General features: G+C 32.7%; 1 protein-coding gene and 1 long non-coding RNA gene across 2 annotated transcripts in view; one reads left to right on the top strand and one right to left on the bottom strand.

Annotated features, from left to right (window-relative positions):
* LOC146997106 (neuropeptide F receptor-like) overlaps window positions 1–5,505 on the top strand; it is an 8,606-nt gene extending 3,101 nt beyond the window's left edge. Inside the window, exon 3 of the mRNA XM_085816345.1 lies at window positions 1,605–5,505. Coding sequence (XP_085672471.1) covers window positions 1,605–2,565 — 961 coding nt within the window. The 3' untranslated portion in view covers window positions 2,566–5,505. The remainder of the gene's footprint in view (window positions 1–1,604) is intronic.
* Window positions 5,506–26,657: 21,152 nt separating this feature from the next.
* Window positions 26,658–61,761, bottom strand: LOC146997105 (uncharacterized). The gene is made up of 3 exons (XR_015041122.1): window positions 61,481–61,761; window positions 52,256–52,317; window positions 26,658–29,145 (listed from the first exon to the last, which is right to left on the bottom strand). It is a non-coding gene; the product is annotated as an uncharacterized LOC146997105 (long non-coding RNA).
* Window positions 61,762–72,089: the final 10,328 nt, after the last annotated feature.

Genomic DNA, 72,089 nt, shown 5'->3' with positions numbered 1-72,089 from the left:
TAATTTTATTCAAAAAAAAGGTGTCTGAAAGATGAATAATTTTCTTTTCCTGTCATTTCAAGCTATGTTTACATTTAAAACACTCCTAGGGCTGCAGAAAAATATTCTGAAATTGGAATTATTTTCCGAGGTAGAACTTTGAAAATGAAATATTGATTTTTGAAAATGGCTTTGAGTTAGAATTTGAGTGAGAAACAAAACAAAAAAACGTATGTTGCATTTTACTCCTAGCAATATGATTACTTTATTCAAAAATTGAAATAATGTTCATTTGCACGTTTTTTTTACTTTTAAGGACAAATAATCAATATTTACTTGTCACAAAATATTTATTAGATATGATTTTATGCCTCTCTTTATTTAAGTATCGTTTTGTTATCCCTTGCTTGGCATTAACCGATTAGTTGTTTAGTTATAAAATAGTGACTTATGCTGAAATAGTTCTATTAAAGTTAGAATTCATTAAATATATATATCTTCTGAGATGTTCGAAATGAAGGATACGCTCTGATAGGGCTGCAGTTTAAAGGAATAAAGGTTTTATTCTTAAACAAGCAGACAAGGTAATGAAATTACACAATTCCGAAGAATTGGTGAGGAAATAAAATATATAAAGCAAAATTTCAAATTACTAATATAGCTTTAAGCAGCACTTTCATTTAAATTCAATCAAACATGACGAAATGAAATACAATATAATTATATAACAATGAATATAAGACTATTATTTTAAAAAGTATTAATTCAATTTTTGATTTAATACAAACGTGCACCGCTTAGACGATATAGTGGTTAGAGGAGATAAACCACTGAGTTGGCTTCCGACACTGGTATAGATATATCCATGCAGAATTGGTTACCAACTCGTCGGGAGTCAACCACTAGCTACCAGGCCGCCGCCCTGGGCAGTGGCTAGGGGACGTAAGCTGCTGAGTTGGCTTCCGACCCGGGTATAGATATATCCATCCAGAATTGGTTACCAACTAGACGGGAGTCAACCACTAGCTACCAGGCCGCAGCCCTGGGCAGCCCCGGCTGAGCAGATGACATTTATAAAATGCAAAAAAAAAGAGATATAAGTTAGGACAGACTGCTGAGGTACCGAAAGGCCCGGGTTCCAATCCCAGATAAGATATGGATGTTTGTAAATGTATAGTGTCGTTGCGGCATGGGGCACTTCAAATATAAGTTCTCTCATATGGTTTGGTAGTAGGGACGTGGATGGGAGACCCTCCAACCATTCCCCGGGGTAATTTCCCGGGGAATGGTCCTCCCTCAAAATTGTCGTGGAAGTAGAAATCCAACCTCCTTGAGGCTATGCTAACCATTCTTCAATGAAATTTATTTGAAAAGAATTTTCCGCTCACATTTAAGACACATGTTTAGTGTCCAAATGAATAATTTTTTCTTAACTTTCTTAGGCGAAAAATTGAAATTTAATTATCGCAAATTTTTCCACTCTTGACTTGCGAACAATATTCGAATACAAAATTAGTAGCGGAAAATTACTCGAGGATATATGGTGCTTTTATGTTCTAATGTGTAATGAATGCATTGTTCTTGATACATTTAAGAGTAAATTTCATAATTGTTTTGTCTTCTAGGTCGTCTCGCAATGTGCTGGTCATCAATCTCAACTTATCAGATATCATTCTTTGTGTCTTCTGCATGCCTCTTACCCTACTTGTGCTGATCCGAAGAAGTTGGTTCCTCGGGGCGTTCCTCTGCAAACTTGTTCCTTTCGTCCAAGCATCCACCATCTTCGTGTCAGCCGCTACTGTACTAGCCATCGCTATTGATCGTTACAAAGCCGTCATCAGTTTCAATCCCAAGCATCCAAAGGGCAACAGAAGAGATATGTTACTTTACACAAGCGTGATATGGTTCACGGCTTTCCTCTTCTCTATACCCATATCCCTATTTCAAGGAACAGTTTCAGTTGGGTTACCGGGACTTCACATGTACTACAAGTGTGTAGAACTCTGGCCTAGTTCCTTCTACAAGGGCATGTACACGGTGCTCATATTGGTGGTTCAGTTCGTCATACCAGTTTTGGCTTTGTCGATTACACATTGCCATATACGGTCCCATTTAAACGCCAGGGTCATAAAGGTAGACAGTAAAAAATTGAAAGATCAGGGTTCGAACATGAACCATCAGGGATTGCTGAGAGATCTAAGAAGAAATACTCGCGCCACCATGGTGCTGATGAACATTTCCGTGGTCTTTACCATTAGTTGGCTGCCGTGGAACAGTCTGAACCTCCTCGCTGAATTCAATCCTGATTTGATGGATCCTAAGTACCTATATCTTGCATTCGCTGTTTCTCACATGACAGCCATGTCTTCTTCCGTTACGAATCCAATATTGTATGGATGGCTGAATAGTAATATCCGTCGAGAAATAGTAAAACTTTGGTGGGTGCTTTCCAAGGTTGGTACAGCTTTCATTTCTAACCGAAGTTCTCAAACGGACAACCAAGCTGTCCCGCAGAACCATACGATGATTCGTTCTTCAGGAGGTGACTCGACTCTAAAGAGTAACAATCCAGAAAGTCATGTTTAATTAAAATTTTAAAAAAATCAAATTTTCACGTGTGAACTAAAAGCAAATCCTTAGTAGGTATTTTTTATATACCTGGATTACATATATATGGGCTAAACTTTGCAACAACAAGAGCAACAAAAAGTATTCCAGTGTTAAAAACGTTCTGGTATTAAAATACATTTTCACTTTTCAATGACTAAGGAGAAAGTTAATTTTGAACTTAAATGCTTCACTTTTTAAATTGTTTCAGACTTTTATTCCCATTCCCTTTCGTATTTTCTAGCCATAATCGAGAAATCCAACAAAAAGAAAATAACTCATATTAACTTTATTGTTTATATTTAAAAATTGTAGTAAGCTCGCCTAAAAGTTACCAAGAGCTGCTGCTCCAAAAGGTTCAACACGTTTTAAAAGAATTAATACACATGAAAATCACATCATTAGACATGTAAAACATTAAAAAAATATTAAAAAACAGAAAAAGATAAAAAGTAAGCGGAAAATGGTAAATTAGCCCAATTCGACTTCCAAACAGGCTTTTCAAGGGAAATTTCATTTATTTGAACGTCGAATCAAGCCAACCCCATTACGCGTTTCGCCGAAACAGACAATTGAAACTTTTTCGCTAAAAATTTTTTAAAATTTAGACAAAGTGTCTTGGAAATTTTAATAGTCTCAATTCTCTGTTCCAATTTCCCGACGCGTCCGCACAGAATGACACATTAAGGTGTTAAAATATGTTAAACAAAACCTAAACTTCCTAAACCTAGACTAAAATTAAAATTAAAATCAAAAACGAAAATAAATAGCGATGAGCTATTAGTCCTAAAAATACAAAAACATACGGGCTGGGCCTGCAAGCTTAAAGATTAACAATTTAATTTTTAAATTATAGATTTTAGAAAACTGTAATGAAAACCTGTAATTAAAATAAAATAAAACAAAAATTAAGAAGAGAACAAACTAAGTGGGTCTTGCTAAGACCAAGAAAAAGTTGTAACAAAAGAAACAAAAACTGACCTTTGGCGATACAAAGCTGTCCCTCTTAAAACTTGTTGAAAAATGGCTGCTATACTTCTGTGTCTTTCATTTGGATGACGTATGTAGGGGGGAGCGAAGTGCTGTGGGCATTTAGCCAATGCGAAGAGATTTTCGTTATCTGCAACTCGTCTCCTATTATCGAAGGGGGCCGGAAACCTCGGAAACCGTGTAAAGATCTCAAAAATGGCGCTTGGCTTGTAGTAGGATGGAAAAAAAATTTTTTTTTTCGAAGTGAAAATGGCTAATTCAGCTAAAACTATAAAAACTTGGCCATTAAAGCAAGAGAAAAAGGAAAAAACAGTCATTTGTTAAGAAAGTCGTAATTCTTCAAGCTAGCGAGCAATTAAGCTACTATGAAAAATGAAAAAAGCCCGATTTGTTAATAAAAGCAGTAAAATTGGCCATTACAGAAATTTAAAACTATGTACACAATAGTATTTAAGATTAAAGTGCCAAAATTTTTTTGGAGGAAAGAGAATGAATAAACAAGAATTATCTGTACATTTTTACAATAGATTCTCTGAATTAGTCATCCTTCTTAAACCGTCCGTACGTATGTTTAGAATATTTTAATGTGTTTTTATAACTTAAATAATAATAAAAAAAACATACAAAATTTTGATATATACCAAAATGTAACCGAAAATAGGTTTTATATACCTAAATAAAAATCAAATACTTAACAGATAAATAAAAGGCTAACTACATTGCTGGCTAAAACTATGAAATATCCTTCCAAAGGAGGATTTCCTCCCGTTGAGATCACTGCAGTTTTTCAGTTGCTCCTTTCATATTTCATATTCAAATAAATAAACATGAAAACCCCCTCAAAATGTATAACATAAATAAAGATTCAAGTAAAGCAATAAAAGTGTAGAACAAGTCCAAAATACGTAAAAAACATATTACAAAGAAATAATAATAATCGTGAGCAATAAGTTAATATAAATCAGAATATACCAGCTAAGTTAAACTTACAAATTCTCGATACAGTTGCTGTAAATTGTAGAAGCAGAAATATTGTGGCAAAAGGATAAATGGTTCTTCTTCTTTCTTCTTTTTCTAAATGTTAAAATTTGGAAATGAGAATTCAAACAGAACATCTACACATCCACTAAAATTCATGAGTTTTAATTTCTTTTCATTCTCTTGCAGTATCTAGAATAACATTTGTGATTTTCTTTCTACCTCTAGCGTTTTCCTGCTTATACAAAAGAATGGAAATGAAATCTAAATCTTACAAATCAATCAGATGTCTTTGTAAAAAATGTTGAAAATCCTCAGGTGGATAACTAGTTAAGTTACACTACAATATCTTTTATTTTAAGATTATTATTATATGCATGTTTTAATCTGTAATCTTTTAATCTTTTAATCTGTTATTAATTGATGCCCTGATTTCCGGAACGATAGATAAAAATTACTTTCTAGTAAATGTTTCCTACCTTTTATGCAAACTACTTATATAAGTAATAGCTACCAAATTTATGTGTATAATTTGGAAGGATTACATAATACTTAAATAATAAATTCCTTAAACATGTTTGTATTGACTTTATATCGTTTAATCACAAGGCTTAAAATATAATCAAAAAGCTATCACAAATGGAGATTAGTGTAAATAATAACAGAAAATGATCAAGCAATTGTGTACGTTATTAAATTACTTCTTGGTAATTATACACTACAAAGCAGTTTCTGGGGTCAGTCACATATTCTTGTAACTATTACTATACCCAGTATAATTTGTGGTACGGAAAACTGGGTATAAAATGCTTGGCTTTAAGTTACTAAAAGTACTTGCTCCATAATGTAACATTATACCATGTGTTATAAGTAAGTTAAATTCGATATTTATACTTGTACACTATTTCAATAAATGTATGTCTATTATTACGAAGTACAAATGTTTAAGTGAAATAATAAAGCATTCCTTTTAATGGCATATTTTGCTGAGTATTTATTTCATTTTATTTCATTAGAATATGTGGAATAATATAATGCATTAAAATGTTTATATAGCTGTTTTATATTAACAGGAACTTCATGTTAGCTAAGAATTTTATTTTTGATTAGTGAATATTTAATACTTGTGACACAAATATACTACGAGAAAACTCAGATTTTTTAAAACTCTTGTTTTGTAGATATTTCGCGTTTCAGTAAATTGTAGAATTTTTTTTAATCCATTGGCGAACATTTGCCTATTCAGCATTGCCTATTCCTAAGATCGGAAGGGGGGCCATTTTATAGTGGAGGCACCTAACAAGCGACCACCCTTTCCCTTCTATAAAGAGAAGCACGGTTACAACCATGCCTTCTTTGGAATTCGAATCCCGGCCCCTCGGTACCACACTTGGCTTCCCTAACCGCTATACCCTCGCGCGGCTGTCACAAAAATGTAGCAGTTGCAGCTCAAATTTTACATACCAATGATTTATAAATCTTAAGCCTATTTAGTATATTATTCGAAATGGGAAATGTTAAAAACACTGCGAATTACAAATAACAATGGCGCAGCTTTAGTTAAACAATTCCTAATCCTTATCAACCTCTTATTTACTAGCCTAAAATGGTTAGCATAAAACGGAAGGAATGTATAATAATTTTAATGAATCTAGTTATTACATTTCATAAAAATATTTAATATATAATTATTTTCATTATTAAAAAAGAAAATGAATAAATAAAATATGTATTCATAAGAAATGAGATTATTTTTTTTAATCCAGAATATCAGAAAGATTAAATTTAGAAGATAAATACTGAATAGTAACGCTTTACTAAATAATAATATACTAGTACAAAGAAGATAAATTCATTTTATTTCAGGGCGTGGAAAACATTTCTCTTAATTAATTGAATTTATTGATTAAAATTAAGATATACATATATATATATATATATCTTTCATCTCGCCGAATGGCAACGGTCTAGCTCGTCGGAGATAAAAATGTTTTATTTTGAACAGTGTTGCCACTGCTCAACTATAAATCGGTAGTCTTCTGTTGTTTTGTTTTACCCAAAATTCATGCTAATGTGTGTGCATCGCATTATTTAATAGGGAAACGATAGGAAACTTTATATCCGAAAAAAAAACATACTCTGCAAATACGTAATTTTCCATACTATCAAGTCAAATTTCCTTTAATAATTAACTATTAAAACTATTTTAATGGTATTAAATCCCAGTTAAAAGCACTTTTCACATGTTCGAAGCCTGAGTATTACAGAAAAGAGGAATGTTTACTTTTGCAATATCCTATTATCAAATTAAAATATACCTACGCTGCTCACCTGATATATACATGCACTAACTGGGTTATGTATTTTAAATGGAAACGTGCCATTATAATTCGCTTAATTAATAATTAAAAACCACAAATATGTTAATAACACCCATTAGTGGAATTTAAATGGACAACAAATTGCCCAAGAGAAGTACTCTCGCCTTACAATGGAGATTGAAGGAGTAATTGAGTGATTATATTGGAATTTCAGGGATAATATCTCGATAGCGTACTTGTATTTCATGGTTAATGCATTTCGGGTATTTTGAAATTCTAATTCAGGCTGCAGAATTTCATTCATAATAACTGAACAGCTGAAATCATTTGGCTTCCGCTATAATATGTTGCTCTTCTCACGAGGTGTTGATTTCACGATAATGTTAAAACTGTTGTAATAAATCATATTAAATTACATTTAGAATGCGTTAAGAAATTTAATACGACTTTTAAGATAAATGTTTTAAATTTCTTTATATAAGAATGGATTTGAAAATTCATAGAATTATTAGATTAATGCATTTTTCCTAAAAATATCGAACACCACTGAGCGCTATATGGTGTAGGTTCGGACCACCAATATCTAAGCGATAAGACCACTGGATACAAATATCGTTTCGGCATCCCAGACGTTATAGGGGTTAGGCGAGCCGCCTGAGATACCAAAGGGATCGGTTTCGAATCTTAGAGAAAGTATGGTTGTTACGACCCGTCCCTTCATAGGAGGCAAAGATGGCCCTCCTATTAAGTGCTTCTATGTATAATGAAGTAACCACCACTTCGGCCTTAGTACTGGCCAAGCCAAAGTCGTCTGAGAGCCCGCCATTGTTTTAAAAGAATCATTTCATAGGGTTCCGGTCCCTACAAAGTGACTGGCTTCATAGGAGGTTTTGTAGTTTCCCCGTCCGTAACGTGAATAAAAGACATTTTCCCTTGAAATGTGCTCCACAAAGGATTCCTTCCCCTTAAGCAGATAGCTTTCGCGCTCTTTGTCATAATCCAAATACTTGAATCTTATCCAACCTAACTGAGAATAGAAGATCTAAGTTTAAATTGAGACTAGAGCACAGTTGAATTTTCCTGTTTCCTGCTTTCATAAAAATGTTCTTAACTGGCATTAGAAACAAAATTCAGTGGATTATAATTCGTCATCACCTAGATCTAGTCGGCAGGGTATCGTGCCTTTTCTCAGTCATACAGGGGCGTCTTAATACATTGCTTTTGATCGATAGGCGAAGGATTTGTTCGGGAAGCTATACAGCATGTAATAAACCATCGTGGTTCCGGGCATGCGCAGACCTTCTCCATTTTGGTCTAAGAAAATTTGCTTCAGTATCGAGTATGGGCTCTCCAGGCGATGGAGCAGTAAAGTCGCTGAATACTGGTAGCTCCGACCTAAGTTCTTTTCCCGACGAACTGGCTGGCTGCGTGGGCCTTTTCGTGGTTCTCCCAATGCATAACGGGTAAACGAGTCAGTTTCCCTTAGGAAGTCCTCTACGAAAGTATCGCTTCCCTTAGACATAAGTCATCGTGTGCTTTACAGCATTAAACTAAACCAAACCAATCCTTACCCATATAGTGTGCGTTCGTGGGATGTAATAAAAAGTTAGGTAATTATCCAGAAGCATCATAAAATTATTTGCAAACTATTCATATGGTATTGGGAGGTTAAAGATTTTTGGATGGACGGAATTGCTTTTACTAAGAACAAATAATTAAAAATAGAACATTGGTATTTTATAAATATTACAGGTTAAATATTTAGCATCATTCTGATTTTGTGATATAACAATTTGCGGAGTGTCATGTCTGAGAATTTTCGGTTCGTTTTACTCTATCACTAACATCAGAGAAACCTATTTAGATATTCAGAAATGTTTTATTTGTCTTTACTCTGCGAGGTGCAACATTCATATGTAATGAAGGTTTAATGGATGGACTGCGCAAGCCTTGTATAACTGAGTACACATAATCAGGTTTCGCTCCACTAAGACACCATTTAATCAAGATACCCCCTGCGTTATACCCCTAACCGTTATACCCCGTGCGTGGCTCTCGCAAAAATGTAGCAGTTCAGCACAAATTTTACATAACGATGATTTATAAATCTTAAGACTATTTAGTATATTATTCGGATATTATTCGAAACATTTTGCCAATTACAATTAACAATGGCGCAGCTTTAATTAAACAATGGCTAATCCTTATCAACATGCTCATTATTAACCTTTTATTTACTAACCTAAAATGGTTAGCATAAAACGGAATGAATGCTTATCATTTTAATGAATCTAGTCAGCACATTTCATAAAAATATTTAATATATAATTATTTTCAATATTAAATAAGGAAATTAATAATTAGAAAACGTATTCTAAAAATTGAGTTTTTTTTTTTTTTTATCCAGAATATCAGAGAGATTTAAATTTAAAAGATAAATACATTACAATGGCGCAGCTTTAGTTAAACAATTCCTAATCCTTATCAACCTCTTATTTACTAGCCTAAAATGGTTAGCATAAAACGGAAGGAATGTATAATAATTTTAATGAATCTAGTTATTACATTTCATAAAAATATTTAATATATAATTATTTTCATTATTAAAAAAGAAAATGAATAAATAAAATATGTATTCATAAGAATTGAGATTATTGTTTTTAATCCAGAATATCAGAAAGATTAAATTTAGAACTAATAATAAATATAAATACTGAATAGTAACGCTTTGCTGAATAGTAACACCCTAGTGCGAGGAAAAAGAATGCATTTTATTTCAGGGAGTGGAAAACATTTCTCTTAACCAATTGAGTTTATTGATTAAAATTAAGATATTATGTATCTTTCTTCTCGCCGAATGGCAACGGTCTAGCTCTTCGGAGATAAAAATGTTTTATTTTGAACAGTATTGCCACTGATCAACTATAAATCGGTAGCCTTCTTGTTTTGTTTTACCCAAAATTCATGCTAACGAGTGTACATTGCATTATTTAATAGGGAAACGGCAGGAATTTTTTGTGCCTGAAAAAAATATTCTGCAAATACGTAATAGATTTCCATACTATCAAGTCAAATTCCTTTAATAACTAACAATTAAAGCATAAATTAATATAGCTTTAATAAATAGTATTAAACTAAACCAAACCAAACCTTACCCATGTAGTGTGCGTTCGCCAAATGTAATAAAAAGTTAGATAAATATCCAGAAGCATCATAAAATTATCAGTAAAAGTATTGATGTGGAAGTGGGGGGTTAAAGTCTAGGATGCATGATACTGCTTTTACTAAGAGCAAATAATTAGAAATGAAACTTTGGCATTTTATAAATATTACAAGTTAACAAATATAACCAAATAACCTACATATATTTGGCAACTTCCTGATTTTGTCGTATAACATTTTGAGAAGTGCCATATCTGAGAGCTTCTGGTTCCTTTTTCCCTTTCACTAACATCGGAGAGAACTATTTAGATATTCAGAAATGTTTTATTTGTCTTTACTCTGCGAGGCGCAACATTCATATGTAATGAAGGTTTAATGGATGGATTGCGCAAGCCTTGTAAACCTGAGCAAACATAATCAAGTTTCGCTTCATTAAGACAACATTTAATCGAAATACCAACTGTTTAAGGCAGAAACTTCTTGTTTCAGGTTATTATACTGAAAGTTTCTTTACAATTTTTCTCAAGGGACTTTAAAAAAAAAAAAAAAAAAAAAAAAAAAACTAAAATAGTGATTATAAAAATAAAAATCATGTAACAGTATTAGTAACGCCGTCTAGATCCTTTTCATAAAAATGTTTTTATTGTATTTCTAATCAGGCATGCCCTGATTTAAATGCATTTTTATAAAAATCAGTCTGATCAAAGATCACAAAACATTTTCTTAAGAGCTGCGTTTATTGCTTTTAAATCGCTTGGCTATTACTCAATAGCAGACTGATTAAGTTTCAAAGTTGAATATCTTACGCTTTCCCGAGTGGCAAAATGCTGGCGCCAGGAAGATAAAAGAATGTTATTTTCAGCAGGGACAACACATTGTTTTTCAGCAGTTGAGTTTGTTCATTAAAATTGAAAGACTAATATCTTACATTTTGCCGAATGGCCACAGTGTGGCGCGTTGTTATTTATTGCGAACAGTGTTGCCACTACTCGCTTTCAAACCACAGAGTGTATTAACCAAAAGTTCGTTAAATATGGGCAAAATTTGAAATAATTCAAAAACAAGTTCGAAATTCAAAATTTGGGCTTCGAAGGGCACCTATTCGGGTGGAGAAGTAATCGTGTTCAAAATTTGGTGGCTGTAGGTGCCGTCGTATTTCCCAATGCGAGGATCCTACAGATATGCAATATGCAGATTCTTCAATACTTGATATTAAAGATAGAGGTTTATTGTGCAAGGAATTTTGAAAAACTGAATATTATTCACACCGCATCAAAAAATTAAAAATTGCGCGAAAGATCCTTAAGCTAGCATTTATGCATTGCTAATTAGACATCAACGAAACTAAAATGATCAGAATATTTTTAATATTACAAACAATGTAAAGTTAGCAAAGCAACAATCTTGCGTTTAGCGTAGATTTAGTCAAAATCTCAATGGATTTCGAGAGTAAGATCTACAGGTCCCTCTTCATCAACAGCAAAGAAATCTGCAAAGCTGGACAATAAATGGAAATAATGGGCAATAAAAGCTGCAAGAACCAATCTTGTAGATTTTTTTTGTTACCTATGAAAAGGGATCCGAACCTGTTTACCTTCGAAATTGATTGTGATCTTGACTAAATCTACACAAAACAAAAGGCAGTGGCTCTGGTAATTATATATTTCAGTACAAATGTTACTCTTCTGTTTTGATAAACGATGTGCTTAGAGGAGAAAATTAGAATAATTATACATTTTAAATTTGAAATGTTTAAAATATTTTCATATTTTATAAAATATTAGTCACAGAGCCAAGGTATATGTAGATTTAAAATCTGATCAAGACATAGCAACAGCTGTGTGTCAGAATAAGTCACGTAGAGCAGTGCTCCGCAACCGGTGTGCCGCGGAACACTGGTGTGCCATGAGTAGGATATAGGTGTGCCGCAATCAAATACATGTATTTGACATTTTGCAATTTTTATCGTGTATTTAATACACAATGATAATTTTTTTTCCTTAATAATGTCTATTTTAAATGTTTTTATATATTTCACTGTTGTGTGGTTGTGTGTGTGATTGTAAGTGTGTCAGCATTTGAATTTTTTCGGCACTTCCTTGATAACTCAGAACTCAAAAATATATAACATTTTTTTAAACATAAATTTAAACGAAATATATTGGTTTCAGGCCATTTTAATTAAAAATAATAGCTCTAAAACTGTTTTTTTTAATTTGAAATAAACCAATCAAATTGAAGAAATTAATACATATATACATTAGCTTTATCAGGTTCAGTGTTCCTCCTTACTTGCTTTGGGAACATTAAATGACCTGACTCGAAACAGGGAGCTTACTAAAGCTATGTTCAATAAATGTGGGAAGTACACAAGATACACAGGAAGGGTATACGAAACCCTTTATTTTTCTCTCATTACAATGATTTCCGGACTTCGGAATACAGAGACCAACCACTTGTGGTCTGAACGTAAGAATATAAAAATATTAACTAATTTCTAACTAAACTAACTTTGGATTAATAAACAAGTGTCTACTTGAAGATTGGCCGTATATTAACAGAAAGGCCGTATGTAGTACAGACAACTGTTAACACTACGATACGTTTAAAATTATCAAGAGGATTAAACCTCTGGCCTTGAAGGCAACCAGCAACTGAGTAAAACTGCTATGGCAAGCGGCCTGCTCCTAATCACTCCTTCCTCTCTCTTGCTTGGCAAAAAGCCACAACTTAAGTACTTGGCGTTCGCAAGACAAATTTGCATAAATAAGTTAAAGTTTTTAATTCTGGCCGGAAGTAGAAAATAAGAAGTGATAGTAAAGATTTAAAATAAAATAAACGTTAGTAAAACTTAAGATCCTTGCAGCTTTTGGTGTGCCACGAAATTCCAGAAAGATTTTTTCTGCGTCCCAGGTGAGAAAAGGTTGCGGAGCGCTGACGTAGATTACAAACTTCACGAGACTAATTTACATTTTTCAAATTGTAAATCTAGATATCAATACAATATTAAAATTATGGAAGTAAAAATAAATTAGTATCATTTCACTGTGCAACTCAATTATCTAATGTACGCTCTTAAACAAACAAAAAAAAAAAAAAAAAAAAAAAAAAAAAAACGCCTCACGAAGAAGGAGTTATCCGAATGGGACGAAAATCCCTAGAAGTGATGTACATGTGCAGAAAAACTAATGACTACAGTTTGAGAAAAATTAAATGATTTATCGAGGTGATAAAGCTTCACAAAATAAAAAAGTCAGTAACATGTTTCTCACCTCTAGCCCCAGTGGAGTAGCTAGGGTGAAGCAAGGGGAGACATCTGATCCCGGGCGCGTAATGGCAGACCGCACATTGAGTTGAACAATGTTAAGCAAATTTCGCTTACTGCGCATGCTTGATGGTGTACCTTTGGCGCGGGGAGAAATATTGGCGACTAAGCAACCCTACGCTAGCTTATTCGTGATCATCATGGCTGTCGAGTGTGTTCGAATGATGTTTACAACTGTAATGTTGTGGAACTTTGCTTATTAGTTATTTTTAACGTCCATACCGATTTCACTTGCTTATTTTTCTAATATATATTTGGAACTTTGCTTATTAGTTATTTTTAACGTCCATACCGATTTCACTTGCTTATTTTTCTAATATATATTTCATTGTAATTTGTCAATAACAGTGTATTTAATATTTGTTAACATATGTTCGTAATAATTCGTTATTTAAATGTAATTTGTTTACATGTTATAATTCAGTAATTGTAAACTGGAGTATCTCGCTTAGTTTGTTAGCGTATATTCGCGCTTTTATTTTCTCATTTCAGAGAATTAAGCATTAAGGAATTGTAAAATTTCTTCTCAGTGTTATTTGCAAGCACTTGTTATATTCCTCAGTGTTTCTTTATGTATGTACGAATGGAACGTATGGTAAATCCTGAATTGTTTTTATTGCTTAAAAGTATAATGAATAAATTTTCAACTAATATATCCTAAATTTCAGTCTTTTTCTGAACGAAAATTTGTACCGTTCCAAAGGAATGAGCAGAATTTCACAGGTATTATATTTTGCATTTTGAATGAAAACACTGCTTCACATTACTTCGCAATAATTTCAGCTTTCTAGTTGTTTGAGCAGTACAGCAAAAAATAGTATTTTAACCCAGTGATTAATTTACATTTACATTATACTCTACGAAGATTTAAACGCCAAATTTGTTTACAAACAGATGGCGGTACATCTACCATATACCGTATTTATCTTCTTTTCAAATCGCGCCAACATAGTAATTACGCCAAATTGTTTTCTGTGCATGCGCAGTATGCGACATTCGTTTAACACTATTCAACTCAATGTGCGGTCTGCCATTACGCTTCCCGGGCCAAATTGATGTTACGAAATATTAGAATGAAATTCAATTTCCATTCTTGGCACAGAGAATGTGGCCCAAAATCTTCAGTTATCCCTGTGCGCCGAAACCCCTAGCTACGCCTCTGGCCCTTATGGAAGAAGTTATTCGGCTTGGTATCCATTGATAGAGGTTGCAAATGTCCTCCTGAGGGATATCTATTTCAACATAGTGACTTTTCTTGCATGTATATTGCATGCAAATTAATATAACCTGCATTATATAATGTGTGTAGTATGTGAAATGCAGGTTTGTAATATGCACTATGTAAAACTTGGCACAGAATTGTAAGAAACTGCCTGCTATCTTGTGGTGTCAAGCAGCATAATGACTACTGCATATGAATCACAAACTTATGCATATAGTATGCCTATTAATCACATATCTGACTATTTATATTTATTCAATTTCTCAGTAATTGTAAACTGTACTATTTAATGCGTGTAATATGTACCATGCTAATATTGTAGTAATATGTACCATGCTAATATTATTATAATATGTACCATGCTAATATACTAAGTAACTGTAAACTGTAAATGCGTGTAATATGTACCATGTCTCAGTAATTGTGTGTAATACGTACCATGCTAATACTCTCAGAACTTAAACTTAAGCACTATTCAATCTCTCACTAAATGTTAAATGTACTATGAAATGTGTGTAATATGTACCATGCAAGTATTAATTAATATTATTAACTATTAATTAACTTCTTAGTAAATGTAATCAATATTATGTAATGTGTGTACTATGTACCATGCAAGTCTGTAAACAATAATGAATGCATAATTATGTTTAATTAATATGAAAATATTGAAGCGGATGCAACGTACCTTAAACATAAGTAAAAACAATTTCTGAGTAAATGCAATATATAGTATGTAACGTGTGAGAATATGTACCATGCAATATGAATGTATATGCATCAAGCAAGTTTGAATAGGGTATAGAACATATAATAGTCATGCAAGTCAGAATATGGTAATAGGTACCATGCAAGTCTGAACATAGCGGAAATAAGTATTATTAAATTTCTCAGTAATTTTAATCTGTACTATTTAATGTGTGCAACATGTACCATGTTAATATTATTGTAATATGTAACATGCTACTATTCTCAGCAATTGTATTTTTTCTAACTATAAATTGTAAATGTGTGTAATATGTACCATGCAAATATACCCCATGTCTCAGTAATTGTGTGTAATATGTACCCTGACAATATTCACAGTGTAAGGATCCTAAGTTTTACTAACGTTTATTTTGTTTTAAATCTTTACTATCACTTCTTATTTTCTACTTCCGGCCAGAATTAAAAGCTTTTACTTATTTATGCAAATTTGTCTTGCTAACGCCATGTACTTAAGTTGTGGCTTTTTGCCAAGCAAGAGAGAGGAAGGAGTTATTAGAAGCAGGCCGCTGGCCATAGTAGTTTTACTCGTTTGCTGGTAAGCCTTCAAGGCCAGAGGTTTAATCCTCTTGATAACTTCAAACGTATCGTAGTTTTAGCAGCTCTCGGTACTACATACGGCTTTTTGTTAATTAACGGCCAATCTTAAAGTAGGCACTTGTATATTAATCCAAAGTTAGTTTAGTTAGAGTTTTAGTTAATATTTTTATATTCTTACGTTAAGACCACAAGTGGTTGGTCTCTGTATTCCGAAGTCCGGAAATCTCTGTAAAGATAAAAAAATAAAGGGTTTCGTATACCCTTCTTGTGTGTATTGTCTACTTCACCATTTATTGAACATAGCTCCCTGTTCCGAGTCAGGACAGTTCATGTTTCCAAAGCAAGTAAAGAGGAAAACAACTCCTGATAGTGGCGCCCGACGAAGAAGGATAACCATGGCCGAGTTTCAAGAAGAACCTGTGGTGCCTGCAGAAGCGGCTCAGAATCCAGAAATGCCAGCTGCCGCCCTGGAAGGATTTGGTTACATCGTCCAGACCATGCGCGCATCGATGAAACCAGAAGCAGCATTTAATGGAAACTCACCGGTAACCAGTTTTTTGGGAAAATTGGATGACCACTTCACGCTGTATCTAGTCCATGAGTTCCAGAAAGTCACCTTAGCTACCAGCGCTTTGAGGGGCCAAGCGCTTAATTGGTTCAAATGTATAGGCAGAAGCCTTTTGGGTCAAGCGTGAAGTCCCACCTATACTTACGAAAATTTTAAGACTGCCTTAGTAAAAGCCTTCCCTGTCGTAAGATATCGTCCAAGATTAGAAACGGAACTCTTCAGCATATATCAGCAACGAATCGAAAATCTTTCCACCTTTATTTTAAGAAAAATTCACGTCTTTAATCTCTTGTATGGAAACCGTCCGGATCCTGAGATAATCCAAGTTATTTTGCCGAGGTTACTTCCCCAAGTACAAGACTTTATTGAATTAAGGAATCCGACTACACTGGAAAAGTTATTTGGGCTAGCAATCCAGTTTAAAAGTAGAAGAACGGTGGATATTGAAAGAAGACGCCAGTATAAGCAACGAAGCCAATTTGGTGCGCCAAGACCACAGCAAAGGCAAGAACACGGCTACGGAAGCAAATCGAATCAGTGGGCAAGGAAACCCGAGTATCCAAAAACAACCAGCGAACGTCGACATTTCAATAGTAAGCCAGAAAAAAGTCTGAAGGCCAGCGAAAAAAGAAGGAAAGCACGGAAATGAGAAATAATTTAAACTAAAACGGATTTCTGCTGACGGGAGGGTGCGGAAAACCGAAGGCCAAGAAAACCCCTCTTCCTTCAAGTTAAATACAGTTATGGTGAAAAATTTGACTCTTCCAAAGATTGAAGTTTTAGTGAACAACATCCCAGCCACCGCACTCCTGGATACAGGCGCGCAGTGTTCCTGTGTGGCAGAAGATTTTTTTTAGGAAATATTTCCGTAGATACGGCATATATAATTCGGATAATACGACAGTGTTAGCTGCGCAGGGAGAAAGATGCAAGTGCATAGGTAAATTACCATTATATTCGTATCAAGGACGAGCAAGTAAAGATCATGTTTTTTATCGTAAAAAATTTACAAGCACATGTCATTTTAGGGATAGATTTTCTTTCAGAGGCAGAAGCAACGCTGGATTTGAACGAAGCGTCCCTTAAGCTGACGATGAAACGAGCTCGAGAAGAAAAAACAGAACCACCAATGTTAAACCTTGACCACCTGCCTAAGGAAGAGCAACAAAAATTCGACAAGTGGTAAGTGAATTTGCTTCGTTATTTAGTGATATTTCCGGATTTACTCAAGTTACTAACCATAGTATCGACACCGCAGATTCACTGCCAGTTCGCCACAAGCCATATCGGTATGAAAGAATAAAAAAAAAAATTATAGAGTGGCACATTCGAGATATGTTACGTAAAAAGATCATAGCACCCATCTCAAGTAGTTATGCTAGCCCGGTTGTGTTATGTAAGAAAAATAATGACTATCCGGTAACACATCCGAAAAGGTGGCGTTTTGCAATTGACTATCGTAAATTATGACTCCATGACTAAATATCCGGTATATCCGTTACCTATTCTTGAAGAAATTCTAAGGAACATAACTTCTACCAAATATACGACTACGTTAGTCTTAACGACTGGTTATTTTCAAATAGGGGTTAAACCGGAAGATGTGCCTAAGACTGCTTTTATAACCAACTCTGGCACTTATGCATTCTTGCATATGCCGTTTGGCCTTTCAGAGGCACCGGCAACATTTCAGCGATGTATGGACATTGTGCTAAGGCCTGTTCTTGGAAAGTCCACATTTATCTATTTAGACGATATCATTATTACTAGTGATAATCTGGACCAACATGTACAGGATTTAAGACAGGTGTTTTCATTATTAAATAAGGCCGGACTAAAAGTTAATGTCGAAAAGTGCAAATTTGCAGCCCCTGAATTAAAATACTTAGGTTACAAAATATCTCAGAAAGGAATCGAGACGGACGAATCAAAAATAATCGCTGTGCAAAAGTATCCGCCGCCAAATACGGCGAAGAAGCTCTCCTCCTTTCTAGGACTTTCTTCATATTATAGGTCCTTTATAAAAGATTTTGCAGCTATTGCTGAACCATTGTTAAAATTAAAAAGGAAAAAGGCAAGATTCTCGTGGACGGCCGAAGGAAATAGTGCTTTCGAAAAATTAAAGCAAGCATTAACGCAAGCCCCTATTTTGAAATTTCCTGAAAATGATGAGAATTTAGAAATTTCAGCGGATGCTTCCTATTATGCGGTAGGAGCGGTACTTTCTCGCAAAATCAGCAGCCCGTCGCATTTTTTAGTAGACCTTTAAATCAAACACAAAGAAATTATTCCGCGACTGAGAGAGAGGCACTTGCAATTCTGTTAGCAGTGCAAAAGTTCCGAGTTTATTTTGGAAGGGCGCCAATAACAGTGTATTCTGATCATGCGGCGGTAACTAGTTTGTACTCAGGGAAAAAATTATCCCCAAGGTTAATAAGATGGGCACTCAAGTTACAAGAGTATAATCTGGTAATTAAGCACACCCCCGGAAAGGAAAATATCGTAGCAGATGCCCTATCCAGAATAAAAATTAATCCAGAATAAAAATAAATCCTGAAAATTTTAGCCACCAAGATATTGTGGCGATAAGAAATAGGGCGGCCCATTACGAACTAATGGATGGTCTATTACTTTATACAAAAACTACGAATTCCAACAACGAATTTCGACCTGTTATCCCAGCTAGTCTTAGATTAAATATACTCCAGGAGTTACACGACTCCCCTTTAGCTTCTCATGCTGGTATTCGAAAAACCATTCAACGCGTACGCGAAGCAGTTTATTTTCCTGAACTGCAAAAGTTAACAAGGGCGTATGTCCAGTCCTGCCCAACATGTCAAGCAGTTAATTATATTAATTTCCGCCCGGCCGGGTTTCTAAATAGTATTAAATCGGAATTTCCAAATGAAATAATTGGCATCGATTTATTGGGCCCTTTCCCAAAAAGTCAGTTAAATAAAAGTCGCTATCTCCTTGTTATGGTTGATCATTTTAGTAAGTGGATCGAAATTGTTCCCTTAAAACGAGCCTCCGCGAAATTAGTTACTGATTCTATTTTAAATAAATATATTTTAAAATACGGGCCGCCCCTTAAAGTTATATCGGATAATGGTCCTCAATTTGTAAGTAATATATTTGAAGACATGTGCCAAAAACTGGGCATACGTCATTTAAAAATGGTCCCGTATCGGCCGCAATCAAATATAGCGGAACGGGTCAATAGAAATATAGTGAAAATTATCTGTAGTTATGTTAAAAATTTTCATAAAAGCTGGGATAACTATGTCAATGAATTAGCTTTCGCCCTTAGGACCGCAAAACATGATACGACAGGCAAAACTCCTGCTGAGTTATTTTTAGGCAGAAAGATTATAACGCCGTTAGATAAATTATTTTATGTTCAACAAAGAGCCCCAGAATTTAAAATGGGCGATATAGAAAAGTTAATTAAAGAAGCAAAAAAGAACACTGAAGTAGCACAAAAAAAAAACAGAAGCTCTATTACGATATGAAACGACGGGGAGTAACTTATAATGTAGGGGATGAAGTGTTAAAAATTAAGCATTCACTTTCTTCAGCACCAGAAGATAAAACTGCCAAATTTTATCCACGATTTGAAGGACCATATGTCATAGAAAAAATAACTCAGGCTGTAGTGGTGTTAAAAGCCAGGAATGGTGATACCTGAACCGCAAACGTTGACCAGATAAAACCATTTTATAATCGTAATAAAATGGCAATATCTCGAGATCTTTTGCACGGCAACTATAACCCGGCTCCAAAACGTAAGATCTACCCATCGGATAGGAGTCTACGCAGCAAATGTCGACGAATTGATGAAGGAAGACCAGCTGCAGATGCAAAGAAGCAAGAAAAATTTGAAGAGCGAGCAACGAGATCCAGGCAAAAACGAGAGACAGTTGTCCCGGTTCCGCCAAGACCAGCTGCCATCAAACGGCCGAGAGCACAGGCAGAGGCTAAAAAGAAGGTCTTCAAGGGTGACCGAACTGGAAGGAAAAGAAAGCTCATGGAGGAAGGACCCGAAGGGCGAACCTGTACAAGACGGAAGATCAACCAGACTGTAGTCTTCGCCACTTTCCAAGCCTGGGCGGAAAAAGGATATCTTAATATCACAAAGATAAGTAAAACTTTATGTTACTTTGAAACCTTAAGTTAATTTTTCATTCTTACTGCAAGTGGCAGAATTCAAGAAGTTTTACCTCATGTGAGGCCTACCTTTATCGCCAAAAATGCTAGAAATGAGTTGTTACCTATTTTGGTATCATGTTTTTCAATAACTCGCCAGTAAAACTAAAATTAATGTATAATAGGAATGTGTAAATACTTGAATATTTGTAAAAGCATTGATAATCTTTGAGAAAGGTACCTTAAGAAAATTGTAAGAGTTATCGTATAAAATTTTATTTAAAAGATTCTGGCAAGAAAGAAGTTTTAGTCTGAAAGACTTTTGAAATGTAGTATTTCAATGTAGAAGAATTGGCACTTGCTTGGAACAATGTACTACTAATGTATGTTTTAAAATGCGTAAAATTAACGGCATGTTAATATGACCTTATATACAATGTGAACTGTTATTTTAAAAGTTAAGAAATACTGTGATATGTTAAAAGTGAAAATATTAGAGTAATGCCAAATATTTTTACTTATTCGTGTGACTGTAAAAAGAGCAAATTATTGTGAATATGTGTTAAAGGTTGAATGAATGTAGTTAGGCTCTCTGACGCTACACTTCACAGTTAGCCACCTTTCAGAATAGTACCTCAGGGTTTAGAGATGAACATTAGGTGTGTTCTGAGGTCTTGTTATGTTGAATTTTAACACGTTAGTGTTTTGATTGCAGGCGGTAGTGTTGAACACTTGTACATAGACACGCTCGTGTTTGGTGTTTTCTTTACAACACATGTCAGACAGCACGGGGAGATAATTAAATAACGTCATGAATGAAATAAGAATGTTAAAAGAGAAATATAAGTATTCATGTTACTTGCCATTTAATTGTGTAACACTTCATTAAACTAGTTTTCCTTCTAGATCTCTGGAAGGAACCAGATTTCAACTAAGAAAATCCTGTTTATAGATGCAGTACAGATGAAAAATCTTGTCCATGGAGTTGATAATGTAAAAACGACTTTTCTTTATTTCTAGTTTCTAGTGAGAAATGTTTGTAAAAGATTGGCCTCGCGTTAGATTCTAGAGCTAAAAGTTTTCAACAAGGTCGTTTTAGACCTCAGTTTCAAACTAATTAACTCTGGCGGGAAGTATGTAAGGATCCTAAGTTTTACTAACGTTTATTTTGTTTTAAATCTTTACTATCACTTCTTATTTTCTACTTCCGGCCAGAATTAAAAGCTTTTACTTATTTATGCAAATTTGTCTTGCTAACGCCAAGTACTTAAGTTGTGGCTTTTTGCCAAGCAAGAGAGAGGAAGGAGTTATTAGAAGCAGGCCGCTGGCCATAGTAGTTTTACTCGTTTGCTGGTTGCCTTCAAGGCCAGAGGTTTAATCCTCTTGATAACTTCAAACGTATCGTAGTTTTAGCAGCTCTCTGTACTACATACGGCTTTTTGTTAATTAACGGCCAATCTTATAGTAGGCACTTGTATATTAATCCAAAGTTAGTTTAGTTAGAGTTTTAGTTAATATTTTTATATTCTTACGTTCAGACCACAAGTGGTTAGTCTCTGTATTCCGAAGTCCGGAAATCTCTGTAAAGATAGAAAAATAAAGGGTTTCGTATACCCTTCCTGTGTGTATTGTCTACTTCACAATTTATTGAACATAGCTTTAGTAAGCTCCCTGTTCCGAGTCAGGACAGTTCATGTTTCCAAAGCAAGTAAAGAGGAAAACCAGTCCTGATAACAGTACTATTTAATGTGTATAATATGTACCATGCTAATGAATTAGCATGCACTATTTAATGTGTGTAATATGTACCAATGTGTGTAATATGTACTATGCAAACTGTAAATAATAATTAATGCGTAAAGCCAACCTATGTGTTAACCTAAGCATCCAACTATACATACTTATAGTAAGAATTGGACCAAACAAGTGTAAAGTACCTTAAACATAAATATTAAGTACCCTAAACAAAAGTATTAATCAATCTCTCAGTAAATGTAAACTGCGCTATGAAATGTGTATGATATGTACCATGCAAGTATTAATTAATATTATTAATTCATAATTAAATTCTTAGAAATGTTATCTGTATTATGTAATGCGTGAACTATGTACAATGCAAGTCTTCTCAGTAAATATAAGCTGTACTATGTAATGTGTATAATATGTACCATGCAAACCTGTAAACAATAATGAATGCGTAGTGTTAAACTATGTGTTAACCTAAATACCTAAGATGTAAAGTACCTTTAACATAAGTATTAATCAATCTCTCTGTGTGTAATATGTACCATGCAAGTCTGTAAATAATAATGAATGCATGGAGTTAACCTAAGTATCTAATCATGTATAATTAACGTAAATATTGAACCTTACGGATGCAAAGAACCTTAAACATAAGTCATATCCAATTTCCCAGTAAATGTAATGTGTAATATGAAATGTGTGAAATATGTCCCATGCAATATGAATGTAAATGCACCATGAAAGTATGAATAAGCAAGTCCGAATATGGTACGGCATGTGTAATAGTCATGCACCAGACTATGGCAATACGTACTATGCAAGTCTGAATGGGTAGCGATAACCTAAGTACCTAATTATGTCATTCTAGATAAGGGCGGGCGTGGTGCTCATACCAATTAACCGTAACGGTAGAGGGATGGTGCCCACGTCCTCCGTCACTCACTCGCTCACTCCTGAGGGATATCGTGCCAGGCGCGTTAGATCGTCAGCATCCCGAGTTGGTTGGAGGGCCCTGCCCATAATGCTCCAAACGTGCTCAATAGGAAAGAGATCCGGCTACCTTGGTGGCCAACGTAATGTTCGGCAAGCACTAAGGCAAGCAGTAGAAATATGTGCAGTGTGGGGGCGGGCATTACCTTGCTGAAATGTAAGCCCAGGGAGGAGTGACATAAAGGGAAACACAAAGGGCCTTAGAATTTCGTCGACGTTCCGCTGTGATGTAAGGTTGCGACGGATGACAACCAAAAGGGTCCTACTATGAAATGAAAGGGCACTCTAGACCATCACCCCTGGTTTTCGGCCTGGTTGGCGGAAGACAGTCAGGTTGGCATCACACCGCTGTCCGGGGCGTCTCCAGACTCGCCTTCGCTGGTCATCGGGGCTCAGTTCAAAGCGGGACTCATCACTAAAGACTATTCTACTCCAGTCAGTGACATTCCAGTGCGAATGAGCCCGACACCACTGCGAACGGGCTTGACGTTGCACAGAAGTCAATGGTAGTCGGCGCAAGAGGCGCCGTGACCTCAGCACTCTTTCTGTGAGCCGTCTATGAATGGTCCTTGCGGTCACTGAAGCACTAGTTGCACGTAAAATCGATGATAATGATGCATCTGGGGATGTGAATGCCGCTCTGACGATTGCTCGGTCTTCACGTTCTGTCGTTTCTCTAGGCCTATCGCTTCCTTCTTGACGCTGTGTGCGGCCCTGCCAACATTGTCTAATAGTGGCGTCGCTCCTGCTCTAATGTCGAGCTATTCGCCGATAAGACCAACCGGCTTCTTTGAGTCCAACTACACGACCTCTCTCAAATTCTGACATCTGCGCGTATCGTTCGCGCACCTGTATGCGAGGCATAGTTACTATCTACCAGAGTGCACGGAATGAAATTCGTTAAGAATTTATGATCTGGAATCGTAATTTCTCCTCTTAAATATCCTGTCAGTTGCGCAGATCAGATGCGCTGTAGCGACAACCGTTCATTCATTGGCAGCCAAAAAGTAAAATTTGGCATTTTCCGTCGAAACCTGTATGCATATCGTGTCGAATTTGCTTTATATCTTCTCGGTGCGCATTTTTTTTTCTAAGAGTGTATTAAACGCATGAATAATCCTTCGTCCGTTGGAAAACTCATTTAATATTTAAGAAAATGTGTGAATTATAATTATTGATTATGGTATTCAAAGCACAGTAGCATATAGCAGGAAAGAAGTTTAATTAATTCATCATGCGAAGGTTAACAAAATAAGAGCTAATTCGGTAAATGTAATTACATCACTTTCATTAATTCAATTATTAAGGAATTTTTTCAATTTGTGTATTTATGCACTTAATTTGGAGAAGAATTAAGTCGTCGTGTTTAGTTTTATAAGAGCTTGCATTGCTTTAAAGAACTGCAACGTATTTCTAAAGAGAAATATGTGACATAACAGCATCGTGATCAGATCCGCTAAAATTGATTTTTAAATGTTGCTCACGTTTCAGTTCGAGGCTTGGCTTTTTGCTATCGCTTTTTGTCAACCGCAGAGCCATGAATTAGATTCATAGTGATTAGACTTCAATCTCTATTTTTTATTTAATTTTTAGATTTTGATCTTTGCATTCGGAAAGTACAACGAAAAGACAGATTTACCTTTCTGCTTCATTTTCCGGCTATTATTTGTATTACTTTTGCATAGTACTAACACTGCACTGGATTCACATTTCGTATTTTTTATGTAAAAAATACTATGTACTGCACTGAAGCACTATTGCAACATAATGTTCTACTGGATTCACAATTTGTATTTTGCTTGTACAAATTACCGTGTAGTGCATTGATGCAATATTACATCATAATGCTGCATTAGATTGACATTTGGTACACGCAGAACAGCATATACAGTATATGCGCAATATCACCCTGTAACACTGCACTAGATTCATATTTCGTATAAGCCAAGCAGTATATAATATAAGGAAGCAAAATTATATTGTAATACTGCACTAAATTTACATTTTGGATATGCAAAGAACAATATACAGAATATCCGTCATATTACACCATAATACTGTAATGGACTCACATTTCGTATTTTATATGTACAAAGTATCATATACTGCACCGGTGAAATGTGTCACCACAACACTGCACTGGCTTCACATTTTGTATTTTGTATATACAAAATACTTATAAATATTATAAATAAATAATTTTGTATATACAAAATACTGTACTTTCTATTTTGTATGTACAAAATGCTATAAATTTCATTGGTGCAAATTTACACCATAATACTGCACCGGATTCACATTTTGTACATGCAAAGTACCATATACTGCACAGACGCAATATTACATAATAATACTTCACTGGATTTACATTTCGTATTTTATAGGTGTAACGATGCATCGTAGCTTTTATGTAAATGCTCTGCATATTATTTGACTCCTCAAATAATCATCATTCTCCAGTAATCATGATTTTTTTCCAATAATCGTCATTCTTCTCCCACAATCACGGTTCGGTTGTTAGCTAACCAACATAAATTGTCACGATCCTGTATATTCTAAAATTAGTTTTTAGAACAAATTGTTAGTTAACCAAACTAAACTGTCAAAAAACTGTATTTTTAGTTAGTATAGAACAACTTGTTAGTTAACTAATGTAAATTGTCAATCCTAAATTAGATTTTACAGCAACGTGTTTGTTAACCAAAGTATGTAGTGACAGGCCTGTATTCTAAAATTAAAATTAAATTAGTTTAATTACTAAAATTAGTTTTTAGGACAATTTGTTACTTAATCTAACTAAATTACTACAAGCCTGTATTCTGAAAGAAAACCTTAGGATATGTTGCATTTTTATGCATAATTGCTTAAATTAAGTTTCTCTTTCAATAAAACTCAAATAATATTCTTTAAAAATTTTTGTTTCTTTTTATTAATTGATATTTTTTCGGCTTAACATTATGAGACAGCTGCATTTTTTGCGAATACAAAAGTTTTTAATATTTTCGAAAGTCTAAATGCTATTGTATTCGCCAGTGGTTTTTAATACTTATCACAAGCATGGTGTTAGGTTAGGTTAGACAAATACGATCGGAAAAGCTTTGGAATAAGTAACGACCAGGAAAAAAATTTTAAAAAAAAAACGCCTCATATTTTCCAAGGAAAATGCAGATGTTAAAATTAACACAAAGCATTATTTAGGTACCGTAGGTTACGAGAGATTATACGTAATGCTTTATGCGTTACTGTGTAAACGAAAATTAATAAAATGCACAATGCAGAACCAAAACCTTTTCACAAAAAATTAAAATTAACAAAACACCATATTTTTCAACATTTATTAACAGAATACTTTAAATATACAGCGCATGTGAAGAAAATGCACACATAAAATATATTTATCATGTACCTTTACAACAGGCGAAGTCATACGAAGTGTAGGCTTTACAAATAATTTTAAACTATATACAAGATCTGTAAGAGCAAATGCAAGCTCCAAAGCAAATGTACGCTTCCAACTACATATTAAAACTTTCAGGGGGAGCTTTTGAACAATCTAACAACTAGAAGTAATAATGTATTGTAGCATTGTCACGGTTCATGGTTTAGGTAGAGTTGAGGAGTCGCATTCAGTTCAACCTAGTAGTGAACCGCAAAACCCCATGAACCTCTGAACTCTGAACCTACATTATTTTGGTTCAATGCTCTGTGTGTGACACTTCAAAAGAAATCATCTGCCAAAGCAAGTAGTTTTTCAATTAAATTTTTATCCATATCCATCTATTGATATTTGCATATTGGAATTACTATTTTTCATTTATACTAAAATTTTTTTGTCTGTAACTTAGGAATATTTGTAATTTCTTCATATTTTAGAAGTTATTAACATTTATTTCTACATTTTCTTCTGTCTATTATTAAACCTTTATTCCTGTACGTTATCAGTGTTTTAGTTTGATATATTTTTAGCTTAACATAATTTTTAATTAAAAAATAATACATTTAATTTAATATTTTATTTTATTTATCTAATTTCATTTTGTTAGGTTAAACGTTTTCTATGCTATAGTTACTTCACCTTTAATGCAGCAATTGAAGTATTTCAACATGATAACAGGAATGTCATTGATAAATGACGAAGAAAATGCAATTATTCTAGCAACTGGAGCTGGCTTGCTTCCAAAAAAAGAGGAGGCCCCCATCTTGCCAAAATGTGGTGATAAAATGAATGCCAATTCCCGGAAAGAAGCCAAAATTGGTCGGCGATGGATTTGATGCAATAGGAATAGAGGCGAGTGTCCAGGAATAGTTAACCCCGTTGTAGGCACTTTCTTTGAGAGGACGAAAGTATCAGTCAACGAGTGCATGGTCTTCGTATCCTCTTTGTACTGCAGATGAATTTCACTTTTATTAAGATGAATTTTATGTTATGGAGGAAGAAGCAGAATTTGCCAGAAATACGTTATGAAACAATATGCGACTTTATGTCCTAATATCAGAAGAATTCTCATAGCATCACAGCACACAACATGGTGGCGCAGGTGAAGGATTCTTAATCTTTCCTCTATTTATTTTGTCTCACAAACTAACTGATCCTTGTATTTAATTCAACTTTTAATGAGATATGCATTTACCTTACATATTAAGCTCCTTAGCAGTCAAGTTTAGCAATGATATCTAAGACACTACTTAACAGTCTTACTTTTATTTTCAAAGAAAATATATCTGTACTTTTTGCAAATATGCAGTTTTGCGATTGTAAGGACGAATATTGTAGAAATTAAAAGGAGTCTCTGCATTGATGAACTCTGACATAATTGTGCATTATATATAAAAACAAATTCTGTTAACATGAAAATATACATGTGGACAAGTTTTTTTACATACAAAATTCTTTTGACCTAAATATTTATTTTTGATTGATTTCAAAGGTTGCAATCATAAAAATTTCACATTCATTACATAATATATAAAAAGAAATATTTGAGAAAATGAATAATAATTGCCTTCTTTAAATCTTTCAGGGAAATATGTTTTTAATACAACTTCAGGTTTCTCTTCATAATACAGTGGACATGTTCAACAAAGAATTAACAGAGCGTAATCTTCGGAAAAAATTTGCTTAGCAAAACAATCCATTATACAGTTTTTATATTTCAAAGATTACTCCACTTGACAATAAAAACGTATCTCTCCATTAATTCAACAATAAATAAGTAATATGTATCTCTCCATTAAATAGATAATAAAATATAACACAGATTTCAATCTGATTTCATAAATTTCATGCATTTTAAAAACTACTGCACACTCTAAATATTATATACATATATGCCAGAAATATATATTTTTATTTGTCTATGTACGAAGAAATAATGCATGAGTTAAATCACATATCTAATGCATTTTTGAGCAGACTGATTAGTTTTAACGCACGCATATGTATAAGGATAATCATAAGTTCTTGCTACTATACTATAAAGAGATGAGAAAAAATATTTTGTAAAAACTTCCCCAAACCCATTCACATAGTAAATACAACATACGTAAAAGTATGATAACAAAAAATAACCAGTACGGCAATAAATAGCCAATAACAATAGCCCTTCATTTCGTCAATAGCACTTGTTTGTCGAGATTACTTGCCCTGAAGCCGGTACATATCCGGGTAAACTTCCTTCGTCAGGTCTCAGATATCAGACAGATTCCATATTTATATTTAAATTTCTTTATGCTGAATGGCAACTAGTTCTGATTCATGATTGCTAGGTTTTGGTTTCAAAACGTTGCTTGTAGCGTCGCATTTCCATAGCTGAAAAAAAAAAAAAAAAAAAAATGCAATAAGCTTAGCTATTTGTTTATGATTCATGCTGTTCCTAATCATAAAGTAATTTTAAACATTAGTAGCCAAGACCACATTATCACATCTATTCAGCATTACCAAACACACTCACACCTGTGAGACACTATTTAATGTAAATGAAGACAGCTTCTTCTCCTTTTAATTATACTCATGGACACAATCGTATTTTAGAATATTTTCTACATCTTTTCTTTTCTTTCTAGAGGCCCCTTTTTCCCCCTCTATTATTTTTTGGGGGCTATTTATTTTAAATTTTATTTTGTCCCATCTTTTCTTCCTGGCCTTTCGAACTCGTACAAAATTTACAAAGTTCCTTTTTACTCTCCTCTGAAATACGAAATTGCCGCCCTTTCTATATACCTTTCCTTCGCACCTAAGCTTGATGTTTCGCCCATCGCTACAGAAAGACTTAGCGGGTGCAAAACAAGACATCTGTCTACTTTTTCTGTCTGTTTGTCAACCACAATTCCAGAAATAAGAATGTGCGGATGACGCCAAATAACTTGGCGAGAAAGTTATTAGATCTTCAATACAACGCAGAGAATTTCAATTTCGTAACTCCTCTCATTTTTTCCTCCTTTTCTTTCGTGAAAAGGTTCTGTCAACAACCGAATTGTTTCACTGGTTTTATTAGTGTAATAATTACCGCAGTTATAGTTTTTTTAATGATGGTAACTGTTTTAAAACTATGACGTGAGTCTTTAATTAAAGTCTACTTCAAGCTGAAGTGTGATTCATACTTTTAAAGCTTGAAAGCCGATCCCCACTCTTTCTCTTTCCGTGTAAGCTTTAACAGTTGTTACTAATTTTCTAATGTGACATGCAACTTCCTCAAGCTATAAATCATTGGCTAGCAACTATAGAAAAATTTCAAGCAGCCATATGTGACCAGTTTTACAAATTCTTGTTTAAAGATGTTTATATGCTCGGGCAAGAAGTCGTATTTTTGTGAACAATAAGAAATTATTTTTCAGTGGAACATATTGGAAATCAAGGCATTGAAATATCAAGCAGCTGATACGTCACATGAATAATTTGTACTGATTCTTTTATGAAGAAAACTGCATATTTACGTGAAACATGAAATGCTAGAGTGAACGATCTTAGAACTGTTAAGCAGTCCATTTTACATTCCTTCAAAGGAGGAAATTCATCATAAAATATGTAGCAAGTTAAGTTATATTAAGAATATTAGTTACAGTAGTAGAAGTGGGATGTTCTATGTTTATTCTGAAATTACATGTTCTAGGTTCATGTTTTGTTACCAGGTAATAAATCATTTTCAAGAGGTAATATTTAAAACAGCACGTGCATATCCATACTGAACACAAACCCCATTTGTACGATTTCATTTAGTCGAAAAAGTATTTTAAAAATGCATATGCTGATTCACATTGGAGAGAAATGTGAATTAGCATCTTATGTGTGAGGTATGTAGACTTTTAGTTAAAAGATCAATTCAGACAATTCACATAGACTTATTCACATAGGAGAAAAACATCATGTATGTGAAGTATTTAAGAAATCATTAAGTCATGTATGTGCTTACTCACACAGAAGAGAAACCTTATATATGTGAAATATGTAAGAAGACATTTTGCCAGGAGAGTAATTTAAACAAACATATGCTTACTCACACAAGAGAGAAACCTTATATGTGTGACCTGTGTAAGAAGTCCTTTAGTCAGAATTTTACTTTAAACAACCATATACTTATTCACACAGGAGAGAAACCGCATGTGTGTGAAGTATGTAAAAAGTCCTTTATTCAGAAGAGTGCTTTAAACAGCCATATGCTTATGCATACAGGAGAGGAACTTCATGTGTGTGAAGTATGTAAAAAGTCATTTAAACAAAAGGGAGGTTTAAACAGGCATATGCTTATTCATACAAGAGAGAAACCTCATGTGTGTGAAGTATGTAAGAAGTCCTTTAGTCGGAAGTTTACGTTAAGCAGCCATATGCTTATTCACACAGGAGACAAACCTCATGTATGTAAAGTATGTAAGATGTCATATAGTCTGAAGTGTGCTTTGAACAGTCATATGCTTATTCACACAAGAGAGAAACGTCAGGTGTGTGAAGTATGTAAGAAGTCCTTCGGTCGGAAGTATACGCTAAGCAGCCATATGCTTATTCACACGGGACAGAAACCTCTTGTGTGTGAAGTATGTAACAAGTCATTTAAACACAAGGTTAATTTAAATACTCATATGCATAGTCACACGGGAGAGAAACCTCATGTTTGTGAAGTATGTAAGAAGTCCTTTAGGCAGAAGTCTTCTTTAAGCAGGCACATGCTTATTCACACAGGAGAGAAACCTCATGTGTGTGAAGTATGTAAGAAGTCATTTAGTCAGAAGTGTGCTTTAAGCAGCCATATGCTTATTCACACAGGAGAGAAACCTCACGTTTGTGAAGTATGTAAGAAGTCCTTTAGTCAGAAGTCTACTTTAAGCATCCATATGCTTATTCACACAGGAGAGAGACCTCATGTGTGTGAAGTATGTAAGAAGTTCTTCAATCAGAAGAGTGGTTTAAACAGCCATATGCTTATTCACACAGGAGAGAAGCCTCATGTGTGTGAAGTATGTAAGAAGTTATTTAGTCGGAAGGATAATTTATACACTCACATGCGTATTCACACAGGAGAGAAACCTCATGTGTGTGAAGTATGTAAGAAGTCATTTAAACAGAAGTACGATTTAAACAAGCATATGCTTATTCACACAGGAGAGAAACCATATGTGTGTGAAGTATGCAAGAAGTCATTTACTCAGAAGTGTCATTTAAACACTCATGCACATATTCACACAGGAGAGAATACTTGTGTGTAAGGTATGAAAAAGTTCATTTTTAATAAAGGATTATTAAGATATGTATATCGACAGAAGAGAGAAAACTGTCATGTATGTAAGAATTCATTTGGACAGTAGACTAATTTGAAAAAATATGTGTTGACCTAAAGCAGAAGAGAAGCCTTCTATCTTTTGAGATTTTAAATTAGTGTCAACATTTATATATCAGTGTAGTAAAGATTTGTGTACGCATCAAAGAAACCTCATTTTTTGCTCTCAAGTCATTTGAATTGAATGACGACAGCTGTCTGTATCAAATGGTGGGAAAATTCTTGGAAATAAAACAGCCATTCAGTGGCATAATTTTAGGTTCAAAGGTATACCGTATGCTGATGCTGTGGTGAGGTTTTTGAATTGTGATTTGAAAAAAAATAAGTTATAATTCAATTTTTTTTCTATAAAGCAAAAAAATACATTCATGCAAATTATATTATTTTTAACTAATGATGACTTGAACCTGCATTTGATTATCTATCCTGTCCTAAAGAGTCTAAAGCTGCTTATACCGACCTCGATTGAAAAGCCTTGTATTGTTGCTCTTATTCAGAGTCTACCATGATGTGTTATGTGTTTCTTCCACCTTTTCTGAAATTTTAATTTTTCACACTAGATGTAACTGTCCACAGATTTTTGTATAACTCATATTGTGTTACATCTTTTACCTACCCAAATGCACTGTGGTGATCATATGCTTGTTACCACATTGACATACTTCTGAGATGCAATTTTGGAGCAGTGCTAAATGTTTCATCTCATGTGTGTACTGTAACTTGTATGTTCTTTGTGTTAAAAATATTTCTGAGTGTAACCATCAAAGCTATTAAATTAATGATAGATATGCCTTTCTTGTAATGAAATAATATGCAGTACAAAGTCCGTAATCCGGACTCGTCGGGACTTCGGTGATTCCGCATTAAGGGTTTTTCTAGATTATAGATTATCAATTTAACCCTTTGATGCACGCGATATTATTTTTATAATTTTTTTTAACTAAAAATTCTAGAAATTGAATATTATGATCCTAGAGACAAATAATATATGAATTTAAAAAAATCTACTCTTGCCCATTGTTCTATGGGAAGTGGTCGCACTGTGAAACCACCGCGCGTCTAGGATTTTGAAACTTACTGATGTAGTAGGAAAAAAAACTTACCATTTTCCCCGCCTGTTTCCAATAAAACTTTTTAAAAAATGTATGTAAGAATTGCATTATATATAATTTTTTTTACATTATTTTACAAAGTAAATCGTCAGAAAAAATTAAAAAATAAACATTTATGTACTTTTTCGGTACTTACGTATTATCGCAACCAGGTTGGCGCGATTTGTAAGTTTGAGTAAAAAAGTATGAATAGAAAGAAAATGTACATTTATTAATTACAGATAATTTTTAATACAGTTTTTTATATTATTTTGTTTTAAAATATAAAATAGTAATTAAACCCTTCTGGTTTCGAACTTGAATAAGCTGCAGAATTATTTTTTCGGCGGAAATCTTTTGGCTATTGCTTTTAGCACTGATTGAAAACCGTCTTCGCCATTAACAGCTTCAGCTTGCCGCCATATAAATTCGATAAGGTATGAGTCAAGATGATGACGGGCTGTTCCTCTCTGTTTTTTGTTGCGCCATTTGGCTGAGCCCCACATGTGCTCTGCATATTGTGTGTGAACGCCTGTGTTGGGATCCACAAAGTTATATTTGTCATTAACAGTTCCATGCAGAAATCCAGCATTTTCGAACTCACTTGTATTGTATCCTTTCCAGCAATCCAAATAAATGATGCTTCCTTCCTTGATATTTTCGGAAATTTTTTCCATGAGGGTAACGGCGCTTCTGTTAGGTACAGTAACCAAAAAAGTATCTATCTTTTGTCGGCAAATTCCGCAGAAAGCCCATTGCTGTGGTAGTACACGCCCAGTGTTATTTTTTCTTTTTACAAATGAACTTTCATCTATACGTAGGGTCGCCAAATTTGGCAATTTATGCGAATTTTGGTCTGGTTGTGTTAATACGTAAGTACCAATTTTTCTATAGCAGATAAAATATAAGTACCTACATAATAAGGACATTTGGATAAATGGATTAAAAAACTCAATTAAATAAGGATGAAAAAGAATTCAGTGTTTTTTTTTTTTTTTTTATTTTTTTATTTATTTATTTCAAAGAAAAAAAAAATTTTTTGCGACACTGTGCAAAGCATGTTTTGTCTCTTTGGTACATACATAGACCTACATTGCACGTTTCGCACATACATCTTGTTCTATGAGGTTTCTTCCTTGTACTACAAAATGTACACTGCCTGGATTTAAATTTCACTGGTATATGTCCAGCGTTATTTAATTTCTTTTCATTTGGCACATGAAATTTGTGTTTTTTTATGTTAATTGGGGGGGGGGGGCTTGGTCTTTTTGGCTTTGTACAGATCGTTCGTGTCTCGTTCCTACTTTTTTTATTCGTATTTCATCCCAAAATATTCAGAAAATATTTTAATTTAAAAAAACTTTTATGCAATTTTTATTTTTAATTATAGCAAAGTACATTTGTAAGGATCTTAAGTTTACTAACGTTTATTTTATTTTAAATCTTTACTATCACTTCTTATTTTCTACTTCCGGCCAGAATTATAAGCGTGAAGGAGTTTATGCAAAGTTGTCTGGCGAACGCCAAGTATTTAAGTGTGGTCTTTTTGCCAAGCAGAAGAGAGGAAGCCGTGAGTTCGAAGCAGGCCGCTTACCTTAGAAGTTACGCAGTTGCTACTTTGCCTTCCAGGCCAGAGGTTTTAATCCTCTTGATAAATTAAACGTATTGTAGTGTTCACAGTCTCTGTGCTACATACGCTTTCTGTTATTATAAGGCCAATCTTATTCTAAAGTTAAATTAGAGTTTAGTTTTATTTTGATATCTTTTAAGTTAGACCCCGAGTGGAGGGTCATTGTATTCCGAAGTACGGAAGTCATTGTATATAAAGAAAAAAAATAAAGGGTTTTGTATACCCTTCGTCTGTATCCTGTCTACTTACTACAATTAGTGAACATAGCTTTAGTAAGCTCTCTGTTCTAGTCAGGTCATTGTATGTTTCCGAAGAAGGTTAGAAGAAACATTGAACCTGATACATTTACATTAAATTTAAACCACAGGAAATAATTTATAAAATCACAATACTAGCATGGGGAGCAAGTGTGTTGATGTCATAAAAAAATATTTGGAAAAGAAAGACCTTTTTACTGGGCAGGTGCATGTATTGTTTAGTAATAAAATAACTGTGTGGTTTCAAAGCCCTTGATCTATATCCGGGTAAAAATAAACATTCCTATTTGAAAAGCAACCAAATGCTAGTGGTTTCAAGACGCGACCACCGAGCCTCTAGAGGATTTAAGCATTGTGAGACAATGCTCTAGAAGCGCAGTGGTCGTGCCCTGAAACCACATAGCAAATGCCAGACATATAGAGGTTTTTTATATATATACAGTTTAATTACTGCAATTTTTTATTTTTTATGATAGAAATCATCATGTGCGATGGCTAACTTTTGTAATTTAAAGTTGTTTACATTAATAGAAGGAAGTTATTTTTTCTCATCGAAAACAAATTTTAAAAGGCATCCGATCTGAAATATTAATACCTAAAACATATATGATTCTACAGTCGTTTTGTGTTATTTAGATGTAAAAGATCAGTTATCAATTAAATTTCACTCAAAAATTTCGGAAAAAAGAGGGTATCAAAATTTACAAAAAAAAAAAAAAAAAAAAAAAAAAAAAAAAAAAAAAAAAGCTTAATATTTATTTGTTTACTTTATTAAATATTTCTTTCAATGTAAAATATTTCAACTTGTCAATGTAAAACGTTTCAAGTAAACATTTCTTTCAATGTAAAATGTTTCAAATCTTTCAATGTTGTTTAAGTTGCTTCGTTTTTTGTGTTAAACGCGCATGCGTAAGTTTGTGGCTATGAAGTCCGGATTATAGATCATTCCGGATATGGACATCTGGTTTACCGACTTTGTACTGTGTTAGGTGATTTGTTTATTGTGATGAAATACTAAAGATCTGCAGGTAAATTACATAGTTCCATTTTTTTACATACTTTTTATCTAATTAAATCTATTATCAACCAGTATTCTCAGTATGTCTGTCCATCTGCAAAATCAAATATCTCAAGTGTATAACATTCATAAAACCAGTACACAGTTATCACATAATATACGAGAATGGAAACGAGATGGTCTAAGATAAATTCTTTCAAATCATACCAAGTAGAGTAGCCCCATGTGTGTAAAGTACCTAAGAAGACATTTGAAAAAATGAATCAGTATGGCAGTATTATTTCTATGCAGGTAAGGAACTCGAATATAATACACATTTATTCAAAAACTGTTCTTGTTGCAAGAAAATTTTTAATTTGCAAGGATGCACATTTTATAAGCATGAACATCTGTGTACAAAAGAAAAAAAAATATATATCTGCTTCACTTGTAACTTTTTCATTGTTCTTGGCAAAAATCATTATAAGCATCTCAAGCATAAAAAAAAAAATTGTCTCAAATGGTTCCCATAATAATGCAACTTTGGAACTGAATAGAAAATAGCAATATTTGGCACTTAGCCACCATTTTTATGGTTTTAATTCAAGGAAAACCTTTTTCTGGAATCTTTTGGCAAATCCTCGTGAGCTGGAAACAGCACACGAGCAATAATTTGTTTGTTTGACTGATTGAACATGTGTTTGTAAAGCAGGACTCTCATGGAAATTTGCAGGGTTACTTTAAAATTTTATTTCATGGAATTTATTGAACATTGCTGTTCTTCAACCTGTTTATTTTATTCAATAAACCTTATTTACAAAAAAATTATACTTATAAATGCTTTTTTTATAATTTATTTACAGTCTTAAGGGTGAAATGGCCTAAAAAATATTAAAATTATCAAGATATTAAATTTAAAAAAATTTTCAATATAAATATTTCAAATTTTATATTTTAAATGTTAATAAATGTGTGTGTTTAATGGAAGTATGGGAGGAATTTTGCAAATGCTTTGATTAATAATTGCTTTTTTTTTTTTAATATTTAGCACTTCAAGCAAAGATACTTTAATATTTAGTCAGTAACTTCTAAAATTTATGCATGTAAGTTTATTGTTGCACAGACACAATACACTCTTCATGATATTCTCATGAATTCAATGTAAAATACCTACACAGCATGCATCTAATTCAGCATTCTGTACAACTTTGTATGCATAAATTAAGATACAACTGTCTAGATATAAATATTAGGTATCAGATTCAGAAATGTATGCATGCATACATAAATTTCTGAATCCGTTCTCAATAACAGAAGAGGGGAACCAAATATTAACTAAAATTAGCATTAACCTCATTTACATCAAACATGCTGAAATACTTTCCTTGCTGTTACTATCGTAGACATCTCATTTGTGATATTGCATTTTTTCTTGTCAAGGTTACCAATGGCTAATCAGCAGGATTCTAAGCTTGATATTAAGCATAATGTCGGCAGAAAGTACATGATATTGAGCATATATATATATAATATTGCTTCTTAAATGTTTTGAATTAATTCAATAAGTGCAAAACAGTTATAAATATTTGTATACTTACAGCAATACTTCATTTGCCTTTTATTAGATTTCTATGGCCCTTCTTCCGGAAACGGAACCTAGGAATATTACATCGCCGGAAAACAATCCTATTTGAAATTTCCTACAGTGAATTTTGCACATTATGCTTAATTTCACATACAAGTATTCAAATAAGTGATCTGTTAGATTTTCAGAATGACGACCACTTTTTGACAGCTTCTCTGTGAGAGCAAGATAATGTTGAAATCATGGAAAATAATAAATCTTCGAAAAATAATTTGCAAGTACAAAGTCGATGAGGATTGTGATATAATATGCAAATTGTGCATAGCAGTCAAAGAAAGCAATGACAATACAAGAGAAATGGCTGTTTAATGGAATTACTAGTTTCATTCTCCTTTTTCTTTACTCAGTAGGGCATACAGACAAGATTTATTGGAAGCATTTTTCAAAAGTATTGTGAGAATTTTCTTCACTATTTGCTGTAAATGCAGTACAGAGTGTGATATTGAGACTCGTTGGGACTTCAGCGATTCCGGATTTGGAATTTTTCTGGAATTATATCATCAACTTAAATCTAGTAAATTGGCATGTAGGAATTATGAAATTAGTATTTAGCATGTAATAAAGCATTTATGGGTATCAAAATTTACAAAACAAAGTCAAAAAAATTTACAAAACGTATTTATTTTTATACATTTTATTAAGCATATATTTCAATGTAAGTTGTTTTGTTTTTATGCTAATGGGAAAAACATATTTCAGGGTCCGACTTGAGAAAAATGGCAGTTTTTGTTGCACCATTCCTGTTTATCTGCAATGCCCTCCTAAGTAAAAGGGCATCCAAAACATAATGCAGTAAAACATAATTAAAACAAAAAATTATAATCTAAATAAACTGCATTTTAAATCCATATAAAATAAGTAAATACACATTATCTAATCTGCGCAGTATGGAAAGGAAATATTGACTTGCCTTATATAGAGATTGTTGCTTCTGCGGTGTGTTTCTCATATAATTCCTTAATAGTATCCCAAAACTCTTTAAAATTATCTCAACTAGAATCTGTATACTGCCGTCACCACATAAATTCACAAGAGTAAGAATAAAAATATTCTTCGTAGTGCAGGACAGTCGGTGGCATTTCTTTTGAAAATCCCTTTTTATTGCATCCCACATAACTTCAATAGTGTTGATATGAGTTACGGTTTTAGTATCCTTAAAGGACACTTATAATTTACTGAGAGGTGAACGAAGCCATTTATCAGAAACGATCGTTGTTCCAGGTAGGTTATTCCATTAAATTACAATTAAACTTTCATTTGCACACCTGTCAATCCATACTTTCGTTCCCATTCACTCTAAATTGAAGAGAAACTTCAGGTTAATCTTACCACCGGCAGCCATTTAATAGTGTAAAGCACAAAATAAACAACGTACTTCCTAACCGATATCCAACGTCGAAATAAGCCCTTAGAAAAGGTCACAATCTCAATTCTACAATCAAAATCAGCGTGCTCACGCATTACAACCCATCAAGTCACTAAAATATTCAGGTTATCATGAATCAACAACTTGGCGATAATCCAAAGCATACCCCATAATATGGACTGCCCATCCTAATACTTTCTCCTTTTTGTACGCAGACATAATTTGCTGTTCAGTTAAAAAGTTCCACAGTTCAAGTTCTGTAACTGCTGTGTCTAGAATTCTGACTAACTTCTCAGTTGACCTTTTTTTTCCAGTAGCCTCTTTCACTTTCGGTAGCATTATTTTCTGGATCTAGAACCATATTACAGATTTCGCCGTTTGTTAATTTATTGATGATTGGTGCACTGTCATCTCGATCAAAAACTTCTTTTATATCATTTTCATTGATTACCACTTCTCCACATTTTTTTACAAAATCCATAATCACTCTTTCCGTTTGCAATATCCATAAACCTTAAACTTCACAGTTATCATCTTCACTATGAAGTATCATGGCGGGCTGTAAATTATGATGAGTGTTTTTTAAAGTTTCTGAAGGCACATCCTCTGAGGACCTTGCGATGCTCCACACAGTAGATTTTATGCTAAAAGATTTCACATATTGAATAGTCTTCCCATTAAACAAGAAATTTAACATGTGTTTTTAAAAATGTTTCTTTATATTTGCACTTCAGCATGCACACTATATATGTACTTAGCCTGAATAATCGACGTATAATTTGGAAGAAAGATTAATATGTGCACACTCTCTTTCACTAATGGTATATGAGTTGGATATTTTTCTACAATCAGGACAATTTTTGTGTCTTCAGATAAACCAACCAAATTCAAATGCTGAGGAGCCTCAGGCATGAAATGATTTTCAAACCAATCATTCATTAATGCTGGTGCCATCCTTGCTCTTTTATTTATGCACATGCTAAAATTGTTAGTCTCGCTTTGGAGCCTTTTCGGAAGAGGTTGCCAAGGTATTTCAGGGTACATATTGCCAGAAAAGATCAGTTTCTTCAGTGTTGTAAATTTCTTCTGGAGATAATTTTTCGCTATTAACAAGTTTGGTGAATTCATCTGCAAATAGCTCAGTATCAGCTGAAGCACTTTCACCTTAAATTTTTAATCATTTTTATTTCACCCAAATTTTTTAATTGCCTTATACAATGGCAATTTTTAAATTTGGTTAACTAATCTGTCAAATATGTGCACTCAGCTTTAAGTTCATTTCTTCATGAAATATTTTATCTTGAACCATTAGCATTGGACCCGTCAATAGTACAAGCTCGCTGCAATGATGTCTGACCCTTTCAGTCATCACTTTGAGTATAACAAATAATTGTTCTCTTATTCATTGCCAATGGAGTATCAGAATCCACACAAAATTCAAAAATTTCCTTTTTCTGTTTTCTCATGTCATATACAGTTGACTTTCCAATGCTCCTCTCATAATTTTGAGACAGATATACCTTTATCCATTTTTTGCAGCAATTCCACTTTTTCTTAAATGGAACATGCTTTTGCTTCGTAGATTCTATTGCAGCTCCAGAAATAGAAATTCATTTTGACATAATCAAAAGTTTAAACTCATGTGAAACTGTTAAAACTGAAAGTTTAACTTATGAATGTTTTAACTGTTAATACTTTCATATTATTATTATCAATTTTATAAAAATTGCTGTAATATGAAAGTAATACTGTAATAATAACAGCCTGCAAAAAGTAATTAACTGGTTGAAATCAGAAAGTTAAGGAACAGAGCAATGTGGTATATTAACTGAAATGCAGTATATAAAGTGAATTTTACCAATATATAACAAACTTCCAACAAGTACTTACGCTAAAATGTTCGAATCAAGTTCTGAAATAATTGAATAAAACAAAAGAGGTGCATAGAAATATTTATATGAACATCTTGTACAAACTATACTTTACAAGACAATAATATAAGTGATTTATTTATCACACCTAACAGTTTCATTTGTAAACTGATAAGAATATGTACTAAATACAAGAAGTAACATTTGAGGAAGTTATATACACATGTTATACTACCTTGTAATGTTATTATTTGTAAGCCAGGTTACTGAAAGGAACACATGTGAGCGAGTTTTTGAGTGAATACAGTCAAAAGTCGTTAATTCGGACACCCATAATCCGTAATGATCTATAATCCGGACCTCAAAGCTAAAATCTTTCTGCGCATAGGCGTTTATGCGTGCGTGCAAGACCTTTACGACTGTGTATATGCGTGTGCACAAGCGCAGAATAAGTTTCCGCGTGTGCGTTTAATGTATAACGGACGGTATAAGCTAAAATTATCTAATTATCTATTTCAGTTAATGTTGATGATTGCATTGTTCCTTAATCTTCGAATTGGATCTGGCTTATTAATTTTTGCAAACTGTAAGAGCAATTTTTCAAAAGTAAGCTTGAACTTTTGATTATGTCAAATAAAATTTCCGATGCTGGAGCTCCTAAATGATCTACAAAACGAAAGTATGTTTCGATGTCCATCAAACAAAAAATGAAATTGCTACAAAAAATGGATAAAGGCATATCCTTTGTTTATCTAACCGTTCCAAAATCTGTTTATCAATTTCACGCTGCTCTGCGGGGGGGGGGGGGGCTAACGTCGCGGCGCGCAATGAACTGGAAGTTGATCTTCAGCACTATCGTTATCTTCAGGGCAGATGTTTTTATTTTATTCGGCTTATAATTCCTTACTAAATGTAGTATTTCATCTCGATGTACTCCATCTTTGATATCATTTAAATCAAATTCCTCGTCATTATAAATATCACGAATACAAATCAAATAGTTTTCTGGTTGCAATTTTCTAATTTTGGCTATGCGTAATGTATGCTTTACGCAAGCGCGCGTTGAAAGAAATGTTTAATAAAGTAAACAAATAAATATTAAGCTTCTTTTTTTGTAAATGTTGATACCCTTTAGATCATTATTTTATAAATTACGGTCATTATTTTATATTGCTCATTATTTTATAAATTACGGTTTCATATTTTTAATTTTATAATTTCTGCATGCCATCTTACCAGATTTAAACTGATGATCTATAATCCGGAATCGCCGAAGTCCCGAGGAGTCCGGATTAAAGACTTTTGACTGTATTTTGTTACTTATATATAATGGAAGAATGTGCATATCAAAAAGTGATACATTTGCATTGTTTTCGGAATAACAGTATTATAGAGTTTCCTGTTGAAAATCAAAATATTAACATAATTATTTTTATACCCTGCTTGAAAACTGCTAATAAGCAGTGGGATTTTATATTATAACTAATGGTGTTTAACAAAATGGCATGCATTTGATGAATATTCTGAATTATCATTGTAATGCACAATTGTGTTGCAAATGGTGAACTTTCCATTAAGTTCACCATATTGTAAAATTAAATAATAAATGTATTAATATGCTCCTTATGGATATTTTTTGGAGTTTCAAAGAAATTGTTTTTGATAAAAAATTTATCGTATAGCAGCCTTTCCAGTTATTTGTCCTGTGACTACACAGTGATCAGGAATGAAAGTTTGCACAAATGAATTATTCCATAATAATTATCAAGCTGTATTTATTCTTAGCAATATCTAGCTATTTTAGTTCTTGTCAACCAGTGACTGTCCAGATAATATTATGAAACACCAGTAATCTAATTCACATACCAAATTCCATTAAATATATTTGCTGAATAAATGTTTTTATTGTGACTATATAGTATATTATTTTTTAAATGCTTTCTAATATCCATAATTAAAACAAAATTTTGAAAGTTCAAGATATTTATTGCGATGATGTACTGTAAAAGCTCCACTGTCTGAAAATATCAGGAAATGCTAAATTCAAGATACGTAAAAATTCCAGGTAGTTAAGCATATAAAAAATAGGAATTCGTGTTAGAAATATCAAATCCATGACGAAAATTTAGCTCTAAAATTATAGACAATCATCTTATTTGTTACCAACGTGAATATCAAAAGCCTACATTTAAAATTATATTGTTATGAATTTTGAAAATATGTAAATACTTTTATTGAAATTATATGCAAATTGTATGTCATGCATAATGTAACACGAAAGGCCTCATCAGTGTGAAGCATTGCTGGGAAAGCAAGTTTATACTGATAAGTATATTTAACATTGAGTTAAATCGCTGGCTTGCCAAATTAGTGAGATGGCACCAAGCTGGTAGTGCTCTTGGTAACTGTCTCTAAATTTGGTTACAAATCCCCAAAAGTCACCAAATTTGGAGTCTATACTTAACTGTAGTCCTGTTCTTATATAACTTTAAGTCCTATACTTAAGTAACTACTCCAATCTCTATGTAACTCTGTGCTTTCCAGCAATTGCAAGAATGCAAAGGTGTTGGAAATTTCTCAGTGGACAGGGAAAAACTATATAAGACTAGATCAGTTGAGTTTAGTTCAGAGGTTACTTTTTTCTCATTGACAACGAAAATATTTAACTCTATTTCATATATAGCTTTTAATATTAACTATAGGTATAATCAGATCATTAACAAAATATATATATATTGAATTTTACGCTTTTAAAATCAAAGGAAGGCAAGTAATGAGACAAGAGAATACTAGATTCTTTATAATACTTCATTTATTTTCCGCTCAATAAATAAAATTATACTTTTGAATTTTCTTAATCCACATATTCTAGTAAATGTGTAGATTCGAGGCTAATTCTAGCTTGAGTCATTTTCTCGATATAAAGAGCGTTAATATGCCACAAACATTAATCCGAATATCAGTGCGTGGTAAGTTTCGCAAAAGTGAAATGTTGAAGATTAAATAAACTTATAAAATGAAAGCATTACAATATTTTTTACTAAAATGACAGTTGCATTTATACATCATACATTTATAACTGCAAAACAAATGACATATAAAACGTAAACGAAAACATGCCCTCATATACACAGTTCCAATGGTTCAGCATTGCAAGAGCAAAGCTCATTAGTCCATTTTGAAACCTCTCCCTAAGAAGCAATACTAATGTGCACCCAAGGAGGTTAGAATTCTAACCTTGTGTGCACCTGTGAATTAAGCACCCCGGTTGCATATAAGCAAAATGTACACTGCTAGGACAACGGCTTGAGTTTGGCCAGTGACAATCCAGATAAGGGTCACCATTAACTCTACCCACATGAGTGATGTCACATTTCTAACGTTTGTTTACATTCTGCTATCCGGCGTTAGGAAGTGCGTTGTTTAAATGAAAAACATCTTTACTCTACAGTGTAAATTTGTTCTAGTGATACTATTTTTTAACTTTTCCTTTAAAGTCATGCACATATACATATATTTTCAATATATAATATGTGAATTATATCCATCAATATGCATGTGTATGCATCTAAATAGGAATGAGTGTGTGTGTATCTCTGTGTATTCATTTTTCAGAATGTCAGATTTCTAGCAAATAATCTAGAAAGCTTTTTTCTCTTAATTTTTCACATCTTCACAGTGAGTTTTTTTAAATAATTAAGATGATTGTATTCATATTTAATATTTCTGTACAACATGATTTATCACTTAAAAATGCTTATATTCAATTATGGATAAAGTGAGTTAATTCCAGTAGTATTTGATTTTTAATAGTAGAATAATTTCTCTAAAGAAGCTTTTGTTTTTTTTATAAATCCTTTACATGAAAATTACTTAATAATATTAGAAATAATTAATCTGTTACTCCTTACATATGGCTTAAATATATTAACAGAAAATTTTCATTCAATAGCTTTATAAATTTATTTTATGCAGTATTTTAATTTAATAAAAACTAGTGTTGATAAGTGAATTTCCATTGCTTTCTTTAGTGCCTGAGCGGTAAAGTGACTGGAACGCTGATAGTTCGATCTGAGTTTGATTCCAGTTGGACAGGCTGCCTGCATGTGTAACATGGTTTCCTGGTTTTCCACATGTGTAACATGGATAGAGTATAATACCTATGAAACTGAACTGATAAATTTTCACATCTGTCTCTTTCATTTGTTTGCTTTTCATATATTCTTTAATAGTTTTATTTTTTATGTAGCTTTACATGATGCCAATTTAAACATAAAAAAGCCAAGAACAAAAGAAATTCACACTGAAACTAAATTTAAAATTAGTCTGAAGATAACTGATGTAAAATAAATAGTGGCTAATTTATCAAAATTACATAAGAGGGCAAATAAATAATTAGCATATTCAGATATTTATTATAAGTAAAAATTTTATATTCTTAACAGTAAAAATGCACATATTACAATGTAATTAATTTATTACTTGCAACCACTTCAGTAGAACTCATCAAATTTTTAAAATGTTTCAAACTCTGGTAACCATACTCATAACAATCTTTAATAGGGCAATGTCGCTGTCTTCCTATACATTCTTTGTGTTGTATTTCAAGTTTCAACCTTTTCTATGAAAAAATTGTGATATTTTTTGCCTTAATTTTAAAATACAGTCAAAAGTTGTTAATTCGGACACCCATAATCCGGAATGATCTATAATCTAGACCTCAAAGCTACAAACATTCTGCGCATGCATCGTGTTGACGCATGCGCATAAGACTTTTACGGCTGCGAATATGCTTGTGCGCATGTGCGTAATACGTTTAAACTTGCACGTTTAATGTATAACAGACAGTATAAGCTAAGCTAAAATTATCTAATTCAGTTAATGTTGCAGATTGCGTTGTTCCTGAATCTTCGAATTGGATCCGGCTTATTATTTTTTGCAGACTGTTAGAGCAATTTCATAAAAGTAAGCTTGAACTTTCGATAATGTCAAATAGAATTTCCAAACGATCTACAAAGCGAAAGTATGTTTAGAAGTCCATTAAACAAAAAGTGGAATTGCTGCAAAAAATGAATAAGGGCATATCCTTCGTTTCTCAAACCATTCCGAAATCTGTTTATCAATTTCATGCTGCTCTGCGGCCCGGGAGGGAAAACGCCGAGTTGCGCAATGAATTGGAAGTTAATCTGTCAGCACTATCCTTATCTTCAGGGCAGATGTTTTTATTTTATTTCGCTTATAATTCCTTACTAAATGTAGTATTTCATCTCGATGTACTCTGTCTTTGATATGATTTAAATCAAATTCCTCGTCATTATAATTCGCTTCTGATAAAGAAGAAAGTGATACAGAGGTTATTGAAAACGAAAAAATTTCGATTGACAAATTAGTCGGTATTCTCGACACAGCAATTATAGGACTTCAACAGCGGAGCTTTGTAACTGAAGAAGAAATTATGTCTGTTTATAGAATTAAAGAGAAAGTATTATCACATAAAATGAAGCAACTTAAACAACTTACATTGAAAGAAATATTTAATAAAGTAAACAAATAAATATTAAGCTTTCTTTTTTTTTTTTTTTTTTTTTTTTTTTTGTAAATTTTGATACCTTTTAGGTCAATTTTTTATTTCATAAATTACGGTTTCATATTTTTAATTTCATCTGCATGCCATCTTACCAGATTTAAACTGATGTTCTATAATCCGGAAAAATCGATAATCCGGAATTGCCCGACGTAAAGTCCCGACGAGTCGGATTAACGACTTTTGACTGTATGCACTTTGTAATTTATCAACAATGGAAAAAACTAGGGTGAAAACTCTACAGGAATACAAAATTTTGCCAAAAAATTTCTAAAAGAAACAGAAATGAAATGCATTTGGTAGATGGCCGATGCTGCTGAAGTTTGTGCGATGCTGAGTCTCTGAAATTATTTAATTTTTTTCAAGCAAAAACAAACCGCTTGGGAAAAGAATAGGGCAAAACAATTACAGAAAGATTGAGATGAACGTGTTTTATTTCCTTATTTAAACATTAAAATTTTTAAATTGCTAAAATATGTTCTCTTTTCATAATTTGATAATGTTATCCAATTTATGATAGATATCAATAATTTCGGTATCTATTTAAGAAAAATTGTGAAAACCATCAACTTGCACCCAATGTATAATTTTTACCTTTTCATGTGTTAAATCCAAATTGAGCTAAGGTGGTTGTGCTAATACGTAAGTATCATTAATTTTACAGGCAGTACACTGTATTCTTTTATATACTGTAATATTTAGTTTGTGCTGAAATCATGTAGCTGCAATAATTTTACTTAAGAGAGAAATTTTCAATATTACATGTTTACATTTTGGTTAATTTTTTTATGTAATAAAAAGCAGCGTGTTAAAAACTTTAAGATGAATATTTTGGAGTTCTTAAATTTTGTAATAGTACTAAGTATTATATTTTAAATTACTCGATGACTAATCCAGAAATAAATAATTTAATTCTGTATACTCAAAGAAAATCATTTTTGACTGGCATAAAAATCAGAATTTTGAAGCAGTAGTAGAAAAATCATTAGAAATACTTATTTTTAAAACTCTAATGCAATAAAAACAGGTTAGCATGAAATGTCTGAGTAAAAGGTAACTTGTGATCATTATGTATATACAGTCATTCTTATGTAAATAAATGTTACATGTTTTCTTAGACCTCTGTTTTTAAAACTCTAGCTATTAATCTGAGAATTTGATTATTTCACTATAATAAATAAATAAGTTTTAATAAATGTATTATAGAAGTCAATATGTTTGTTTTCTGTAACATATACTTTCAATATTTTAATTAAATAATTTTTCATCAATAATATGTGAATATATTTTACCTATGATGAAGAGAAATTAACATTTAAAAAAGGTATTGCAATTCACAGAACTTATAAATAAATAAATGTAACAATTAGTATCGTATTGTTCTTATTTGTTAAAAATGGATATTAAATTATTGATAATAGAATGGACTTCTAAATGTGAAGCACTTAGGTGAACAATAATACTAATTCATAACATTCTGATCTTGATTTCAGTACTTAATGTAAGTATAAAGCATTATTGACAGCTTAGTGGAACTCGTATTAAATAGTTACAGTGTGATCTTAAGTCCAATGTATTTATTACAAGATAATGAAATATAATCTGGATTTTAATTCAAAACTCTTTTCACATATCTTTAAAAGCCCAATTTTAACCAGTACTTTTCTGTTATCGGGACAAGATTCAGAGATGTAATGTATGTATCCACAAGTGGTTTTGGTTTCATTTTAGTTTAGTATGGCAAAGTACACTAGGTCTATCTGCCTGTGGGAATGGATACCTTTATGGAAGACTTTCTAAAGGAAACTGGCTGGTATACACTTTACATGGGCAAAAACCCCACGAAAACGCCCATGAAGCCAAACAATTTGCCTGGATTTGAACTCGGTGTTCAAAGATTTTACCACTCTGCCACTGGTGGGCCTATGCAAGTATGTATAAGTGTGTGTGTATACACGCACATAACATGAATACATACATACACCCATACATTCCTGAATCTGGTTCCGAAAATAGAATAGTACCTTTTAACCATATATCTTACAGTTTTGGTTAATTTTATGTACTGTCATCAATAATACATCTTATTAGATACCTCAGTAATGCATCTTATTATTATTAACTTCTTACTAACAATTCAATTTCAATTGCCACGAGTTGATGCATGACTCTCTCTATATATATAAATAAGTTGTTTCAATATAAAGACCTAAATATAAGTTACATAGCATATTTACAATAATTATTTATTACTCATACATATAATGTATAAAATCAGGCAGTAAATTGTAAAAATATACTTTTAATGAAATTGGAAATGAATGAAAATATAATAATCCGCATGCCATTACATTTTTTAAATGCACAAACTTCACAGTTAAAAATACATACTAATGTAAGAAAATCAATATTAAATGCTTTTTATCAAAAAAAAAATTGTCGATTGAAGAAATATTTTATCAAGCCCAACTATCAGTGGAACTCCAAGTAATCAGTCTTTAATACAACAAAATGTAAAATTTGAAATACAACTTTAAGTTATATTTTTTAATCCATTCAGTTTGGGCTTATGTAAATTTTGCTGTATTTAACTAGATGTAAAGAACTATAAACACACAATTTACTTCAAGGTATGTTTCCTAGAAATAAAATTATACTTATTGGATTCAATTCAGCGTTACACCTTAGAACACGTAATGATACCTCATTGTTAGGCATTTTTGATAGTCTTGAAATATCATAACTGGTAACATATCTTACTAAATTCAAGTCTTGTTAAATTATGTTCAGCATCATTTAGCATTTGCAGTTTTATAGCTAAATTAGATTTCAGTAGGTCTATTACACTAAGAACTTACAGTTATTCACTATTATTTTCTTAACATTTCAGCAAAACAATGAACTTCTTTTCTAAGAATGCATACTAAACAATGAAAATTCCAAATATTATATATTCTTTACAAAAATTATCATGTCAGTTAATAGTGAATTTGATTAATTCATGCAATCCACTTGAAGGTATGTTTCCTGGAAATAAAAGTATACTTATTCAATTCAGCGTTACACCTTAGAACAGGTATGATACCTCATTGTTAAAAAAAGCATTTTCGATAGTCTTGAAATATCATAACTGGTAACATATCTTACTAAATTCAGTTCTTGCTAAATTATGTTCAGCATCATTTAGCATTTGCAGTTTTATAGTTACACTTACAGTTATTCAGTATTATTTTCTTTACATTTCAGAAACACAATGAACTTCCTTTCTAAGAATGCATACTGAACAATGAAAATTCCAAATATGATATATGCTTTACCAGAACCATAATGTCAGTTAATAGTGATTTAATCTTCATAAATAAGCATATCCAACAGTCTTGAAATATCAGAGCTGGTAGCATATCTTAAATATATTCAGTTCTTATTAAATAACATGTTCATCATTTAAGTTAGTTTCACAGCTAAATTACATTTCAATATATTCATTAAATTAGACACACTTTTTCATCTTTATACTTTTTACGTTCTAAAAATGAAATGAAGTTTATTTCTAAGAAAGCATATTGATTTCTTAATCAAAGCACAGTTAATAATGCTATAAATATTCAGATAGATATATATGAAATGTATTTTAAGGATTTCTTGACACACATTATGTCAATTCATTGAAATAGTTACTGGTGGCATTTTGATTCAAAATATTTACTGCACTAGTTACCGACACAAAATTGCATTTGTGTTCACTAACTTAACATTAACTTGGTTTAATTCCCGCAGGTACATTTTATATATTACATGATTTAAGTCATTATCACTTAAAAGTTTCTGATTATCAATATGTAGAATAATTTGTAAACCACACTTTACATGCATCTTCCAGCCATCAGTAACTTCCATCTGACAAGATCTAATTTTGTATTGGAACAGTAGAGTAACCTTAATATTCCAAAACAAACATTAAATCGTTATATACAGATATATACGGATATATATAAACACTTTTATTCCGAAAAACTAAATGTACATTCAAGTAACGCACTTCGAACATGTACTTCGAACAATGTAAACAAACGTCAGAAACATGACATCACTCATGTGGGCGGAGTTATTGATGACCCTCATCTGGACTGTCATTGGCCAAATTCGAGCCGTTTTCCTAGCAGTGTACATTTTTCTTATATGCCCCCCGGTTTGATGGTTTCTACCTGTATCTGTAGCTCTATATGAAGTGTCCTCGTAATTGATTGGTAAATTCAATCTGCAACATCCTCCTGAAATGGCAATACTTTACTGAATGTTGGAAAAAGGCAAAAATCGTTCCTATACTGAAGCCCAAAAAGTCACCTAACAACCCAGAATCGTACAGGCCCATAAGGCTGCTTTCGTCCATGAGCAAAGTGTTCGAAGCAGTCCTGCTCCAAAGAATCAATGCACACCTGGACGACAACATTTTGATTCCCCATCAGTTCGGCTTCAGGAAGCAACTTTCCACTGCAAACCAGCTCTACAGGGTTGTCGAGACCATTGCTGAAGGAATGGCCAACAAGAGGATCACTGGTGGAATCTTTCTTGATATAGCAAAGGCTTTTGATAGAGTCTGGTTGGAAGCACTCACATACAAGTTACATGTTCTGGGTTTCCCAGACTACATCATTACCATCACCAATTCTTACCTAACAGGTAGATCCTTTCTCGTTCACGTAGGAGGCACAAATTCATCTTTCCACCCCATCCAAGCAGGGGTCCCTCAGGGGTCCTTGCTTGGGCCTACATATTTTAACACTTACGTGAACGATATTCCCACCACACATGACACAACATTAGCTATGTATGCAGACGACACTGCGATCCTGGCACAAAGTGCATTTATTGGTCCAGCAATACAATGACTTCAGAATCACATACATGCACTAGAGACCTGGCTCACCCAGTGGAAGATTGCTGTTAATATTGATAAAACCAAGGCCATCCTATTCACCAGAAAAACAAAGATTAAGAAAAATCTACAGCTCTATGGTACCACCATTCCCTGGGCCAAGCAAGTCCTATACCTTGGGGTGATCCTCAACAATACTCTCACATGGTCCCCACATATCATTTCTATTATCCAAAAGTTCCGGGTTCGTAAAGCACAACTCAACCCCCTAATTGCTCGGAACAGTGTATTATCTGTAGACAACAAGTTACTTATTTACAAGTCCATTCTCAGACCATTACTCTGTTATGCCAGCCCTATCTGGGCCCACACGCGTAAAACCAACAGAGGTAGGCTGCAGGCCTGTCAGAATGTTGTACTCAGACAAATCACTAATGCAGAATGGTACATCAGGAACAACAGAATTCATGAAGAGCTGGGCATGACACAGCTCAGATCTTTTTATTATAGGCTTGCCAAACGCTTCCACAGTAGGCAGCAAATCATTGACAACACATGTATAAAAATCTGTGATTATGACTATAATGATCTCAGGCACATCGATCGCCCCCTTGCCCAGCTCAATGTTTACATTATGTAATTCGTTCCTGATGTGTTCACCATTTCTAGTCTACCACCTGCCTCTGATCTCATGTATCTTATTGTTCATACTCTTCTAATGTATCTTTACCAATTGCTTATATATTATTCATTACTTTTTCACATATATATTCTGCATTATGTATCATGTACTTTATAATTATCCAGACTACTAATTTACTTGCTAATACTTACCATGTATGTGTAGTCACGGCTCGACAGCTTTCCTGGGCTTCCACAATTACAGCAATTTTGACCTAAAAAATTTTCAAAGATATATATTAAGAATTTAAAAAAAAAATTAATAATTAAATAAATAAATAAATTTTTATATATATACATTTATCTTTTTGGCCACTATTTAAATGCTTTATTTGAACGTTTCTAAATCATAAAATTAAATGGAACCAAACTGTTCTACAAGGGGTAAGGCCTCTGGCCTAGGCACCCTGGTGTCGCAAACACCACTCTACTGGGGAGGTGATTGGTAAATTCAGGGTGCTGCGATCACCGAGGCAAGCTGCTGGACATTCGCAGCGCTCCGTAAAAAAGTGAAAAAAATTCCTTTCCCCTTGGGGATTATCAATTAAATTACTTTGAAATACTGACTTTTCTACAATACCTACACGTTTTCAAAAGTTTTTCATTTGCGATGTTGATGAGAATGAAACAGCGGACAATGTGAGGAAGTACAACGAAAGGCTGGAATTTTAAGATAAGTACCCTTCTTTCATCTAAACTCAATCAAATTTCTATAAATATGTGCCTTTAAATCAATAAATTTTAACTTTTAATCAGTTTTTAGCATTAAAAAATACTTGAAATTGCTTATTGCCTGTGGCTTCCTTTGTTAAACAATTCCGAACAGACACCAACGTTATCAGTTCACGTCTGTCGTCACTTACAAAGCCCCCTTATCTTGCTTTGAGGAATCTCGTGAGAGGGAAAATAGGGGACTCACGGCATTGCGCTATTTCCTCTCGGATCCTCTGGATTCTTTTTTTTTTTTTTTTTTAGATCGCTTAAATATTTTTTGCCTTTAAATAATATTATACCTCACCGATTTTTTCTCATACTGTTCCTTGCTATCTGTTAAAAGTCCATATGTAACGGATGGATTATTCGTCACTGCCTTAAATAAACTCTTAGAACTATGAGCTTATATAAACAACAGTGTCCCTCATTGTGTAATTAATTAAGTAATTAATTGTGATAGCAAAATAATAAATCTTGTAATAAATTATGATATATAAATTAATAAATACTATGTTTAATTTGTGTTTTTAATACATATACTCAGTAATTTACATACACACATATATATATATATATATCTTTTTTGTTGTTGTTGTTTGTTTTGTGTGTGTGTGTACGGTTGTGGTCTTGTATTGTATATGGTTCTATCTTGTTTGTCTGCTGCTGTTTTTTGCAAAAATGTATGAAAATGTTGGGAACAAAAATAGCACAAGTTACTTTAGTTAAATTAATATATACTTTGTATGATGACTTTTGTTGATATCTCAGGATGCAATACATATTACTTTGCATATACTCAGCATACATATTACTTTGTATTTCATGCTAAATACCTTGATACGAAGCAATTTAACACCGTCAATATTTTTTTCTCCCTCAGTAACACATCTATTCATCATTACCAAACACACTCACCACACACACACACACACACACACACACACACTTGTGAGACACTATTTATTGTAAATGAAGACAAATTTTCCTCCTTTTAACTACACTCATGGACACAATCGTATTTTAGGATATTTTCTACTTCTTTTCCTTTTCTTTCTATAGGCCCTTTTTTTTTCCCTCTCTATTATTTTTGGGCCATTTATTTTAAATTTTATTTTGTCCCATCTTTTCTTCCTGACCTTTTGAACTCGTGCAAGATGTACGAAGTTCCCTTTTTACTCTCCTCAAATACGAAATTGCCCCCTTTCTATATACCTTTCCTTCGCACCTATGCTTGATTTTTCGCCCATCGGTGCAGAAAGACTTAGCGGGTGCAAAACAAGACATCTGTCTAATTTGTCTGTCTGATTGGTAAATTTCCAGAATTGAAAGATCTTTGTTTATGTTCATGCATTATGTTGTAGATCTACAACATAATACGTACGTTGTAGCATCTACAGATGTTGTACATACTAAAGTACAAAATCTGTAATCCGGATGTTCATTATCCGGAATGATCTATAATACGGACCTCAAAGCCACAAACTTTACGCATGCGCGCGTCGAAAGAAATGTTTAATAAAGTAAACAAATATTCAGCTTCTTTTTGTAAAATTTGATACCCTTTAGATCATAATTGCTCTTTATTTCATAAATTACGGTTTCATATTTTTAATTGTATAATTTCTGCATGCCATCTTACCAGATTTAAGTTGATGATCTATAATCCGGAATCGAAGTCCCGACAAGTCCGGATTACGGACTTTGTACTGTACAACATAATACATGAACCGAACACGATACTTGGGCACAACTTTAAAATAAAAAATAAACAAATAAAAGCACGAAAAATATAGAACGAATCCAAATTGTATAAAAATCATAATACAAGCAAACAAATATTAATCTTTTCAAAACTACTACTATATATTCGTAAACAGCTAGTACATTAAACATATAAATACCAACACAGTTATTACATGGCCATGAATACATATAATGCGAAATAAATAAATACGAACCCCCTTAAAAACGCATAACATAAATAAATATTCAAATAAAGCAATGCAAGTCAAAAATAAGTAAAAAACAAATTACAAATATATAATACTAATCTTAAAAAATACAATAATATAAATTAGAATAGAATAGGTAAATTAAAATTACAAATTCTCGATGCACGTTTTTGTAAACTGTAGAAGAAGAAATATTGGGGCAAATGGATAAATGGTTCTTCTTATTTTTTCATTTTTCAAATGTTAAGATTTGAAATGGAGAAGTCAAACAGAAAACAAAACTTCCGCACATCCGATAAAAATCATAATTTTTCATTCTCTTATAAAGAATCTAGTGTAACATTTGTGATTGTGTTTCTGCCTTTAGCGTTTTTCCGCGTATACAAAGAATGGAAATGGACTCCAAATCTTTTGCAAAAAATATTGAAAACCCTTAACAGAGTTGAAGCCAAACTACAATATTACAAAAATTATTATTATATTCATATATTAATTTTTTATCTGTTATTAGTTTTAGTCCTGATTTCTGGAACGACAGATAAAGTACTTTGTAGCAAATGCTTCCAACCCTTATGTGCAAACTGCATATGTAAATAGTTACTACCGAACTTATGTATACAAATTGAAAGTTTTTGTAATGCTTAAAGATATACTCTTGAAACATGTTTGTATTCACTTTATATCGTTTGATCACAAGTTTCAAAAGTTAATCAAAAAGGTATCTCAAAAGGAGATTCGTGTAAGTAATAATAACAAAGATCAAGCAATTATGTACGCTATTAAATTACTTCCTGGTAATTATACACTGTAAAGTAATTTCTGGAGTCAGTCACATATTCTTGTAATAATTATTACCTCCAGTACAATTTTTGGTACTGAAAAAGTGTACAAAAACATAGCTTCCAACAGTCTTGAAATATCAGAGCTGGTAGCATATCTTAAATATATTCAGTTCTTATTAAATAACATGTTCATCATTTAAGTTAGTTTCACAGCTAAATTACATTTCAATATGCTCATTAAATTAGACACACTTTTTCATCTTTATGCTCTTTACGTTCTAAAAATGAAATGAAGTTTATTTCTAAGAAAGCATATTGATTTCTTAATCAAAGCACAGTTAATAATGCTATAAATATTCAGATAGATATATATGAAATGTATTTTAAGGATTTCTTGACACACATTATGTCAATTCATTGAAATAGTTACTGCAAGATATAAATTTAATGACTAAACGTATTGTCTGCAAGATATAAAATTTTACAGTGTGTTATATACATAAGTTAAATTCGATGTTTATTTACTCATATACTTGTATAATACTGAAATAAATGTGTTCTTACCTTTTTCTGTTTTGAAGTACAAGTAAATGTCTAAGTGAAATAATAAAGCCCTCTTATTAATGCCGTATGTTACTATTTATTTCATTAGAATACGTGGAATAATATAATGCATTAAAATGTTTATATAGCTGTTTTATATTAACAAGAGATTCATTAACATTTTAGGTAATAATTTTATTTTTGCATAATGTTTATTTAATATTTTTGATACAAATATACTAAGAGAAAAGAGATTTTTTTTAAATCCTGTTTTGTATATATTTCACGTTTCAATAAATAGTCGCATTTTTTTAAATTCATTGACGGGTACTTGCCTATTTAACATTGATCATTCCTAAGACCAGAAGTGTGGGCTATTTTATTGGGGAGGCACCTAACAGGTGACCACCGTTGCCTTCTATAAAGAGGAGGGCGGTTACAGCCATGCTTTCTCTTGGATTCGAACCCGGACCCTTCGTTCCCGCACTAGGCTTCCTTAACCATTATACCATCTGTCACAGTTACAGCTTAAATTTTACATAACGATGATTTATAAATCTTAAGACAATTTAGCATATTATTTGAAACGAGAAATATTAAAAACATTTTGTTAATTACAACTAAGAATGACGCAGCGTTAGTTAAACAAATGCTGATCCTTATCAACATGATGAGTAACCTTTTATTTACTAGCATAAAACGGAATGAATGCGTAATAATTTTAATGAATCCAGTTAGTACATTTCATAAAAATATTTAATATATAATTATTTTCAATATTAAATAAGGAAAATAATAACTAGAAAACGTATTCTAAAAATTGAGTTTTTTTTTTTTTATCCAGAATATCAGAGAGATTTAAATTTAAAAGATAAATACATTACGCTTTACTGAATAATAACACCCTAGTGCGAGGAAGGTACATGCATTTAATGTCGGGGAATAGCAAAACATTTCTTTTAATTAACTGAGTTTGTTGATTAAAATTCAGATATATATTTGTCTTGCATGTCGCCGTATGGCAACAGTCTAGCTCGTCGGAGCAAGGAGGTTAGAATAGATGGAGTAAGCCTTCCCCGTATGTTCCCATGCAATGAAAATGAAGCCATGATACGTCACGATGCGTGACGTCACGACTGATATGTGTGAGTCGTCAGCCATGTTTTTGCGACCCTGTAGGGTTGCAATTTCGGTTGGGGGCCAATCTTTGGCTCTTTAGCCGTATTAGTTAAAACTTTAATTATTTAACATTTTAGAGGACCTTTTAGAGAATCTTAAGTTCCGATTTTTCGCACTCATATAGAGATGTGTGACTTCTCTCTCGTAGTTTTTTAAAATGACGAATTTCTCATGATTCATGATGCGTTTTTAAAACATTTTCACATATACTTCAAATTCATATATAAGTTACAAAAACTTTTTTGTCAACTTACTTCTGAATTTTCAGTTTATACTTTTACATACATGCATACAATACATGCATAATGTTAGACAACTAAAAATGTACTTTTTGACAAGAGATTTCCCGCAGCTGTATTCTTAATTTCCATGAGGTTATAATGGGTTTGAAATCACGTTTTCATATTTATGTAACTACTTTTCTTTTATAATTCAAGGTAGTTTCATGTATTATATAAAAATTATAAGCCTTTCAATACAGTACTTGTATGATAATTCTTAATATCTTAACTATACCATTTCAGTACTGATGGAGTTAAGCATATTACTTTTATTTACATTACATGTTAAATTATTTAGAGAACATTAAAGCTGTGGCTACAAATTTGTATGAAGAAAACTTCAGTAATTTTTAAGTTTCTAAAGCTTTTCTGAATCAAAAGTTACTTTTCTAAAATTGTAAGCAAATTTTATATGATAAGTGGATAAATACATGCTGATGCTTTAATATATCTAGCAAGTTCGCATTTTAAACTTCTGAAAAATTTAATAGCTTGTCTGCATAATAATTCTTGTTTTTCATTTTTAATCTACTTCTTGTTTATCATTTTTAATATGCAGTTTGAAGTTTGCTCACATGGAATCGAATGTTTATTATTGCAACAATTTGGTTAAAAATGTTATTTTGTGTGCATATCCAGAAAAAGGTAGCTAAAAGTTTTATGATTTTAAATACTGATTTGAGATATACACCTTTAAATTTTGATGTTTTAGCAGAATGCTATAAAAACTATTTCAATGCTCTAATGGCTATGGGAATCTATATTTTAAAAATATATTTTTATATAAATTTAGCAATGTAAAAATTCCATATCAAAAATACTATTTTTGTTCTTTATTTAGCTAAAAAGAAAATTTTAAAAATTAATAAATAAAAAATAAAAAGAATACCTTTCCACACAAAATTTAGACACTATTTACCGATACATTTGCTATTGAGAAAATACTTTATACAGTACATAGAAAAACTGGTAAATTTATGAATTAAACAAGGAAAAAAACATACATAAAATTTAAAATTTTAATTTTATATTTGCTTTATATGAGTAGAGAATTTTATATTTGCTTTATAGAAATAGTGAATATTTGTTAAATTCAAATTTCATTCCTTGAAGCAATGGCACAAGAAAATTATTAAAATTAATTAAATTTTACTATTTTCTCGTGAAACAATGTTGTTAATATATTATTACACATATCTGAATATTTAATGATAATTCAGTACTCTTCTGTTATCGGGATGGAAATCAAAAATGTATGTATACACACATACATATGCATGGTTCATATATACATACATTCAATATACATCCATATAGAGATTTCTGAATCCAGTCCCGATAACAGAAGAGTACCAATAATTCTATAATTAGTTAATATCCTTATTAATTAATTTGCATAAGTAAAAACAAAAGTATTATTTAGCTTTAAATCTACATCTTTTGATAACAAACATATGCAAAATACTTGTACTTATAGTGAAAATAAAACAAAAATTGTTATTTTTCACTCTTTTTTTTCTAACACAGTGCAAGTCATTCCATTATAATCAAATTTTATTAAAACACAGTAACTGGATTTTTTCCATTAAAGTCAACACCTTTATGTAGAATATACATAAAGTCAACAGTTTTGTATAGAATGATATAATGCTAGACCTACTTTACCTGAAATTTTATTTATATTAATTTATGGGGAAATGCCGGAATAAATGCAAAAAAACCATCTGAATAAATCTTAGCCGACACTGTTATGATAGTATTTTTGTTTTCAATAAAATGTTTTTAAGGTATACCATTTTAGTTCAGTTTTCCCCCCTATTAAAGGAGCTACCCTAAGAGACATATTTTATTTACATATATCTCATTAATATGTTAAAAATATAGCTTAAGTGAGTTTTATGTGCATACTGTAAGGAAGGGGAAAGCCTTAATTCAAAACCTATTTTAAAGCAGTAAGTAAATAAATAAAATACATTGCTTTTATTAGCATCTCAAAAAATAGTGTTTTGGCTTCTAAAAACAAATCCTAAGCATCACATCATGATAGATAATAATCTTACAGAAGAAGAAATATCTGATTAGGAATACATTCTTTATATTTATTTGATAAGATCAAAACATATATGCAACATCACATTATGAAAAATCCTGCGAATCATTACAACACTGTAAGACATTGATTAGTAAGGTAAACATCAGTTGATCATTCTTTCACAGTAGCAATAAATTTTTCATTCAAATTCTTAAAAATATGCCAAAACAAATTTACGATTGGTACTTAAGATTTAAGGTCACACAAAAGTAAATTTGATTTAGCAGAGCTTGATATCTTCCATAACATAAAAGTAACTGCTACATGATGGAAGTTTTTGTGAACAAAATACAAACATTTTATAAATACTTAACCTTAATGACTAACTTCAAATTAATCCAATAATGATGGAAACAATAATGTAATTGAGTACTGCAAATTTACTTTGTATGATATTTCTATGTAAAATCTGAAATTTATAATAGGTGAAGGACTTTACATTATTTAAACAATGAAGCCCCACTTCTGAAAGCAAGGACTTAGACAAGACATATAGGACATTAAAACATACATTACCATATTATTATATTACTCAAAATTATTACTTTCAATAATACTGTTCTTTTGCTTACTTAATGCATATTCCTATATATATGTAAAATTTAAAATTAAGCAAAAAAGTTATTTTAGTTTAATCCTGATTTTGAACAAACCTCTGTAGACTTTGAAGGCAATCAAATACAGGTTTCTCTTTTTTAGGGGCAAATCTGAAGAAATGAGACCTGTGTCTGATAGGCCTCGAAATCAGTAATTTTAATCAAAAACTATATCAAATTGAGGTTGCTTTTATGCCTCATTTTAAATATGATTATTATAATAAAATACACATTTAATTATATATATATAACAGCAAAATTTAAACAGTATTATGAATTATTATCTATTAAAAATTTCAATTTTTAATCTATTCTTAAGCACTGAAATTAAAGCTTAATCATATAATGCCTGAATTTCAATATTTTGATTTATTTATAAAACAAATTAATCCATTTTTAATATGAAACATTTTTTATGAAAACTATAAAACTTAAAAAAACATACATTTTAAAAACTGGATATCATTGAATGGTAGTTTGGTAAACCCAATGCCTTTTACATGCTGTGGGGTCAACAGTTGTGTTGGATTAGGCACATTAAACAAGGCTTTAGTTTTTTAAACCCATCTTTCCTAGAACATTCAAACTGGTTTTCTTCAAAATGCACCTTCAAATTTAACAAAAGCATGTATGAAGTTTAACATTAAAATCAAAAACACTAGTATTTAATTACAGTTGCATGTACTAAATGAATTTAATCACACTATTAAGAATGAAATTTTGTGAAAAATTTTAACTTTTATATGAAAATAGGACAAAATTAAGAATAAATAATTAAGTTTATGAAGCTTTCTGAAGGACACAGAATATATTTACCTCACTATACAGAATAACCTAAACAATTTATAATTTATGTTATACTTACCAATTTTTAAGACTGGCGCCAACTAATATATTTGGCGACAATACATCAGAATCAAAATACAGCATAGACCTTTAATACACTATTCGTACAGTAAAATTTAAATAAAAAAACGCCTATTACAATCCCAACCGAGACAAAGTTTACATGAAATATAGAATACAATTTTACAAACAGTATAAACTATTAGCAACAGTAAAAAACAGTATTGGCGATATTTTGCTGCACAAATGCACACACATTCCACAATTGATTTTATATTTGTAAAAATCATTTCAGCGTCAATAAGTGACAGCTAAATGAAAGTACACATTTTGAAAAAAAATAATAAGGGAATTTTTCTCATATGCTATGAAAAAATACGAAGCTGCACTTACTTCACAAAAACACGCTCCTGCGCCCGAAATCATTGATCTCGACCAGAAAGAATTACTTCTTCTTCGTCTTTTTTCATTTTTTGCTAAACAAAACATCCTAAAGTTATTTCTAGAATGATTTGACAATTTGGTGCAGCACATCTATCCATATTTCTCAAAATCAGGTCGAAACGATCAACAAAGCAATGCTGAACTAATAGCGAGTAGCAATAAAGTCAGAATAATAGTCTGAATGTCGATCCTTCCTCGGCTTCAATTTTGTGACGTCATGCTTACTCCATCTATTCTAACCTCCTTGCGTCGGAGATAAAAATGTTTTATTTTGAACAGTGTTGCCACTGCTCAACTATAAATCAGAAGTCTTCTGTTGTTTTGTTTTACCCAAAATTCACGCTAATGGGTGTGCATCGCATTATTTAATAGAAAAACAGTAGAAAACTTAATGTCTCAAAAATAAATTCTGCAAATACGTAATAGATTTCCATACTACCAAGTCAAATTTTCAATAACTAACTAATAAAGCTAATTTTAATGGTATTAAATTGCATTTAAAAGCGCTTAATCACATGGTGGAAGTCCGAATATTACAGAAAAGAGAAATGTTTACTTTTGCCAATATCCTATTATCAAATTAAAGTATACCTACTCTGCTTATTTGATATAAACATGCATTAACTGCGATATGTATTTAAATGGAAACGTGTCATTATAATTTGCTTAACTAATAATTGAAACCCACAAATATGTTAATAGCGCCCAATAAAAGAATTTCAATGGACAACAAATTGCCGAAGAGAAGTGCTCTCGCCTTACAATGGAGATTGAAGCAGTAATTGAGTCATTATATAGGAATTTCAGGGAATAATATCTCGGTAACATACTTGTATTTCCTGGTTAATGCATTTCGAGTATTTTGAAATTCGAATTCAGGTTGTAGAATTTGATTCATAATAACTGAACAACAGAAATTATGACCATTTGCCTTCGGCGTTGACTGCATGAGGTGTTGATTTCAGGATAATGTTAAAGCTATTGTAATAAATCATATTAAATTACATTTAGAGTGCGTTAAGAAATTTAATGCGACATTGAAGATAAATGTTTTAAACTTTCTTACATGTAAGAATCGATTTGAAAATTCATAGACATATTAGACTAATGCATTTTTTCCTAAGAATATCGAACTCCACTAATCACTTTCTGTTGTAGGTTCGGAACACCGGCATCCAAGCGGAGGTAAAAACCGCTGAACACTAACATCTTTTCGACCGCCTAGATCAGGGATGGGCAAACTTTTTCTGTCGCAAACCAATAATCTAAAAAAAGAAAGTTTGGTGGTCCAAGATAAAATCTTCTAAAATTTCAAAAATAAAATACAAGTTTTATAATTGAAATATGTCAATGAGATGAATGAAATTGCGATTTCATTTTTAAAAGTTCCTTATATTGAGGTTCGAAGTGAGATGTACTGATTGTATGGAACGAGGCTAAATGCTCATCTGTCAGTCTACGAAACTACTCTGATATGCGCCCTCAAGGCGCCAAATATTTTTGCTATCTAAATTTTTTGTCTACATTTCGAACGTTAAGCCTAAATGTCTCCAAAAACACGGTTTTCGCGAATGCAAAAACCACGTTGAACACACAATTTAAGCTAAAAATCCGAAACAAAAACAAAAAATTTAGATAGCGAAACCGTGAAGTTTCTAACCAAAATTATTTTACAAGAGCCCATGTACACAGCGATATGTTTTAACTTAAAAAAAAATCTACGAATGGCACCATCTAGGCAACGAACGAATTTACGCACTACGCACACCTCGCTTTAATAAATTAACTCAACAACAATAAATTTCAAAGAATACCATGTACACTGCGTTCTGTTTCAACTTTAAAAAACATCTACGAATTGCACAATTTAGACGGTACGCACTAATCAACAAAATAACTAAAATAAATTTCAAACAATTCAAAAAAACAACAATAACGACAGAAATTCATACTAAAAAAACAATGAACATAACATTCTACAAAATAAGAACAAGAATAAAATAAAATGCACTTACCATTAATGCTTTTTCGAACAACATAAATACCAATTTCATACCGCCTTTAACATACCGCCACGTAATCACTGTCGTATTTATATGAGAGCCAGACACACTATCCAGAAAATTTATACTATGGTTCACAAATAAATAAAATAACAAATAATCACAAATCCCTACTTCTATCACGCACAGCCACTAAAAATAATCTCCTATTCCTTCTTTCCACACCTCCAAATACCCATTGCCCCTCAACAGAATGGCCACGACGATATTTCCTTATGCCGAACTTCAATTCAACAACTTTCACCATTAAATCATTTCCCCCTAGCTTCTCAGACACAAAGCATGACGGGAACCAACGAACTCCAGCGAAAGATTTTTCAACGTCAACAGGGTTGCCATACAACACGCAATCGCGCCAAAAACCAGCGCAGAACACATATCGCCACATTTGGTGAAATTAGAACGTATATCAGAGTTACACCCAGTCTACTTTTAAAATAACTCTTTCTAAGGTTCATAGTTGAAAACAACATCAAGCAAACATAGCACTGATTTTCTGGGCGTGAGATATTAAATTTCAGAAACTTACTTTCGATAAGGATTAGTAAAACTCTAACTTTGGCATATTTAGAAACATTTAGCATATTTTTTATTTTGCTTTATCAAATTACTTAAAATCAGCAGGCAAAAAAAAATCGGTGCAAAATCCTGAACAGGCAAAAAAATTTAAATTCGGGCAAATTGCAGAATCCACTTCTAAACTACACAAGAAACGCTCTTTATGATAAAAAAAAGTTTAAACTTTCTATATACAAGTCCATGCAAATAACAAATAAACAAGCAAAGACATATGTAATCAATTGCTGCATTCCTGTAATTAAATGCACAATGAAAATTTACTTTCCGAACTCAAAATCACATAAACATACATAGATACTTGAAAATAGATAAAACAGAAATCGCTATATACATAAGCGTGAAATAAGAAAACATGCATAAAAAACGCAAAAAATTACCAATAACAATTTTATAATCCCCTCACGCACGTATTCAAAGTTATTAAAAGTGACACAGTCATGAATATCTTCCCTAATTATATATGGAAATTCCTTTCAGCTGTATGAGAAAGCGTGAAAATAAGGAACATCGCCTTAAAACACTAAAAATTCCCTAAAACTGTCACATAATCCCTTCATGCACGGATACAAAGTTAATGAACTTGACAAAAATTAAACAATTAAAAATGTTTTTAAACCGAGCCAGTAAATGCTCTTAATATTCAAATTAAAAGCACAAAAGACACTAAGGCATGAGTTTTCAACACCTCAGTTTAATTTCAAGGACTATAGACTGTCAACGCCAAATGTAAACATACCTTTCGGCCTAGGCTTAGTGGCTCCAGCAAACAAGGCAACTCAAAATTCACAATACACTTCTTAATAAATCAGCACTGGAGCACATAAAAGAATACATTTCAACACAAAAATCCACTCACGCGGTCTTTTTTACCAAAGTATTTCATAAAAATTAAAAGCTCACAAAACACACAACCATCATGGCTCCGGACAGGCTCAGAACTCCTCCAGTTTGGTATAAGAAAATTTGCTTCACTATCGAATAAGGGCCCTCCAGCGGCCGAGCGGTAAAAACGCTGAATACTGATAGTTCCGACCTCAGTTCTTTTCCCGGCGAACTAGCTGGCTGCGTGGGCCTCTTCGTGGTTCTCCCAATGCATAACGTGTAAACGAGTCAATTTCCCTTAGGAAGCCCTCCGCGGAGGTATCGCTTCCCTTAGACATAAGCTCGAGTGTGCTTTGCAGTATTGAACTTAACCAAACGAATCCTTCCCTATGTAGTGTACGTTGGTGGGATGTAATAAATATATGGTTAATTATCCAGAAACATCATAAAATTATTTGCAAATTATTCATATAGAATCTGGAGATTAAAGATTTTGGATGCACGAAATTGCTTTTACTAAGAACAAATAATTAAAAATAGAACATTGGTATTTTATAAATATTACAAGTTAACAAATATAACCAAATAACTTACGAATATTTGGCAACTTCCTGATTTTTCCGTATAACATTTTGAGAAGTGCCATATCTAAGAGCTTCCGGTTCCTTTTCCCCTTTCACTAACATCGGAGAGAACTATTTAGATGTTTCGAAATGTTTTATTTGTCTTTACTCTGTGAGGCGCAACATTCATATGTAATGAAGGTTTAATGGATGGACTGCGCAAGTCTTGTAAAACTGCGTACACATAATCAAGTTTCGCTCCACTAAGACAACATTTAATCAATATACCAACTATTTGAGACAGAAACTTCTTGTTTCACGTTATTTTACTGAAAATTTCTTTAAAACTATTCTCAAGGAATTAAAAAAAAAAAAAAAAAAAATAGTGACATCACGTAAAAATAAAAATCATGTAACGATATCAGTGAGTTCGTTTAGTTCCTTTTCATAAAAAAATTTTTATTGTATTTTTAATCAAGATCTGTTAAATGCGTTTTTATTAAAACCAATCTAATCAAAGAGCAGAAGAGCATTTTCTTAAGGGCTGCGTTTTTTTGCTTGCCTATTGCTGAATAGCAGACAGATTAAGTTTCAAAGTTGAATACCTTACGCTTTCCCTAGTGTCAAAAGGCTGGCGCGTGTAAGATGAAAGAATATTATTTCCAGCAGGGACAACACATTGTTATTCAGCAGTTGAGTTTGTTCATTAAAATTGAAAGACTAATATATTACATTTTGCCTAATGGCCACAGTGTGGCGGGTTGGATACCTTATTGCGAACAGTGTTGCCACTACTCGCTTTCAAACCGCAGAGTGTATTAACCGAAAGTTCGTTAAATATGTGCAGAATATGAAATAACCAAAAACAAATTCGAAATTCAAAATTTGGGCTTCGAAAGGCACCTGTTCGGGTGGAGAAGTAATCGTGTTCAAAGCTTGGTGGCTGTAGGTGCCATCGTATTTCCCAATGCGAGGATACTACAGATATGCAATATGCAGATTCTTCAATACTTGATATTAAAGATAGAGATTTATTGTGTAAGGAATTTTGAAAAACTGAATATTATTCACACCGCATCAAAAAATGTCTGCGGAAATCCTTAAGTTAACATTTATGCATTGCTAATTAAACATCAGCGTAGCTGAAACGAATTTAATATTTCTAATATTACAAACAATGCAAAGCAACAATTTTGCATCTGGCGTAGATTTAGTCAAGATCTCAATGGATTTCGAGAGTAACATGTACAGGGCTCTCTTCATCAGGAGCAAAGAAATCTGCAAAGCTGGGCAATAAATGTCAATAATGGGCAATAAAATCTGCAAGAACCAATCTTGTATATTTCTTTTGCTGCCTATGAAAAGGGACCCGTACCTGTTTACCTTCGAAATTGATTGTGATCTTGACTAAATCTACACAAAACAAAAGGCTGTGGCTCTTGTAATTATATATTTCAGTACAAATGTTACTCTTCTATTTTGATAAACGATGTGCTTAGAAGAGAAAATTAAAATATTGATACATTTTAAAATTGAAAAATTTCCTTGTTTCATTAGTTCTAAAATATTAGTCAAAGAGCCAAGGTATATGTAGTTTTAAAATCTGATCAAGACATGGCAACAACTATGTGTCAGAATAAGTCATGTCACTTCACCACACTAATTTCCAATTTTCAGAATGTAAGTCTAAATATTAATACAATATTAAAATTCTTGAAGTAAAAATTAATGAGCAGCATTTCACTGTGCAACTTCATTATCTAATGTATTAAATGCATGAATAATCCTTCGGATAGAAAACGCATTTATTATTTAAGAAAATGTGGGAATTATAATTATTGATTATGGTATTCAAAGCACAGTAGCATACAGCAGGAAGGAAATTTAATAAATTCATCATGCGAAGGTTAACAAAATAAGAGCTAATTCGGTAACAGTAATTACATCACTTTCATTAATTCAATTATTCGGAAATTTTTTCCTATTTATGGTTTTATGCACTTAATTTTGTAGAGTTGCGCGCCTCCAACTTGCACGCAACCATGAGGTGACTGTTGAAACTGGAAAAATGACAGAGTCTTGCTAAGGGTTTAAGTCCCTTTTTATTCAACTTAAGAAGTTACAATTGCGTGCTCTTGACGCTCACAAACGACGCCGACTCGGCGGTAAAATAAAAGTAAGAACCTGAAAAGAAACTAATAACAAGACTCTAACTACGAGGCTCTCTAAAAGTAACTAACCTCACCGCGTTTTACAATACCGCTGCTAATTCAGCAAACTTTGAATATCCCGTTGAACGATTAACAATTCTCCAAAGCAAGCACACAGGCCGAAACACGGGGTTCTTCAATTTCTGCCTAACTACCTCCGCGCTCATGAAGTAAGAACAGCACACCTCGAACTCGTTTCCTTTCTATTTAACTCAGAATACTTCCGCTGATAATTTGAATCCTTGCGCGTTCTACTAAAATTTACATACTCTGCCATTGGCAGTTCCAGAGGAAAGTAAGGCTTGACAGGAAAGATAGTTTAAACTTAAAATAAATGTTAGTTAAAATAAATATAAACCCTACATTTGCCGCTGCCAGAATTTGGAAAACTTGGAAGCAGGTCCTACAAACGACCTGTTGTAAGTTTCTCTAATTCTGAACTAATTTTCGAGAGCCTCGTTTACACAAAAAAAAAAAAAAAAAACTTATGTAACAAACTGTATACTAAATTTCTGTCGATACTTATAAATTTCTCTTCTTACAGCAACTTTTCCTGGACTTCATCAATCAATCTTGTTCTTTTCCTCGATTCGTTTTCCTTGGTTATTGCTTAATTCACATTCATTCAATTTTTCAAGCATTAATTTAACTTTACCCTGGCTCTCCGTCATGTGTGGTGTCAAACGGGAATATTCGTGTTTTAGTCTTACAACACTTCCCCTAACCACCATGATTTTTAGAATTCAACGACCAAATAGACACACCTTACTCGACATTCTACAACTCGATGAGCTACTTTAACATTCTTAGAAATTCAAGTGTAGGTGGAGAACCCTACAAAACACATTCATTCTAACTTCCCCCTCATTCATCTTTAAACATGCAGGCTTTCGCTCTAAAGCATGACTTTATCTACAGTTTAATACTTAAATTTTGAATTCATTACTTTTGAGCATTTTACTTTTAGCATCTAAAATTGTATGCTTCTAGACTAAATTCTACTTTTACATAACATTCAAGTATTTACGTACATTTACAAAATTTTAATACATATGATTTTTACAATTTACCATAAAATGAATAAGAAAAAATAAATTTTTACTTTACTCATTCTTGGCCAAGCTGGCGGCACTGAAACTAAAATTCTTATTAATACAAGAATACGAAGTTATTTTTATCTTCGGCCAAATTTTGGCTTTAACATAACAGAATTAGTCTTTCGACCAACAGAAAATGCTTGTTCTTAGCTTTTATACTTAAAGAATATAATACTTTTGCCTTAGCTAAATAAAGTAAAACAAAACTAAGTCTCAACCGAGACATATTGACTTTCGTCAAAACATAGAACTTATGCATAACATTTCGGAACAAAAGAGAAAAAAAAATTTATAGAAGATTTTAACTTATCTTTGAGTTTTCGATGATTGAAACTCCGTCATTCTTTTGTGGCAAAATTGTTTCCATGTTATAGGTTTCATGGACGTCAATCTTCTCCTTACTGACCTCCGAGTGTCGTCCACATTAGTTTTTCTTTTGCATCCTCTGCATGCTGGCCTCTTGGCGGAGTAATCGTCGGGTTGTTGTCGTTTCCGTTTTTCCATTGGACGGCTGGTCTTGACGTCCTCCGGTCTGGAGTCCTTCTTGAATTTCTTCTGTTGTTCCTGGTATTTTCGTTCCTCCTGCTGCCGTTTCAGTTTCCGGAACGGCGGCCTTGCTTGCACCTGACTCTCTGGCCCTGGGAGCGTTCTCCTTGATGTATAATTTCTCGTGCGATACGTTGTAGGTGGTGTTTTCCTCTTTACCACGGTTTCTTTACGCGGTGCATCTGCATTCTTGTTTTTCTTAAATGCTGGAGTTTGAAAGTTTTCATTTTTTCGTTTTGGTACCGTCGTCCGGGTTGTAGAAGGGCTAGGTCTCTCTTCAGTTCTCTGCTTCTTGGGTGGTGGAACAGTTGTTGTTATTTCTGGACCTTCTACTTCATTTAGACTTGAGTCCTGCAAGAAACTTTTAAGGATTTCAAAATCATTTGGATTATAGTATTTTTTCACCTGGTCGGGACTTGCTTTACAGATCTCCCCTCCCTCGTTCTTAAGATACAATACGACTCCTTTGATTTCCTGAATTACATAGGGACCTTCAAATTTTGGAGCTAGCTTTGCCGTAAAATTGTCTGGAGCACTTGATAAAGAAAATTTCCGCTTCTATACTTTATCCCCAACTTTAAAATCTGCTTCACGGCGTTTTCTATCATAATATACTTTCTGCCTATTTCTTGCCGTATCCGAGCTTTTAAGCGCCTGCTCAATAAGTTTTTGCACATCTTTCTGTTTAAACCCTTGCTCTCTTTGTTGCACAAAGAATAATTTATCTAAAGGCGTAATTAACTTTCGGCCTAAAAATAATTCTGCTGAGGGTTTTCCCGTAGTATCGTGATTTGCCGTTCTTAAAGCATAAGCTAATTCATTTATGTAGCCATCCCAGCGCTTGTGATGTGTGCTAACGTAACTGCGAATTATTTTTACTATATTTTTATTCACTCTTTCTGCTATGTTTGCCTGTGGTCTATACGGAACCATTTTGATATGGCGTATGCCAAGTCCAGTGCATATGTTTTCAAATATTTGACTAATGAATTGTTTTCCGTTATCGCTAATGACTTTTATCGGTGCACCGTATTTTAAAATGTATCTGTGTAAGAATGCATCTGCGACTGTTTTGGCTGACGCGCGTTTAAGTGGAACAATTTCTGTCCATTTTGAAAAATTATCTACTATTACTAAAAGAAAACGATTTTTATTTAACTCGCTCTGGGGAAAGGGACCAAGAAGATCTATGCCTAAAATTTCATTCGGAAATGTAGCGCAAATGCTATTTAATTACCCTTTTTAAAGTCTTTCTGACCCCTAAATGACCCGCTGTTTTCGCGTCGTGTAATTCCTTCAAAATGCTTAATAGAAGCGAGGCTGGGATGACTGGTTTGTACTCAAGATTTTCGTTTGTTGTTTTCGTATAAAATAATAAATTATCTATTATTTCATAGTTTTCTGCTCTATTTCTTATCGCATCGATATCTGTGTGCTCAAAGCTTTCGGGATCTTTCAAATATGCATAGATATTTCCAAATTCAGGATCAGCTTTCAGTTCAGTGATAATCGTATCTCTAGAATCTAAAATTTTTGAAGTCAACACAGCGCATTTAAGTTCATTTCCTTCATCGTCCAGTTTTATACGAGAAAGTGCGTCAGCTACATTGTTTTCCTTACCCGGTTTATATTTAATTATGCGATTATATTCTTGAAGTTTTAAAGCCCATCTTATTAACCTGGGCGTTAGGTTTTTTCCCGAGTAAAGTCTACCAACAGCCGCATGATCCGAAAAGACTGTTACTGGCGCTTTGCCGAAATAAACTCGAAATTTGTGTACAGCCATTAATACGGCTAATGTTTCTCTCTCTGTAGCTGTATAATTCCTTTGTGTAGGGTTCAACGTTTTACTAAAAAATGCCAAAGGATAGCCATTTTGCATGAGAACAGCACCTATAGCATAGTCCGACGCATCTGCTGCAATTTCCAGGTTTTCGTCCTCCTCCGGGAATTTCAAAACAGGGGCATTGATGAGCACTTCATTTAACCCTTCAAATGCGGTATTTGCTTCTGTTGTCCACGTGAATTTACTTTTCTTTCTTTTAATTACTAACAGGATTTCAACAATATTAGCGAAATCTTTTATGAATGACCGATAATAAGAACATAACCCAAGGAAAGAAGAAAGTTTCTTGGCGGTGTTGGGAGGTGGGAAATTCTTGATTGCTTTTATTTTTGAATCTTGCGTTTCTATACCCTTTTGTGAAATTTTATAACCGAGATATTTAAGTTCTTTAGTTGCGAACTTGCATTTTGAGGCGTTAATTGTAAGACCGGCCTCTTTTAATAATTTAAAAACTTCTTCTAGATCATTAATGTGTTGTTCCAACGTACTACTCCTTATAATTATATCATCTAGATAGATTAAAGTTGATTTTCTTAGGACAGGCTTTAGAACAATGTCCATAGCTCTCTGGAATGTTGATGGGGCCCCACACAACCCAAAGGGCATGCGTAAAAATGCATAAGTGCCCGATTTTGTTATAAACGCGGTTTTATGTATGTCCTCGGTCTCATAGCTATTTGATAGTAGCCAGACGTTAAGTCCAAAGTAGACATGTATCTTGTCGATTTGATCTGTCTAATAGTTTCCTCTATAACCGGCAAAGGGTAAACTGGGAATTTAGTAATACTATTTAGTGTTCTCTAATCGATAGCAAACCTCCAAGCCCTTTTGT

Source organism: Stegodyphus dumicola, chromosome 5, assembly GCF_044657685.1.
Source record: "Stegodyphus dumicola isolate Sdum_Otavi_A_Nest chromosome 5, ASM4465768v1".
Taxonomy (NCBI): Eukaryota; Metazoa; Arthropoda; class Arachnida; order Araneae; family Eresidae; genus Stegodyphus; species Stegodyphus dumicola.
Note: the sequence above shows the minus strand (reverse complement) of the source record. Positions and strands in the feature narration are given on the sequence as shown.